This window comes from Protomyctophum bolini (assembly GCF_963924005.1).
Source record: "Protomyctophum bolini genome assembly, chromosome: 10".
NCBI lineage: Eukaryota > Metazoa > Chordata > Actinopteri > Myctophiformes > Myctophidae > Protomyctophum > Protomyctophum bolini.
This window is the reverse complement of record NC_137871.1, coordinates 26,711,770-26,783,858: the sequence shown is the minus strand read 5'-3', so window position 1 is coordinate 26,783,858 and position 72,089 is coordinate 26,711,770.

The window sequence follows — 72,089 nt, the reverse complement described above, 5'->3', positions numbered from 1 at the left end:
CTAAGGTTCAAAATAACTTTTAATATACACACTATTTTAGGGTTCCAAATGACATCACTGGAGGCTGCTGAAACCTTTTGTTCTTTTGCATCCCTAATGCTTGTGCTCCGTTGCCAGAGAGTGAATTCTTTATGACATATTTTATTCCCTTACTCTGGGTGCAGCCAAAACGCAGATGACAAGGGGTCTCCAGCAATGCATTCCAGCTGTTTGATGCCCTTGTCTGCCGGTAGAATCGTCTCATCTATTCTCAACCCATCTCTAACCATCAGTACAAATTAACATGCAAGCAAAGCAAAATTGTCAAAAATGTCAAACTTTCCTTATGCTTTAAGTAGCATGTGACATGTCAAACTAGGGGGTTTTCATGATTCTGAATCCATTCCAAGCACTAGTTTTGCACAAAAAACACTGCTTGGGCTATAGACGTCATGCCAAGTGTATTTTGTGCAAAACTAATGCTTGGAATGGATTCAGAATCATGAAAATTGAAAATCCCCTAGTTAACTTTGATGCTACTTAAAGCAAAAGGAAAGTTTGACATTTTTGACATTTTTGCCTGCCATAGGATGTTAATGGTAGGGTCACAAGAAACCCCTAAAAAAAATACAGACAGCCGGTCAGCAAGTGGATTCATGAATACCGGTATGTGTAGCCTACTGTATATTGACAATATAGGCCAACCTGCCTGAGTATACCTATACCTGAGTATATAGCAACCTGCAATGGGTCTGGTCTTCCAAGATATGCCAGAGAACTGTCAAACTACTTCCATAACGTGAGAGACACAGGCGGCTCAACACCAGAGGGAGCTCCACTGATCGCGTTCAACACAGATTTGGGCACAAACATGTCTCTTTGCCATTGTCCTATTGTTTTAAACGCCTGCCTGTTTTAATGTTGTTCTTGTTTATGTTTTTTATTATTTTTGGTGGACTTTGGGCTGCATTTATGTATGAAAGGTGCTATATAAATAAAGTATTATTATTACCCTCCTTCAAAACCTCCATAAAAGAGCACCTGTCTGCAATATGTAACTTGTGCTACAAGTCTTCTAAGCTTGACACGGGAAATGACCCACCCCCCCAATACAATGTTGTCTGTAGATAGACTTATATTGCTCCTATACTAAATTGGTCTTGATGAATTGAATTCAGCAATGGAAACGAGGTCTCAGGGCTTTTTTGTGTTAGCCTTTTTAACATCATTGTATAATTGTACCACTCACTGTGCTTTCAATCAAAGAACTTTCCACACTGGCAGTGTACAGTTAAGTCAGGAGATTTACATAGCCAGCAGGGCTGACCCAGAGGCCCATCGGTACCAGGGGGGCCGTGTGTTTCCCCTTCCTCCTCCTCCCATCTGGGCCGCTAAGCTGCCACTTTCCTGATAAGCCTTTGGACACAGAGTTTTGCACTCGGCAGCGGGGGGCAAAAACTGCTCCATGCTACAGTAGCTCCACACCGATGGGTATTTTATTCACTGTCTTGTCTCTCCTGCTGCTTCCAGTGTTGTTTTCGGCGACAAAAACTAAGACGAAAAATGTCCGTCGACTACCTTTTTTCACTGACGAAAAAACGAAATGGAAACCAAATGAAAACTAAGCTATGATGCCTTAAACTAAGACTAAATATATTGACAATTGTCAACAAATAAAAACGAGACTAAAATGCTAGGAAGGGGCTAGTGGACAAGAGATCCAGTATAAGTCATTTTACACTTTTACACTCGAGTAGATCTGCTATTAAGAGTAGATCTGCTATTGTCAGAAAGTGTAAAAACTTCATTATGACGGCCAAAAATCGTATGACTTTTAGTCGACTAAAACTAGACTAAACACCAAAACATTCCAGGTGACAAAAATGTGACTGAAACAAAATGAAAACTATTGAAGAGACTATGACTAAAACTAAAATCTAAATTTGCTGCCAAAAACAACACTGGCTGCTTCCTCTGTGTGATTTACAAGTTGTGGTCGTATCACCTGGGGCCTCAACCCTAACCTAACCTCTGGCAGTACTTAACCCCGTCTCCACCTCTCCCAGGAGGGTCACAACATCATCATAATCCTACACTGCTAAGCCTATAAACACAACTCCTGGAGGAGCCAATGTGTCACGGAATCTGCCATGCGTTAAAATAAAAACTCCAGTGTGGAGATTTAGAACACAGTTTAAATGGTCAGCACACTGTAGGGAGGATTATCACAACAAAATAAGTGATATTTGAATTAAGTGAAATCACTGAATATACTTTTAAATTATGATTGCTATCAAAACGACAAAAACAAAATCAACCAGGTGCTCGATGGAAATGCAAAAAATTATAATGTAAAGTAGGGCTGATGCTTCAAAGATCAGTGGGACTGATCGGCGATCAGAGTACTCAAATGGTTAAAAACGAGTATAGGGTGGATAAAAATAGGGCAAGTAAATCACACTTTCCCAGATGAAGACTCTGTTGGAGTCGAAACATGTTGGCTTCTTCTAACTTTTATAAATACAGAGTACATCTATTTTTATCCTACCCTCTCCTCGTTTTTAGCCTTCGGATCGCCGCCTTTTCTTTAATGATTGTTATCGGTTGAGGCATCATTAAACAGGTCACTACAGACAGCAGTGTTGTTGCTAAAGACAATGCTGGCACCATACTAGAGATTGTGGGTTTGAATCCTCCCGTGGAACATTACAGCTTTGTCGAGCGTCGATAATAAATATTGTCTCGTATAGAGACTCTATATAAGAACGCAATTGGCCCGTGTTCAGGCCAGGGGTGTGAGGCCGGACAGGGAGGGAGATATAAGTCACTGCTTGTATTCCTACAGTTTGGGGCTGTACGCGTCTGTACTCTGTAGTGTAGGGAGTGTTGGGCGGGAGGAGAAACCTGCCTTCAGAGAAACTAAAAGAAATGGAGGTTACAGTATGTTTCTTATCTAATGTACAGCTAGTGCTATTACACGCCTTCAACAAGGCTCTTACTTCACTTAAGCCCTTAGGGTGCAAAGGCCGTTGATAAATGACCTCTATTTCAACGAGGCTCAAGATAATTACAATCTTTTGAAGTCTCTTCTATATTTCTTTTGCCTCTCGGATTCTGAAACCGGTTATGTAATCTCGTATTGGCTGGTCTGTGGAGGCCGACAGTGTTGGTTATAATTCAAGAAGGCTGCAGACTATACAGATCTCCTTCCATAAGCTTGAAAGCCTCCACGCTTAGCACTTGAGAGCAGCTCATAACAGTAAAGCATCATTTATATTATAGATATAGATTTATACATTATCTACTGTATACTGTCATACAGCCGTGTAGCTGGCTGGAAATCTGTTATTTCCTTCAAGACCAACAAGCTCGTAGCGAGTGCCGCGCTATGAGCTTGTAGGTCTGCTATTTTTGAAAAATCGTGAAAATGTGGCGCAAAACTTTGAGTATATATAGTATTCTTTCAGAGCGAGTTTTTATACTAAAATCTTTGCTACTGGGAGGGTCCCGGGAACAACATATTTTCAGATGTGGGTTGGCGACCAATGTCATATTTGGGGTCCTTGACATGAATATGTTTGAGAACGACTGACATAGAAACATGGGTTTTTCAGAAAACCGTCAGGATTTAGAGGACTTTTTTTTTTTTTTGACGTCAGGCCTTAAAGCATTGCCATGCTTTAACCACTGAAACCATACACGGGTAACTGGCGCCCCCCACCTTCACTTAAAATGAATACTGTTCTTAACTGGAACAGTACATTCTAGTTAAGACTCCACAGATCCTGTCAACTCAAATCTTCTGGATACAGTGGTTCAGTAGTACTACTTTGGTGTGGTTATAGGACTTTAGAGACAAAGGGCTGTATTTTGCGTGTCTTAAGTACCAGGTCTTATTACCTAACTTGAGTAAACTAAAGACCTGGAGTCGTGATCAATGCTCTTTGGCCACTCAGAATAGCCAAATGGCATTGAACACGCCTCCAGGTCTTTAGTTTACTCAAGTTAGGTAATAAGACCTGGTACTTAAGACACGCAAAATACAGCCCATGGGGTACTGCATGTTTTCTGTGAGGGTACCTACCCTAGGCCTAGGGGACACAGGGTGAACATGCAAACGCCACACAGAAAGGCCCTTTTGCCAACCCCACCTAGGGTATGGGCACTGGTGACACAGAGGAGAGAACACGCCCCCAGCAGGAATCAAACCCAGGACCCAGGATCACTCTGAATGTCCCCGCAATATTGGGGAACAACTGGTCATTTATTTATTTTTCCCGATCCAGGTCTAGCACTGTTCCCCTTTTGTTGCACAAGCAGCACAACCATCGTTGTGTATTGGCTGCATGATGCTTGCCTCACTCTCGCTGCAATTACTATTCTGCAGTTGCTCTCTCAACTCGATCAAGGTGTCAGACAAGCTAATACACAACAAATCGTAGATCTTTGTATGGCTGTAGGTGTGAAAACAGCTCAAGTGCTGCTGTGATAGACTGGCTGTGTGGGATCAGGTTACTCTATGGGGGAACAAAGTTTAACGTATTTCCTGTCAGTTAAAAGTGAGAGGAGAGAACACCCACAAAGTGCATCAAACCTCCGTGCCGTGGAATCAATGGTGTGATCATGGATTAATTTACTTATTCATCAAGGTGAAAACATGCGATTTAATGTCATTCCATTAAATAATGGAACCAATTTCAGGGGGGTTTGAGTCTGTCATTTTGATGACAGAGCTCTAATGTGTGTGTGGTGTGCGTGTGCGTGTGTGCATGCGTGTGCCCGCGTGTGTGTGTAATCTAATATGTTCATTATTTATTCTGACTTCCTAAGTGATTTTTATGCAATCCAATGTTGCATGTAGTTCTTCCAACGAGTAGGGAGCTTAAAAAGTCAGAAAATTACTTTAATATTTTCAATCTGGTCTGGAAAAAACAATAGAAAAGAAAATTGTCCCCAAACTTTTGAGTGTCGGACAATCAACTGGTGAAACCAGAGTCTCTGGCCCAGAGGAAAATAAAGTAGTTTGCAATGTAGCTACCTCTCTCTCCCTACTGTACATCCACTTCCCGTTTTGAAGAGGCACCCATAGTCTGTCGGGTGCATTAAGGCATCCATAGACCATCAGCTGCAGCCTCTCTCTTATCTTCAAGTCTCTTGGTCTCTTGCACAAAGTGGTTGCAGAGGTTAGCCTTCATAAGTGCAAATGTTCCCTAGTGGAGTGAGCTCGGGCCTACCAGGCAGATCCCTTTCACACCAAGGGGTCAAGAACAAGCCCTGTGTGATAACGGGGCTTCAGACCCACATGTACGTGCTACTTGAGACATTGAGTCAGTTGTGTAAAGTATATAAGTACATTTACTCCTGTAAATGTACTTAGTAGAGTACTTCCAATTTTCAATAATTGTATTCTACTTTTATTCTACTACTTTATTTACTCCACTACAATTATTTGATAACTTTAGCTACATTTTGATTATCTTACAATAAATGCAACACGTCTCTGTGTGTACAGTACGTCTGCAATACCCGTTCACCACCACACAGAGTGCAGTGCAGTGCAGTGCCCAGCCTTGAGTCGGTCAGATACACGGTTGTCCAGAACCGCCACCAAAGGCTCTGGCCAGGCTCTGCCAGTGGACCTAATGAGCAGGGACGTGCACACAGACATCAAAGGGGACTTCAGCCCCATGCCTTACCCGTCTGTAAAACAACTGCCCTCTTATCTCCAGACCATGAATACAACATTTACTATGGTGAAAGTAATGCAAATGCCACTCCTTTCCATGCCATGCCGTTAGGCAATCTCCTGAACTCCTGAACTTGAACGCAGCATTTTGCATTGAACAAATGTGTTTATAAATCTGCATGTCGTACACCACATCTCCACTAGCCTATTTTCGCCATTTTTGTCCAAAAGTGCCCTCTTTCAGCCCCCTGCCCCTCTATAGAGCGTCGCTGTCCCGCCCCCTCGAGAGACCCGGAAAATAAATCCCTGTTCATTTTCCTCATAGACTTTTCAGAAAGTATTTATTTAAAGTTTACGCCACGGACAAAGCCAACTCTTGTCGTGACAAATCATCACAACAAACACAATTATTCGGGCTGAACAAATAATTAGAAAAGAGGAAAACGGCAAGTTTAAACACTTTTTTTGTGGTTTTTCTTCTTTGTAATTATTTGTTTGGTCCAAACTATTGTGTTTGTTGTCATGATTTGTCACGACAAGAGTTGGCTTCGTACGACGCTTATAAGGTCTTTAAATAAATATGTTTTGAAATGTCTATGGGAAAAATGCATTGGAAACTATTTCCTGGTCGTCATGAAAGGGGGACTGCGACGCTCTATCCCCTCAACAGTATAGAATCCCCAGCCTGATTGATTGCAATGGCAACCACACACCTGCCATTTGATTACTTAACCAGTCCACATTTCGCAGTCAGTTTGCACTCTTCAGACACAGGCAGACAGACAGAGATCTCCATATATATGGACACAAAAGGGACACAGACATACGGTTAAAACGGGTGCTATAACAACGGGTATTGCATACTAGGTTCCCAACTTGCATCGTTCCTACTGTAAGTAGGCCGGTAGCCGACGGGCACAGGTCTAGTTATTACAAAACACTTTAACCACTTCAGCCCTACATATTGTCATTCCAGCTCTTCACGCTTTCCTGAGCTTTTCCTTTGTTTTCAAAATATACGGTTTTCGTAATTTCCTGAAAAGTTTATATTTTTTGGAGTTGGGTGGTTTCCGAGAGCAGAGCTATAACCCCTTTCTCAGTCACGATGTTCTGTTTCTGACAATGCACTGACAATCTACTGCCAATGGCAGGACATTCTTAGCCTGGCACAACCAGACTGCATCTGCCTTCTAAGTTAAGTTCTACTGCATATGCATATTGCCCCGTGGCGCAGTGCAGCGCAGTGGTATATTAGTATCGCAACGCAAGGCTAGGACATTCTCAAACGGCACATCTGTATTTACATTTTGGCCATTTGAAAGTAGCTGATCTATAAACTCACAAAGCGTCACAATTAGAGCTTGTAGATTAAGAGAGTAGGCCTACTTTTCTACTTTTGGTACTTTAACTACATTTTGATACCAGCTTTATTCCGGACTTTTACTTAACAGAGTATTTCTACATTGCAGTATTGAAACTTTTACTTAAAGGTGTAGGTAAAAGGAAATGGTGGGCCTTTTGTTTTGAAGTGTCGCCCTGAAACACTGGCTCTGAAGTTTCTGAACCAGAGCGTCGCAACCCTCCAGGCTATGGGGTCTCAAAGTCTGTGACTTCCTGCACGTGAATTTTGTTTGTAAACAAAGAGAAAGAGAGACATGGGGAAAAGCCAGCGGATTATTTCTAACCTATACACAACCTATATACATATTTTAGCGTGATGATTAAGTTTAAAACAAGTAATACACTGCCTGGATGTCATCTTGAATGAGCTTAAAAAACCAGCTGTGGAGGACAACGAAACATGGGAATCAAACTGGTGCTTAATTTTTATTGGCTTTTATTGATGTGTATCTCTACACGTCATCACGCAGCACGTTTTCGTTTTCAGGAAGTAATTAAAAATATATTTGTATGGACTTTTGATATAAAACACACACAAATGAGAATTTGCCCATTCTTTTGGCATCCATTGTTAGGTATGCCCATATGATGACCACGGATATGGTCTAAAAGTGTGAAAAACATGTTTTTTATTTCACTACACCTTTAAGTAAACAAATGTGAGTACTTTTCCACCACTTGATATCTTAGACTTCTGTGAAATACAACCAACCGGGGCAGTATATACGAACAATGAAAGGCTGTTGCTACACATCATGAAGACAAACGTCAGTTTTTTGTCCATTGTTTTCCTGGCCACAAGACTCTTTTAAGCTGCATTTTTTATACGTTTCTTCTTATTATGTTCGTTCATTGGCCCGACATCATGGTGCAGTCATTACTCAGAGATATTTATACAGCATGGATGACAAGGAAGACACGAGATTCATGCTCTCAAACAGTCCCACGGGACTCGTGTCAAAACATATTCACTTGAGTTCTGTCATTGTTATGCGAGCCTTAAAGATGCTCCCGGTGCCCACAATAGAACCTGGCCCATTTGTCTCCTGTAGACAAACAATAAACGCTCAGGATATAAATACATCAAGGAGATAGATGGATTTAATTATGGGCCCTCTGACACTTTATGGATTTTTGTTGTATCTTTCAGCTGAGGCTCAGCCTTGGACTTGAAATGCAATGCTGCCACCTGCTGATAAAACTGAAGAACTGACATTGTTAACTATTGAGTTCTAGAACAAACAAAGAGGTATAGAAGTGCTCACCAGTAGTGGGGAGTTGCTGACCGCAGGGGATAAAACTTGAAAAAAGGAAAAGAGGCCGCACAACTCGTAGTCACGATGCAAGAAACCTTTTGTTTAACCGACGTTTCGGCAAACAAGATGCCTTATTCAGGGTCATACCCTGAAGGAGGCTTCTTTTTTGCCGAAATGTCGGTTCAATAAAAGTTTCTTGTGTCGTGACTCGTGACTACGACTCGAGTTGTGCAGCCTCTTTTCCTTTTTTCAAAAACTCTTGAGTTATACACAATTAAACATATTTTATAGAAGCATAACAGCAGGTGTGTGAATTAGAGCAACAATAGAGGAATGCTGTGACTTTCTGCTAAAGTGACTGTGTGAAAAAGAGACATAGAAGTAAAAGTAAGTAGTGTAACTGATAGATGTGAAGACAATTGCAGCCTCATGTGTTTTTGAATCGTTTTTTTTTGTGTGACATTTCCTTAGCCTCAACCTCTTCTCTCCTCTCCTCTCACTGACATGCACTATACACTAACCTCATTTTCACACCATCCCCAGTGAGAACTGAATACCCTTTCTCTGGGATAAGCTGCTGTGATGCAGTAAATGGGAAAGTGTACTGTGCTGCACCACAGCAAGGCGTGGGCCATTTCCTTGCATCGTTCAAAACGTGCAGGCTCCACAGAGCCAGAAACAAGCAAGAGCCAAAGAGCCAAAGACTATATACAACTAAACTAAAATATAAATTTGCTGCCAAAAACAACACTGCTAAGTGGCTTGAAATGTGATTGAAATCAGATTTCTAGAAGTGTCTCAGTCTGGATACTTGGACACACTATATACGAATCTTCCTTTAAACAAGCCCAAATTGATTAAATCAATTAATTACCATCTGCATTATTATTATCTGTGGGTTTGCTGCTGACGTTATGCCACTTTTTAGCTGCGCTCCGCTGTTATTCTCAAATTAGTGACCCTAAAGAATTCTGAGGCAACATGGCTGGAGACGAGGCAGCCAATCAGAACTGCTCGACTAGCCATGCCGTGCAGACGATGGGATGTTATGGGTTGTTGCCAGTGGTGGCAACTGTCGTTGCAGAAATAAGCTAAGCAGCCTCCAAAAACCAAACCAGGCAAGCAACTGTGAATGGATCCACGTTAGGCTGTAAATATGCAGGCTTGGCACCCAGTAGCAGAAAATGATCTCCAGTGTGTACTACCTGGTCGGAACTATGGCAAGCTAATATTGAGCAGCTTGCAGCTGGTAAAAAAAAGTCTGTGTGAACTGAGTGGTGCAACTCCTCTCTCTCTCTCTCTCTGTTTCTGGCACAACAGCGCCCCTACTGGTACTCAATACAGTCACATAGGTTAAAGTCACATAGGTTAACCAACACGGACATTGCTGTTCCTTGGAGTGGTTGCACCACAGAAAATAAAATAAAGTTATTCTAAGTAAGGAAACACTGTACTAAACTTTTGTTTTTCCATAGATAGCTTCGTAGACTTGTTTGACAGCACTATCATCAGTGTATGTTGGATGCTATGTATTTTCACTGTGCACGAGGATGCTATGCATTTTCTCCGCCGCCCGCCTGCTCACCAGAACCCGATCCAGGGACCACATCACACCTGTCCTCCGTGAACTCCACTGGCTCCCAGTCAATCTCAGAATTGATTTAAAAATACTCACCTAATAATCACCTACAAAGCTCTCAACAACCAGGCCCCCCTCTACCTCTCTGAACTCATCAACCGCCATGTCCCCTCCCACTCCCTCGGGTCAAGCACTGCCAACCAACTGGAACCCCACAAATCCAACAAACGAACTTGGGGAGACAGGGCCTTCGCAGTGGCCGCCCCTTCTCTGTGGAACTCACTCCCAACACACATCAGAGCTGCCCCACCTTCGAAATGTTCAAAAGCACACTCAAACCAAAACCCACCTTTTCAGACTGGCTTTCCCTACATAACCCACCCCCCCCCGCCCCCCCCCCACACACACACACACACACACACACACACACACACACACACACACACACACACACACACACACACACACACACACACACACACACACACACACACACACACACACACACACACACACACACACACACACACACACACACACACACACACACACACACACACACCTTTTACTTCTGTTCTGTAAAGCGACTTTGGGTACCTAGAAAAGTGCTATATAAATCGTATATATTATTATTATTATTATTTTCACTGTGCACCACAATGCTATGTATTTTCACTTTGCACGAGGATGCTATGTATTTTCATTGTGCACGAGGATGCTATGTATTTTCACTGTGCACGAGGATGCTATGTATTTTCACTGTGCACGAGGATGCTATGTATTTTCACTTTGCACAAGGATGCTATGTATTTTCACTGTGCACGAGGATGCTATGTATTTTCACTGTGCACGAGGATGCTATGTATTTTCACTGTGCACGAGGATGCTATGTATTTTCACTGTGCACGAGGATGCTATGTATTTTCACTGTGCACGAGGATGCTATATATTTTCACTGTGCACGAGGATGCTATGTATTTTCACTTTGCACAAGGATGCTATGTATTTTCACTGTGCACGAGGATGCTATGTATTTTCACTGTGCACGAGGATGCTATATATTTTCACTGTGCACGAGGATGCTATGTATTTTCACTTTGCACAAGGATGCTATGTATTTTCACTGTGCACGAGGATGCTATGTATTTTCACTTTGCACAAGGATGCTATGTATTTTCACTGTGCACGAGGATGCTATGTATTTTCACTGTGCACGAGGATGCTATATTTGTGTATTGTGTATGTGTACTTAATTTAACCACTTAAACCTCCAATACTTGGTAAATCTGACTGTGTACTTGGTCTGCTCTTTTTTTCCACACCACCACCTTTTTGCTGAAAATATAGCCAATCCATCTACAAGCTCACACTTCTGAGCTTTGTGAGCTTGTAGATCCGTTATTTTTGTTTATAGTTATCCTCCGTATAGAGATGCTAGGGTTCAAGGGATTAATGAAACAATAAATATCACACAAAGATTTGGTGGCCCCTGTAGAAACAGACCCCCTGTTGAAGACCCCTGGTGTAGAAAAATATTGGAAATTGGAAGAACTGAAAAACAATACCTTGTAGAGTACTGACTGCCATGCCTATCCTAACTTATACACTGTATTAAACACATACACAGGACATGCTTTGAAGAACAATTTACAATTTAGGCATTTAGCAGACGCTCTTAATCCAGAGTGATTTACAATAAGCAAGAACAGAAAGCATGGCAATCACATTCATGAAACATGCGTAAACTAAGAACGTAACAGGGGAATATCTATATAATGGAACTATACATAATACTATACTATACTATTCTAAACTATACTATAGGCCTACTATACTATACTATACATATCTATAAGTGCTATGACTACATAAAATGCAATTCTAGTGCTGTCTACTTAACATGCTATAAGTCTGTATGAAATGCTATCTAAGTCTACATAAAGTTCTATCTAAGGGACTAGGGTAAGTGCTACGGGCCATGATGGAGTCTGAAAAGGTGGGTTTTCAGACTATGGCGGAAGATTGGGAGTGAGAACCCAGGGGATTACAACTGTGGTGATTTATATAGCAGTGGCTGACATCATACCCTGAAGAAGGCAACTTGTTGGTCGAAACATTATTGGTAACCCAATAAAAATATTTTTGGCATCGTGACTACGAGCTGTGCGACCTCTCCTTTCTATTTTAAAGTCTGCCTCCCGTGGTCAGCACCTCGCTGCTTTTGGTGTTGATTTTGGCAGCAATTTTTGATTTTTAGTTTTAGTCTTTTGAATAGTTTTCCTTTAGTTTTAGTCACATTTTTCACCAGGAATATCTTAGTCTTAAGTCTAGTTTTAGTCGACTAAATATCATAAGGTTTTAGTTGACTAAATCTACGGCTGATTTAGTCGAGTGAAAATAGCCGATCTACAAGCTCACAATGCGTCGCAGCGTGAGCTTGTAGATCTGCTATTTTCAGCATGCAACCAAGTGTAAAATGACTTATACTGGATCCCTTGTCCACTAGTCACTTCCTAACATTTTAGTCTAGTATTTATTTGTTGTCGAAATTGTCAATATAATTAGTCTCAGTTTTAGTCATCATATAGCTTAGTTTTCATTTAGTTTTCATCAGTGAAAAAAGGTAGTCGACGAACATTTTTCGTCATAGTTTTAGTCGACGAAATCAACACTGCTTAGATACACGGACAGTGAAATAGCTGATCAATAAGATCACACAACGAGTCACCCACAAACAATGCAACACGTTGTGAGCTTGTAGATCGGCTATTTTTGGCAAGGAGTGGTTTGTGGAGGTGTAAAAAAGGTGGGGGTACACTGTAGGCCCTACAGTGTAGGGTTAGATTGTTGAATTTCATCCTGTTATTTTCACGTAGGCCTAAACCGTAATGAGACCCCCCTCCATCACAACATGTCGTGTCGCCTGTTGCGACTTTGTTTCCTCATGTCCTCTCACATAAGGAGTTGACTTCCTAGTTGAAAACAAAAAATATTCTGATTGATATTAAACAATTCAAATGTGATGCTTGTATCCGTTTGTGTCGTTGCAACAACAACATCACACAAAGACTCCTTCAACTATAACATTAACAATGGCAGGGTACCATATGTGGGGCGCATAACTGTGCGGCGATCTAAACAGACGCGTGCACAAAAACAAGCCACGTGCATTCTTGAACAAAAGAATCAAACTGAGACTAAACAGGATGCCAGATGATCGCGATGACTTCACTCCCTCTGATTCCAGACGCAATATTTGTACAAAAGCACACACTGCCAAATCCTGAGCGTTAAAAAAGGGTCAATTTTGTACACTCTGGATTTTGCAGTGAGTCAGTGCACTGCACACATATAAAGGGAAATACAAAAAGAAACAAGGCGAGGACCCTTCCAGGTCCTCCTTCTCCGGATTTGCTCTGTCATTTCATCAGCCGTGACCTCAAAACCACTCTGCAGCTCACATCAAGTCAATGTAGATTTTCTCATGCCAACAAAGCTCCTTTGAATTTGTATGCAAAGCAGCAGCTCACACTCAGAAAGGACTGCTCTGCTGATGTCACCGGAGTGCCCTCTGGTGGCCACATGAAGCACATGAATCAAGGTTCAACTGAGGAACTGAACTGAACTGAACTGAACTTATGAAAGGGAATTATCAAATGCTAGTGCAGCATGTGTGACATATTAATCCTGTGGCTCGCACCTTATTCCCACTAGATGCAGTGATTATCTGTAGAAATTGGTAAATGTGATTGTCGTTTCCTTTGTCGAAGGAAATAAGCCATTTTTCGACTGCACTTTGTGTGTTGTTCAATAGACAGACAGGCAGACAGACAGGCAGGCAGACAGACGGAGACAAAACATCAGATACAAGCCATGTTATGAAGCCAAGGCCGCCATCCCATCCTTAATTACATAATGGCACAAATGAATTGACACTAGGTGAGCATCTGGTTCCTAGTCCCAGATGACATGGTGATAACACAGCAGCCCTCACTGTGGTGATCATTTCCTGGCAAGCATCATCGCAGCTCATCTAGTACAGTATATACTGTAGGAACATAACACATTGGTCAGGTGCTCATGATCTGCCTCTTTACCTTCCTGCTTTAATGTCGCGTGTGTGCACTCGTTGCAGGAGCTTACAGTACTTTGACGTGTAATAATAAGTATACATACATACTCCCCCATAACCTCTAATACCTGAGCTGTCACAGCCAACAGCCCATATGCTTTTACAAACATTAAAATATTCGTACATTCTCAATTGTTACGGCCCAGCTCCACACAAAGGCCAACCTCCACCTGATAGTCTTCTTGCAGCATCAAATAAGATGATACCCCGTAACCCTTCCTAATTGCTATTATTTGTTGCTTTACTTGTATTTAACCCATGAAAACCGGGAAAGTATCCATGTCATTTTCGATTTTAGCCAGATTTAATAATTTGGCTATTAAAAAATAGCAGATATACAAGCTCATAGCGTGTCACTTCGTGCCGCGCTACGAACTTGTAAATCGTGAAAATGTGTGCAACTCTTTGAACATATACAATACATTTTTAAAGGGAACATTTACACATTCATTTTGTGGGTCCGTTTGAGAACCATCAATATAACAACATATATGTTTTTCAGAAAACCGTTAGGATTTGTAGAAGCAAATCTTCTACAAGAAGCAAAGCTTAAAGCAACCCTCAACAGCATCATGCCAGATCCTAATGACAGCAGTGAGAGAAGAGCATTAGGGGGTTTTCAGTATAAATAACGGACTTCCTGTTTACTTGCGCTACATAGAGCAGAGATTCCCAACACGTGGAGGTAGTGGGCTCCCAAATAATTGGCAAACAATTCTAATAATAATATAGAACGTATAAAAGGGAAAAAAGTTACTTTTCGTATATACGTACGTACCTCCGCCGCTAGCACCACTCAAAAAGGGCTTTGAACGGTAAATATGCTATCCCTAAATTGAACACCCACATTGGGATATCAGCCCGTTTTATCCTCTTATGGACATATTTAATAATAATGTATTGCCGCCGTCGGTATTTTCTCGCCATTTAATTATTACTTATCCACAGATTATAAAAGTACAAAAGTTGTGACATCAAGAGTAGGCTAGTACAAAACATTGAAATGGATAGATGGCATTATCCTGTGAAGCATATTGCCCAGCAGAGTGCGCCACAGAGCCTCTTTGAGCGTCTCTCCCATGGTCACAGCATGGAGACTGTTTTGAGTAAAGGAAGATGCTCTTGAGAAGCTGGAAGTGGACCCATAATAGTCTCAGTCTACATTATCTCTTAATTCAGCATTTCGGCTTTGAATGTAGGTCTATTGTCCACTGGAATCTCCACAGAACACATATATTATCCCATTTAGACCTGCAGGACGATTCTACAAAATGTCTTTTAAATCCAATACAGTTTTCTGAAAAACCTTATGTTTCTATGTCAGCCGTTCTCAAATATTTGCATGTCAAGGACCACCCAAAAATATGTGTAATTGGCCACTGACCCCCATTTGAAAATATGTTGTTCCAGGGACCCAGTAGCAAAGATTTGAGTTAAAAATGTTCGCTCTGAAAGAATATATATTCAAAATTTGCACCACATTTTCAAGATTAAAAAAAAATAGCAGACCTTGTAGATCTGCTATTTTTCAATAACTAAAGTATAACGTAATGCTTGAAACACCAAAAGGGGCTCCCGCCCAGAGTGGGTTATCTAGTGACATAGTCACTAGATAACATAGTCTCTCTTCCTGAGCCCGTAGGGATAAATAATCAGGACAGTGCAGTAGGAAAACAAGTGAGACAGTGTTCTTGTGGTTTGTGTCGTCTGTCGCTCCCATGCCTCCCTCCATGCATACAGTCAGCATTGTACATGAAAGTTCCGGGCTCCATACATATACCAGCCAATACTGTATGTATGGTATGCAGGCCTGGGCTGGGCTGGCCTGGGCTTTAGGTTTTTCTTTTGCACTAAATAAATCCTTTTCTTTCAGGGCCATAATGAGGGGGAGGCATGAGACTCTAAAGAGGAGAGAAAGAGATGCAATGAAGAAGAAGAAGAGAAGACTAGGGGTGGGAGTAGGAGGGGGAAAGAGAGGGAGAGAGACTTGATGGTTTGTGCCAGATCTGTGGTATACATGCAGAGAGAGAGAGAGAGAGAGAGAGATAACTCATCTTAGCCCCATTTGAAACAGATGCTGTTTATAACCCAAGACCTTAATGGGGATCTCTCTCTGGTCTGGTGCTGGCCCTATGATCACGTTCCAGACTAGCTCCAACTAGTGCCCATCTCTTTTTTCCCCTCCCCTTGCATGGGGAAAAATGCCACAGGAAAAAAAGAAGGGAAAAAATTTGCTTCTCCCCGCCCCTACTAGGGCAGCTCCTCTTGTGAAGGCTCAGATTTACCCAATCAAACCCGGCATTTCTTGCCTCACTTCAAATAGCCAACCCCCCTGACTTGATCCCCTCATCCTCCTTCTGACCACACAGCAAGAGCGATATGACCAAAGACGTGCTTATTATTTTATAGACTGTGATCTCTGCGAGCACATGTAAAAGCATAGCTGAGGAGAGCGGCGTTCTCAACTTCTCATGTCATACACATGTGGAAAAAACTGCACGTGGCCTTGGCTGGTGCTTCATCTCAAATGAGGACATCAGAAATATACAGCAGGGTTATGGATTCAAGACAGCTGCTGGCATTACCGCTGTGTTCATGTGCCCCTCGACCTCACGCTTTGCATAAAGCTAATTTTCGATTTAAGCGCCCCTCACTAAAAAACAATTTCAGATGTATTTTGATTTCACAAACCTTTTAATCTAACCGCTTCCTGGTGAGTGCACAAGATGAAAGGAAAGGGAGAGCCAAACTCAGCCAACCATATAACTGTATCTCTTTGGGTGAGAAAGAACGCAAAATATGTCATCGTTGCAAATCATTGCAGATTTGAATGTTATCAACCCATAATCAACCAGTAGATCATTACCAGTAAGACGCCTGAGGGCGAGAAGCAACCTCGCCCTAAAAGGGCGAGGTTGCGTGCACACATCCGCCTCGTTGACGCCAGACTGCTGGGCGAGTGCTGGCATTTCGGCATAGGGGGGTCAGATCAACATGGAATTAATTCTGTACTGGCCATATAAGGAGCATGTCTTGAGTGTACAGTGTTTGATGAGGTCAGATCAACTTATGGAATGTCAGAACAGGTCAGCTCAATACAGTATATGGAGATCTAAGGGTGGTAGCGGGGACATTCTCTTGAGTGTACAGGGTTTGATGAGGGCCCAGGTAGAGCCGGGCCTTAATTTTCGGGTTAAGGGTTTGAGGTCAGATGTAGAGTTGCAGGTCGCATTTACTATGACATCAGGGTCTCCACATCTCCATCCCTGATGATGTCACATGATGTCACTCACGAGACCTGGGCACCATATATGGTGGCTTGCCTGGGGTGACCAACCAACCGACCAACCAACCAACCAACCAACCAACACACTGACGGGAAATGCACGATTCCATAGCAATCCAGACCATGCAATGGAGCCAGTAGCTCTACTGAAGCAGAGACATTGTTGTTGTCAGCTATTGTCCGACGTAGCGTTGGTGGCGTTGTCCGACTACTAACCATAACTTTAACCCTAACCTCAGTCTCAGTCTCTTGCCACGGAAGTAAACAGAAAGCGTATAGTTGCGGCAGTAATTTCACTTCCACGTTTCCTAATCGAAGGACTAGTATAGTTTCCAAGCAGAGAATGAATTGTTATCGACTGTTGTCAATGTCTTATTGAACATTTCACATGAATCCATTGACAACATGTAGTATAAAATAGAAGCGGTGATAATAATAACGATGACGATACAATGTGGCTAATCCTTTATCCACCCATCTGATGATTTTTGCAGATCAATTTCAAAGCCTATAATATGATGTCTCATTGTGTCCAACATGTACCTGTACAGTACTCACCCATCAGGTCTTGACTGAGGTGAGCAGAGATGATACTGCACTGGAGAGCACAGTCCCCCATCTGGATTAGGGCGCCAGCCTACAGAAGATCAAACACTGTTTTCAAGGCCTGCAGACCGGTTTACTGCAGACGTGGCAGCATGAAGTTGTGCGTGCGTGCTCGTGTGTGCGCGCGTGTGATTTACAGGGCTGATATCTGCAAGGGCAGAATGAAAATGATATTACACACATGGATTGAGCTGGACTTTAGCTTGACATACAGAGTAAATGTTCTCCTCTGGGCCCATGGGGCACATACAATCTGATTTACGCACGCACGCTGTAAAAGTAAACGGGGCATCTGGGAAATTATGCACGTATTTTTCTCTATGTGAAGTCGTGAACGTAGAGAGAGAGACACCTCACATTCAAATGAGAGGTCAACTTTGCTGCCGCTGTTCTTGTGCAGACTGTGAAATCCTTCCTTGGAGTCTTTGGGAAGAGCCATGGGTTAGAAGACTCTTCTGGGGCAAATCTAGTTCTAGGGTTTATTTGACTGCAATTGAGAAGTTAACCACTATGAACACTAACATCCCTACCCTGCACCGGCATGTCATAACAGGCGAACATTCTGTGAAAATAAAAAAAAGCTTGCGATGCATTGTGAGTTTGTAGATCAACTATTTCCAGCATTTGGTGTAGAGGGAGAAAAAGGAGACGGCCAAGTATAGACCATGGTCGAAGTATATGCGTTGTAATTAGAAATCTCTTGCTGATCCAAGTTTAGTTAAAAAAGGGACAGGCAGAGAAATAAATAGTACAAAGTCAAGTCAGAGTCAAACACCTGTGCCATGCAAGGTTTTAGAGGTAGTTTAAGGTCATGCCATTATATTTCTCTCAATGTTTTAGCAGAACTAAATTATTGCACTGCCGGCCTGATTAGCTCCCTATAATTGGATGTCTGCGTCAATAAATCTGACTCATGGCAGCAAACCTGTTTATTTGCACATTTTCTTTGTTTGACTGGCATTTTTAATTTACCAAAACTCAAAGGGGGTGGAGAAAAAGAAAGGGATAAAAAAAAATACACATTGGTGGCCAAACATTTTTAATCTGCTCTCCCTGCAATTTACTGTATAATTGACTGTTTTTGCCAATGCATTAGGCTGGGATCACAGGCGCCGAAGGTTCAGACATCTCTTCTCAGCACAGATCAAATGGAGCCAGCTAACCAATGCATTGAGTTCCCTCGCAAGGGAAAATTGGACTGCATAAATATGGATTTTAATCGCCAGTCCGCATTTATCTTTCGTCTTCTCTCTGCTTTTGATGTTGCCAATATTTCTGGCTAACGCACACATAACATCTACTGCGAGGAAGTGTGAGGGCAAAAGCAGCCTTTTACAAACGTTTTGTGTTGTCGTTCATCCGAATGGACAACACCCACGCATAATTATTATGAGTAAGAATAGTGTCATGATTGTCATCTATAAGTATTTATTCACTAGCAGTGGTGGAAAAAGTACTCAAATGTAATCAATACTGCATTATAAAACTACTCGGTTACAGTCCAGAATTCAAAATGTACTTAAAGTATTGGCATCGAAATGTACTTAAAGTGCCAAAAGTAGAAAGTACTCATTATGCAGAATGTCCCAAATCACAAACTGAGCAATCTTCGTTCCTACTCTCACCTGGTCATGAGGTGTGGGTCATGACTGAAATTATAAGGTTGTGGATACAAGCGAAAAACTACAAATATTTTGTTGAACCGGACGTGTTTGTGTGATGAGTCAAATCTTCAGATGGGGCATCTTATCTCAGTGTAAACAATGGTTTTGGATTAAAGTATTAAGCTAAACATCGTCCATTAGCTCAATCTGAGCCCTATAAATGCTTTAGATCGCGTGCGTGGAGATTTTGGCTATTTGATGATGTCACACCATGGGATCAGCTACCGGAGGCTAGCGACGGATGCTAAAAACAGCTAACGGACGGTAAATAAAATACTTTTAATTCTGGATTCAATCGCATTAAAGAAACACGAGATTTCTCGGGTTGGCTAAGGAGGATTTAAGGTTTAAACCCGAGAAATCACAAATCGCAACTATTGTGTTAATTATTATGAGTAATAATGTCATCTAGGTATTGACTAGTGAGAATGTGCTGAACTAATAGCTACAGGGGGGCGAAGCCACAGCCAAGAGTCTGTGATTGACTCTTCTCATGGACCCAGCAGCTCACAGACAAAGACTCAAAAGGGGGTCCGAGAGGGAACGGTCTAAAATGGGCCCAGCAAGCTCCTTCAGTATTTTCTACCCCCCTTTTGTGGCCGGAGCCACATTTCTTAAATTGTCAGTGACTCTCCGACACCATCCACACACATCAGTCACAGAGGCCGTCTTATTTATTTTATCTCTTGTTCCTCCCCTCTTTGTTTTTGTTTCTTTTCTACTGTCAGGTATTTAAGCGGCCTGTCGTCTTTTTTTTTATAGGAGCCAGTGAATGGGCTTGATGGGCTGGAGATTCAATGGACAGCATGTGACCCATCTGACCAAAAACTCCTTTATGAACCCCCATTCGCTTTGTTGTTTTGTTTTTGTTTGTCTGTGAGAAAAGAGAGAAAAGGACCACTTCATTGGGTAGGAGGTTACCAACTTGCTCCATTAGGGCTCTTGGGATTTCATTAGCCACAGTCAAACAAGTCAATAAATAATAACTTGTGACCTTTGTAGTCTAAAGAAAGCAAGACGCTTTGGAAACAGTGGGCTTCAACTCCAAATGAGCACACAGAGAGAAAGTCTTTCTTGTAGCCTGTAGCAAATTGTTTTCCGAGCAAGGGTCCAGACCTGTTATTCCCGTCTTCTTATCATCCTCTCGCTCGGGCTATAGGAACTCCCTTTCTTTCTCCCGTTGATTGCAGGCAATCACAAAAAAAAAAAAAGAAGAAGCAATCTCTGGTCTGGTTTGCGCTGCGTCCACCATGCAGGGCTATAGCGTATAGAGAAGTGGAAGGCGGTGTAAAACAAGCTTCATTATGAAGTGTGTGAGAGATGGTGCCCGCACGGTCCACTACACACATGTTTGCTCAGAGGTGATTAACTGGCCTCCGAAGAGGAAGTGCTGTAGAACTGGAGGGTACTGGAGTGCGGTGTTGTCCTCTCTCCCTTCGCTAACTGAACTGGAACGCGCATCCTCCTGCTTCAGATTAGGATTTGAATCAGAAAAGCACAGTGGCAAAACTACTGAGTCCGTTCTACACTTAACTACTTAACTACTACTTGTCTGCTTGTCTTTTTTTGTCTCGGACAACATGGTGAGACAAAGGGGGTGTGTGTGTGTGTGGGGGGGGGGGGGTGCTATTTAATTAAGAGACCCCTGCCCCCATTTAAATTTCATTGGGACCTAAATGCTCCGCGACCTGGCCAAGACAGAGCTTTCGCTGAGCCGAGACCAGTGCCCCCTTTGAGTTCCTGCACAATAGCCTCTGGGAATGCACTGCCTCTGTGCCCCAACCGAGTGTGTCCCTCAGTATCTCTCTCTCTCACACACACACACACACACACACACACACACACACACAATTCCCTGGGGTCCCCCTACCACTTCCTGTAATCATCCCCACATGTGGTGGCATTCAGCACCACCACCACCCCATGGCACACTTCATTGGGTCAGGCTTTAAGCAGGTCTACCTTTTGGCTCCAGGGGGAAACTTTGTGCGAGGAAGTGGGACGTACGGGGGCGCATGTGGACAGGGGGTTAATGAACCAGCGGCTGAATCCTATACCTCCTAGAGAGGTTTTGACATGCCGAGGTGGCACTATAGGAGTAGTGAGCTCTGTATGCACGCCCAGGGACGTGCAGAGAGTGTTAGAGGCAGGGGGCTGAAATCCCCCTAAGGGGGCACTTTTGGACAAAAATAGTGAAAATAGCTTATCTACAAGCTTCGAGCTGATCTACAAATCATGTTTGTAGATCTTGTAGATCTTGAAGACCTATTTTCGGGGCGTACGACATGGACAACGCAAAATGCTCAAAATGTTCAAGTTTAGGAGACTTCGGGGGAAAAAAGCAATTCAGCTAAATGCTACCTTCCGGCATGGCATGGAAAGGGGTGGCATTTCTTCCACCATAGTAAGAGCTGCATTCGTGGTCTGGAGAGGGCAGTTGTTTGACAGACGGGTAAAAGGGCAGGGACTGAAGAGTGAAGCCCCCTTTGATATCCATGTGTGCACATCCCTGTATTGCACGTCAGCATGCGGCAGCCTCCTTGTCCAGCTTCCGGGGCTCCCTCCCCATTCACGTAAAGGGAGTGTCTGTTGGGTGTGTGTGTGGGGGGGGGGGGGGGGGGTGGAAGAGGTCAGGCCAGGCAAAGCTGTAAATCCCAGAAGGGGGCCGTGCAGCCCCTAAAGGTCAGCCAGTCACGGCGATTAGAAGGGCCATCTATACAACAAGACGCGAGAATCGGGGGTGGCACAGAAAATGGCCTATGGAGTCCAGTGGTGTGGAAAAGATACTCAAATGTTTTTAAAACATTCAATTTTAGAATTGAATGTTCTCGTTCTTACACATTTTTAAACGTATCAATACTGCAATATAAATATAATCCTACTCCTGCTTTACAAGTAAAAGTTCAGAATTCAAAGTTTACTTGAGCAAAAGTACAAAAGTATTGGTATCAAAATGTAATAAAAATTGTACTTAAGTTAATGCACTTGACTTTTTCACCACTGATGGAATCCCACACTGGAGGGAAGACCCCCATAGTTAATGTAAATAAATAAATACAAAACCATTTGCTTGTTTTGTAGAATAACAATACGAGAATAAAGGAATAAATCATATACAATATACGTAACTTATATGTATGATTGTTCAGCCTCAGCGCTACCAACTGCTCATACCTCATTCTGAATAGCTACGAGCCACTTGGCTATGAATGTGAACATCAATCACTATCATAGTACCAGAAATTACTAACACGAGCATTGCTTGTGATGTCAATTTAACACTGCCACAATAACTCCAGGGCATGCATTTTTATTATGGAATAAAGCTTGACAGATGCTCTCTGCTTAATACCATGGCCACCAGGCTTCAGTAAAACAGCCATAGCCTTTTCGTCATTACAGTACAGTATGTGTCCATTATGTGCAATGCCAGTGGGTACAGGTCACTGTCAAGGAGGTGAAGGGACCGTTTTTAGAGCTGAAAGTGAGTTTCATTGTCCTAACCGAGCAAGGGATATACAGGCTGTTTTTCCAAATAAGAAGAAAATGCTGAAGTTATAGTCATCTTTCAACCAATGCGGCCGTCACTCCGAAATGAGTTCGACACCCACGGTCTATTATATAGCCTGCATTACATATACCCACACAACACACAAGTACAAGTACTAATGGCGCAATGCTTTGAAATGAATTGCATTGAATGGGGCTATGGGGTGTTGTGCTAATTCGCTTATTTCCATCACTCAAAATTCTTTTTTTTTGTATACATCCTCTCTTCATAATGTAAATAGTATCGCACGCGGCACACTTTACTACTTATTTTGATGGAAATAAGCGAATTAGCACAAAAACCCAAACCCCATTGAGGGCTTATATTAGGGGAAATAGCCAATAATGCACTTTTGCACAAAATAACACCTGGACCTCTTTGGTGGGGACGTAACTACAAATAAAGGTAAGAAAGCCTTCTAGCATGGAATTCTCCTTTAAGGGACAACTAATTACAGGTTTTTTTTTTATATTTAGGGTTATAAAATGTTGTAGTGTGCATTATTTTATGAAAAACAAAGAGTAAAAAATAAAGAAAAATATAGCTGCGAGCAGCGATAAGGCGGGACCAAGGAGAGGGAGAGAGAGAGAAGGGTGGAGAGAGAGAGAGACAGAGAGAGAGAGAGAGAGAGAGAGAGAGAGAAAGAGAGAGAGAGGGGGGGGGTGGAGAGAGAGAGATAGAGGGAGAGAGAAAGAGAGATAGGGGGGGTGGAGAGAGAGAGACAGAGAGAGAACAATATGCACAATATCACGGGCTGAGTTGTCGCTACCCGGGTTTGAACCAGTGACCCTGTGGTCCAGAGGTGAGAGCTCTACCAACTGAGCTAAGCAGACACAGTCAATTTGCTCATTCTAAATAGTAACATCATACACTATTCATCTATCAGGTATTAGATGCAGAAGAAGTTTCACAAAACAGCAATTTTCATTGGCTCATAAAAACTACATTTTTTCACTTAGAAAAAATGTGTTAAGATTTTTTGTCCGTATAGGTCCAAAGTTCACGTGTAGACGTTTTTGTGCATTTTGATCAAAGATCCTGGGAGAAGAAACATTTTAAATGGTTTTCATATAATTCAAAATGGCGGGTAATCTAAAGGTCAGAGGTCAAAAGTCAGAATATGGAAGTTGTTCGGCATTAGGAGACGCATATGTGTATCAACGTTAAATTGCAGACGGTCAAACAGTTCATGTGCTATGTACGTTCAAAGTTTGTATTTTCAATTGAATGTTATAGCGCCACCCTTTGGCCAATGGTCATGGGCTTCGCATAGTCATCGTTTGGCATGGTCCTCTAACAGAATCCCGCGTTTCGTGAAAACCGACTGCACGGTTCAGCCAGAGCTGCTATTTCTGGTGGTTAGCTGAGGTGTAAAAGAAATACCTAATATAGCTGCGAGCAGCGATAAGGCGGGACCAAGGAGAGGGAGAGAGAGAGAAGGGTGGAGAGAGAGAGAGATATAGAGAGAGAGAGAAAGAGAGAGAGAGGGAGAGAAAAAGAGAGAGAGAGAGGGGGGGTGGAGAGAGAGAGAGAGAGACAGAAAGAGAGAGAGAACAATATGCACAAAAAAATAATCACGGGCTGTGTTGTCGCTACCCGGACTTGAACCAGTGACCCTGTGGTCCAGAGGTGAGAGCTCTACCAACTGAGCTAAGCAGACACTGTCAGTTGACTCATTCTATACAATAACATCATGCAGTATAGGTATTAGCTGCCAACCGTATTTGGAAGACGTATTAGTTGCATGAGAGGTTTCACAAAACAGCATTTTCGTTGGCTCATAAAAACTTCATTTTTTCACTTAAAATAAATCTGTTACGATTTTTTGTTTGTTTAAGTCCAAAGTTCAAGTGTAGCCGTTTTTGTACATTTTGATCAAAAATTCTGGGAGGAGATAGATTTTAAATGGTTTTCATATAATTCAAAATGGTGGGTAATCTAAAGGTCAGAGGTCAAAAGTCAGAACACGAAAGTTGTTCGCCATGAGGAGATAAATATGTGTATCAAAGTGTCATTGCCAACGGTCAAACGGTTCATGAGATATGCACGTTCAAAGTTTGCATTTTCAGTGCTATAGCGCCACCATTTGGCCAATGGTCATGGGCTTCACATGGTCACCATTTGGCATGGCCCTCTACCAGATTACAGAGTTTCGTAAAAAGCGACTGCACGGTTCAGTCAGAACAGCTATTTTTGGCGGAAGGAGAAGAAGAAGAAGGAGAAGAAAAAAAAACACAAATACAAGAAGTGACCAAAGTCACTGCGTGTCTTCTTGGTCCCTTAATAAAGAAAGCTCTCATTTATGAACATCAATTCTACAGTATAATCAGTGTGTGTGCCGCAGCCTCTGCCTATCAGCTCACAGCTTCACGTTGTGGCGTTCAAGGTATGGGTTTTATGTCGTTCAGAATATGGGTTTTATGGATAAGTCTCCCATTGGCTTAGAGGCAGCCTAGAGACGAGGCAGCCAATCATGAACAAAGGGTCCACTACGGTCGCTATACTAGAGGTAGTAGCAAATGTAGTTCAGGCGCTTTTCAAAAAAAGAAAGAACAAATAAGACAGACAAAAGGAAAAGAAAAGCCTCAATCCCTCCCACCCATACTGCTCAGTGACATTGCACAGAGTATAGTAGGATGAAACGCTAGCATCAGAGGGTCTTTTCTTTAAGGAACATTTGGATCCCATCATTGATAAAATAAGGAGACCAAAAAATGCATCATACTTTATGATGGCTAAAAACACAAATATCACCCCAGTAGACCTACAAAACATGAGAAAACCCTGCTGTTATACTTAGCTTATGGTTCAGTTGATTTTAGTTTAGTTTTTCATCTGCAAAATAAAATATATTAATCAATTATTAATCAACTAATAATCGGGAAAACCCCACAGGAAAAAAAACAGATTGAATAGAGCCATGTTTAAGCATACTTTTAGTGCTTAAACAATGGAGTAGCAGGAACATTTAAAGCCCAGAGATCCATTAGAGGGGAGCGTAACATACCATTAAACATGATTTTCTTTAATAAAATTAAAGTGTGACAGGCAGCTATGGGGAACTTCAAGAGCTAGCATGAAAAATGTTAGCTTCTCAAAACGTGGCATTTAGAGAGTTCTCTCAACGCGCTCTTGGGCATGTGATGCACCAGTCTATAGTTCTATCAACGCTAAGCGGTCTTGGGCATGTGGTGCACCAGTCTATGCCGGTCCACCTCAGTATGCTGTTTTTACAGCTTGGCTTTTAAGGACCCCCAGTCCCCCATAACTGTGAGAGTGTACAAATGGTATTCCATTTGGTTCCATTTCGGTTACAGACCTGTAGCCTATAATGGTCATTTAGGGATATAGCTCTCTATGTGTTTGTCTACTCATTTAGCGTGTCCATGGCAAAAATAAGGGGTGCATATCTTTGGTCCGACGTCCTAACAGTCCCCCAAACCCTAACCGCACCACTCGGAAGCCATGGGTGAGTCTTAACCGGCCACGTATGTCCGAACCACGGTTTAGTCTTAACCACGTACGGTATGTCAGACTATCGGTACGTCGGACTAACGTATACCCCCAAAAATAAGTTATAGCCCTTGATGGCCCTTGTACTGATACTGTGTATACTGTCATAGATGACTGATGTCACAGAATCAAGTCCAAGATGCCACACTTAAGGTCCCTGCACACAGAGCGCGTTTTTGAATTTTTAGCTGCGTTTCTCCGTCTGTTTAAAAAAAAAAGGGGCCTTTAGGGTTGCCAACCAGCCATTGAAATAAGTAATTGTTTTTGGAAAATAAAAGACATATGCCGTATTGAACTGATAGGGGAGTAGGTGGGACACACTTTGTTTCATATAACAGCTCATATACATATAGTCTACTATAATACAGGTTGTATTATACTTAGTATACTAATTATACTAAGTCTATTTTTTTGCCAATACTATTGTACTTTCACCCAAGTAAATTTGGAATGCTGGTACTTACTTGTAACTTATACATTGTAGTATCGGTACTTTTACATATAAGCAAAGAATTTGAGTACTTTTACCACCACATTGCTGGGGTTCAAGTGGTTGATATAATATACAAAAACTGCACATTATATAGGGATTTTATCTTTTTCTGGGCATAACGTATTGTTCTTAGAAATAAGGGACGTATTTGAAGTTCAAGTAGTTTGCAAACCCTGGCCACACTGTTCCCATGCGGACCATAATTCCACATAATTCCATTCTTCTAGCACACTCTCTTGTCTGTATAGATGACTTGTCAGTCACAACACTTATTTTTGCCCAGTAACAACTTGGAAATCTTTCATGTCTGGTGCAGCCAGGCACGCTATGCGGTTATATTTTGTTTTGCGGATGTTGTATATAGCATATCCCTGCAATCCCTAAAGGCTATAGGAAAAAAACCAAAACATCTGTCTAGTTCCGCTCACAATTTTCCCATTGTACTGTAGGGTAAACAGAATCCACTGCGACAGTTACGTGAATTCATCTCTCCCTGTACACTGTAAAAAATTGCTTTCTATTTGGACATTATCAGAGTTAAATCAGCACTGTATGTATTTTACTGCTGATCCCAACAAAATGAATGAGTAAAGGAATACACATTTCCCCTCAAACCTTGGATGTTTTGACGTTTCTTTTCACCATTTTGAATTGTTTGCATATGAAAATCATTAACAGTAAAAAGAAAGCAGAGCTCTAAGAATAAAGAAAAAATATCATTGAAGAGGCTCATCACATTTGTACAAACCTATGCTCAGTTATAAAAGGCACTCAACTATCTTAGCCGAGTGTGTACAAATGACTCCTAAATGTCTTCAAACTGTCTATTAAGCCCATGCACCGCTCCTCCACAGATTGTCAATGACCCCTGTCACCTCTAGACAAGTTAGCTGTGCCCCCCACTCAACCCTCACCCAAAGCAAAAGGCGGATGCAAGGACCACCACTTAAATGAGTCTGACGAAACAGAGGCGTAGCCATTACCTCCCCACATTCACAGCCATCCCCTTAAACAAGGCCAAGTCAAAGACATAGAGATTCTAATCACTTGCGCTCCCCCCCTTGCTATTTTATGAAAGAAAAAAAAAAAAAGAGAGAATAGCATCCAATTTGAATCAAGGCCAAAGCCAGCGAAGGCACACGTATTGTTGGACCGTTTCCACTTTAGTGCAGGCAGACTAGGGGCTGAAAAGAGCGCCGTCTCGTTAAGCGAGCGCGGGCAATGAAAGACTTTCACAAGCCAGTTGGTCAACCGGAATCACAATGCAACACATTCTCTGTACGGTCTTAGCAATTCACATTGGAGATGACAAGCTGCGCCAAGAGACTTGCCTTAAACAAAATTGATGAATGGTATTAATACTAATGTCATGATAAACAATTCATTTTTATCTACTGTGTTGCCTCATAGTGGTCACCAGAGACCCAACGCGGCATGTTTCATGTTGCTGGTTTAAAGGGCATAAGAGTGGAGGCGTACAGAGGCTAAAAAGGGCTGCCTCTGTTTGGTAATCTTTCTCTCTATCTTTTCATATCGCCAGACATTCCCTTCCATCCCTTTCACCTCAAAAGAAAAAGAAAAAAAGACGAAGAAAAGTTTGTCAGTCCCCTGTTCCCTTTTTGCTGTGCTGCTTTCTTCTCTGCTTCTCTTTCTACTTTTATCCTAATCCCAGCCATGCATGAGTGATCAGTTGTGTCCTGTTGTTTCCCTGTTCTGCTAGTTTTCAATCAGTAGGGTTCCGCCTTTGTTCCCTTTCTTTGCCAAACACAGAAAAAGGTAAGGAGACAGGACGGGTAATGAAATCTACTGTGTAGACTTGGGGCTTTGTGGTCCTCATCAGCTTTAAAAAAAAAAAAGATATAGCTCTGACTGTAATTAAGGGCGATTGCGGCTGTGATGTTGCTCTCCTGTTGCCTTTCCTGCACGGTGTTTGGAGAGTTACAGGGAAGGCTGCATCAAAGCGCATATCTGGAGTCCAGCGGTCACTGAAACTGCAGCCGTTTTGATCTATGAATCCAATATAAAGATCAGCAGACATCAGACCCCTGTTGAAAACCAATACCTGACACGCCAAGAGGCCTCTGAAGCCCTACTGTAGACAGAAAGCCGGGCGGAATTGTGCATCTCAAACATCTACCTGAAACTGTAAGAAAGGATTATGAATACACTATCCGTCACAGAGCCTCTCGGTGATGGTCTTTAAAACAACTTAGCATAAGCTTTGATCCTTGGAATTAACAGCACCGGTGCGTGTTCTTTTAAAAAAGCGCCCCAAATATTTGCTTCCCCGCTCACTTGCACACAGAGATTCATTCTCACCACACCTGTTGAACGTTTATTTAATTTTTTTTATCTTTTGGCATGGCGATATTCTTATTTGCATAAAAGGGACCAGGGCAACTCCGCTGATAATGTGGTCCAGCATGGAGGCTTCTGATGAAGTGAAGTGATTGTTATTAGCTGGTTCATGGCTCTGTTGCTCTCCATCTGGGCACAGTGGGGACAAGGGACAGGGCCCCCGTTCAAAGGGATGGTCGTTGTTACAGGCCGATCTCTAATCTCTGTGGCTGTCGGGCCTAATTAAAAGTCCTGCGGGCGCGCGGGGGTGCCCAGGCCTCGGCCCCGCAGGAAATTATGATCGCAAACGTCTTCCTGTCGAGCCGTAGCGCTTGGCACTACAAAGTGACGCGGGTCGCCATTACCTGAATGGGCTGGAATCAGAGCAGACAGCCGCATCATCCCGGCTCTTTAGTCCATCGGGGGCTGCGCACAAGTGACCATTGTTGACGCCAAAGACGGGATTAAGGAGAGTCTTCAAGGGAATTGATTTTCATGTGAGAACAATGGCGGGGTGCGGATAGCCGGGGCCTGGGTCTGAATCACACGGCCAGAGTGCTTTGTGCGAGAAAAAGAAAAAGGGGGGTGCGCCGCGAGCGCTGAGATTAAAGCAATCAGGTTCTTTACCCCCTTCTCTCTTTGGATAACCCTCCTACGCCTCCACCCACCCTCCATCCCCTGTCCGCTCTGCACACTCACATTAGGCCAAATAATGACCACGGAGGAAGAGGCGATGAAGAGGTGGGGTTGAATGAAGAGACAGGTTGTTTTGTTTACCTTCTCCTCACACTTCCTTGTTGACTTTTAGGCTAACAGAGGCTCAAGGGCCATTGAGACGGTGGAGGTATGTATGTCCAGTGGTGGACAGAGTTTACTCCCGTGATTCGTGAGGCATTGTGAGATTATTATATATCGTCTATGGTCAAATGACCATGTATATACAGTATAGGGGCTCAAGTTGGCTAGTGTATGTTTTGAAATAATAATCAAAGTAACTAGTAACTAAATAAATGTAGTACAATATTTGTCTCCGAGATGTAGTGGAGTAGAAGTAAAAGTACAGTACTTGAGTAAATGTACTTAAATATTTTACACCACTGAGTATGTGAATTACCATGTAGAGAATCTGAACAAGATTTTTGGGGACAATTCTATCCATGCAAAGCTGCTATATAGCCAGTGGCTCATCTGTGCGTTGGGCGGAAAGCTGGGGTGGGGGGGGTGGTTTTGGGGGTCTGAGTTGGGAGGGTGACATGTTTGGCGGGGGCCAATGTTGGGGGTAGGGGTGTGGGGGGGGGGGAAAGAGAAACATGACGTGTCGCTGAGAGGGGGATCAGGGGTTACAGATGAAAGGCACCAGCCGCCTCATCCTCTCCCGTCTTTGGCCGCCTGTGTGCAGCTGCAGGCGCCATTGTGGCCCCGCATTTGCATACGTTTGGCATGAGGGTATACACACACACAGGGGCTGTGGTGCATGCAGACAGAGGGTATACACACAGGGGCTGTGGTGCATGCAGACAGAGGGTATACACACACCAGGGCTGTGGCGCATGCAGACAGAGGGTATACACACAGGGGCTGTGGCGCATGCAGACAGAGGGTATACACACAGGGGCTGTGGTGCATGCAGACAGAGGGTATACACACAGGGGCTGTGGTGCATGCAGACAGAGGGTATACACACAGGGGCTGTGGCGCATGCAGACAGAGGGTATACACACAGGGGCTGTGGTGCATGCAGACAGAGGGTATACACACAGGGGCTGTGGCGCATGCAGACAGAGGGTATACACACAGGGGCTGTGGTGCATGCAGACAGAGGGTATACACACAGGGGCTGTGGTGCAGGCAGACAGAGGGTATACACACAGGGGCTGTGGTGCATGCAGACAGAGGGCGAGCAGTCTTGTGTGGAGGCAAAAAAGGGGCGGGTATACACAAACACCCTGCGTATGCAGATACACATACCCATACATTATCTGCACTGAAGCACGCACACATGCAGCAGCAGCAGGCAAAGCCAAGACGGGAAGGGAAGGCAGTGTTGTTTCCGTCAACTAAGACGAGAAATGTTCGTCGACTACCTTTTTCCACTGATGAAAACTAAATGGAAACTAAGCTATGGTGGTTAAAACTAAGACTAAATATATTGACAAATTCGTCGACGGATAGAAACTATACTAAAATGTTAGGAAGGGACTATAGTGGACAAGGGATCCAGTATAAGACATTTTACACTTGGGTTGCATGCTGAAAATAGCAGATCTACAAGATCTCTTTTCAGCAAGTGTAAAATCTGCCATTACGACGGCAGGTTGATACAGAACACAAGCGAGGAGGCGAGTGTGAGGAGTATATTTCGGCGGGCGATAAGGCCATATCACCCTGATGTCATAATGAGTGAAGGGAAGGGGGTGGGGGTGTGTCCCCTCCATGACTAGAGACAGGTTTATTGGGCCTGATGAGTGCTAAGCTCCTGTGCCTGGCCACAATGGAAGTCTGTGATCTCCCCTTTGTGGCTCATTGGGAAGCGCTGGTGCGCTCGGTGGCCCCTTCGCTCTGTCATTAGACAGATTGTGAACAGGCAGCGCGAGGCGGCGAGCGCCCGGGCCAGGGACTGAAGGAGCCACCAGCCACTTCATTAGGGGCATTATGAGGAGGGACTGAAGCTTTCTTCTCTCTCTGCGGCCTGTGTCCAGAATTCACAGGTTCTGTTTAATCACATAATTCTTCTCAAGTGCCCCGAGGAGGGCTGCAGCACAGCAAGGGCCCTTTATGACCCATGACAACTTGGGACAGATTAATTACATTCATCTTTTGGGAAAATATCGGCAGAATGAGAGGGAATTTGATATTGGCTCGTTTCTTATTTTTCCTCCACTCTTCTTGTCTTCTTCCAACTGGGGTCTTTGATGTCTTCCTGTTTTTGTTGGGTGGTGGGTGGACGGGGGGGGGGGGGCATCTGTGCATCCCTGTGCTGGCCAAAGCTTTGATACGCTCTAGCAGGAGGTTAAGGGTTAGCGTCAAGACTCCAGAGGTCTACGGCCGGGACGTCCCGACTTCTGTCGTGGAGAAGGGGCTGACCTCTGGACCCGAGGACTGGTCAGAAGGAGTCCAAATTCCCGCCTCCCTTTGATGTGAGCTCTTTCACAGCACTTAATTAGCCCTGAGCGGCTAAAACGTTTAGCTTGGTGCGTGAAAGAGTCTGGGGGGAGAGCATGTGTGTCCAAGACATTGGCTGCTTTTCTCGTCTGTCGCGAAGGTCCTTTGAAACAATGTGGTATACTTGGACACCACCTTGTTTGGATAGGGCCGGTGGGTGGGTGAAGGCCGACGCCCATTCACAGGAGCTCGTCCTATCAGGAAGAGGTATTCTGGCGGACAGAGGTGCTTGACTTTTCACCACTTTCATCTTCTATAATATCAATGACCCCGATTTCCCTCTCTCTCTCTCTCAGTTGAGTTCCCTGGTTTTCCCGGACGCTGTGATTTATGCGTCTTTATCGCAGCAATTTTGACCAGGACCGAGTGAAACAGGGAAATAAATAATTCTTATCTGGAAAGCAGCAGTTGTAACCACTGAATCATTTCAGGCTACCGCGGTTGTATCTAAACCCTGATCTTCCACGTGCCGCCTCTTTGGGGAGCGTTAATGTCAATTTTGAAGAATATGGCTTTCATCAAGTATCCAGTAAATGGCCAGGGTCTTCGTGCAGGAAGCCTCCGTCTGTTCTATCAGTTCCTATAAGCAGCCAGGAGCTCCAGACCGGTAGACTCAGCTGTAACATACTGGATTCATCACCGCTTGAATTTCGCTTCTTTATTGCCGCGCACTTTGGGGGTAATAATTTCCCCGTGTCTCAGTAGGAAAGTGCAAATAAAGCACGTTTGTTTCATTTTGGAGAGGCAGTAAAATCTCCCCTTTTTTCTGCTGCTGGCCAGACACCAGCAGCACTTCTGGTGCCCAGGCCTACAATAACTGGGTAATACTGTGTACGCCGTGCAAAGCCCAAACAGTAATAGGCTTGAATTAAGATAGACATCACAGGCAATAAACACGTCTCTCCTCCTCCACCACAGTGCCAGAAACATGCTATAATGCATCACGAGTCCTTAACCACTTAACCTGAAGGCCAATTGTACAAATGAGTTCTAAATGAGTTCTCAAAACCGTTTCTTAATTCAAAATTAATCAAGATTGTGTTTTTTATAACCTATCAAATCTAAAGTGACACAGATGCGTTCTTGGTTTTAACAGGTTAAGCCCCTATATACATTATCGTATGACAAGTAGTAAAAAATTGCTGATCTAGAAGCTCACGTTATATCATTATTTCACTTGAGGTGAGCTTGTAGATCTGCTGTTTTTGGAACAGATTCAGAAAAGGTGTCCAAAATATGACCGCCAGGGCTGATGTGGTTTAAGTATCATTGACCCATTAGATTTCTCTTTATACCCTGTTGAGCCCGAGGCATGCTTCTATCATTCACCCAAAGAACAGCAACATCAAATGAAATTTCATTTCATGTTGTTAGTGCTTTAGAGGGAGTTATAAGGCGGGCTGTGTCTGTTCGACAGGCGATATTGATCCGCTATCGAGTGCATGCCGTGGCCAGACAGTTCCTATCCCCAGGAACCCAAACAGCAAATCATTCTCTCATTTTGAGGTAATTCGTGCAGCCTATGGAACTGCCAAAGCTCACTCAGCAGACACAAAGTTTGGGAGACTAAAAGAAAATCTCTCTCGCACACACTCACGCACACACACACACACACACACACACCCACCCCCCCAAAAAAACATTGGAAATTAGTTTCTGCCACGACCAGCTACAAGACGTGTTCCCAGGCTGGATCCTTTTGTCTAACAAGCATAAAAGGATTGTGGGAGATTTACACAGTGCCTGTGATTTAAACATCAAGGCTTAACCCATTTCTTTATGAGTTGCAGAGGAGAGAGAGAGAGAGAGAGAGAGAGAGAGCAGGAGCTCATCACACAAGTTGATGATTCACTCATCTGCTCGTCCGCATGGACACATGAAGAGAACCTGTGTTAACTATATGTAACATGGTTGGCCACATGTGTACTGGACTAGCAGTATGATGATCAAACACGCCACTCTATCTCCAGCGTGATAAGAGTGACCCGCAAGGATTCATGTCAAATTTATGGAAAAGGATTTTTTTTCCCTGCCTCAGCCAAGATGAAGAGATCTTACTATGACAGCCTCTTGTTAGCATGCAAGTTGGCAACATTTATACACAGATACAGTACAGACTAGAGTAGACACTGTACAAACCAGACCACTGTACTCTGAATTAGAGAGATCTATCCTTCTAACCTGGCTGGCAATTATGAAATCATTCCCATTCTTCTAACCTAGCAATGAAATAGTTCCTATTTTCACATTAAAGGGTTTGGTGATATATGCAAAAACTAAATAATTGTGTTTGCACTATAGATGAATAATAAAAATCATATTGTGCAGTTCTTGGGTGCATAAAAAAAGACGCTCGCAGCTGCTCACTGTCCATGTACTGTAATATTTGTAACCCAAACTAACTGTCTTCAGTCCTATACATATGGTGCATGCATTCGTGCGCTGCACAATTCTCGCTCAAATGTGAATCTCGATTTTCCTCCTCAAGAATTGAGATCACGATTCTCAGTTCTCACACGATTCTCATTTCTTTCCATGAAAACATACATTTTCTTTCGTCTGTAGTTGCTGAACATTCACTTCAAAAGTCAAAATGTAGCACCTGGAGCCAACTACTGTGGCTTTAAACAGACATCAAAGTGCTTGACTTAAACCACTTTTAAAGTCTCTCTCTTGTAGCAAAAACACAAGAGTAACTCAAATTAATTGGACAGCCAATCTAGCTCAAATTCAGAATTTACATCGCATACGTGTGTCCGAACCTTAGAGATAGATTGCCATATTTTTCGCTTAATTGTGCAGAACTAGTGCATGCGTGCGTGTGCATGTTGTGTGTATATAGTATATGCGCACATGTGTTTGGTAGTCAGTGCAGATTCAGAGTGCTCCACTCCAGCACTGTTCTCCAGCTCGGCCACCCCTCGCAGTGGATCGATCAGCGCGCCGGGACCCCAAACCGTACCTTACTCACATGCCTTCCATACCCCAGACACACCCCACCACCCACCCACTCCCTGCACATAATCAGTCATAGCATGTCCCTGCTGTGCTTCTGCTTCTGTCCAAGGTCATGCACCTGAGACATCAGACATTCACATATCTCTCTCTGACACACACACACACACAGTGTCATGCCAAGTGTTCGCATGCACCTCACACCATGGAGAGGTGGTTGGGGGTGGATCCATTATCAAGATCTCTCCTTTAATAATTAAAGTAAACAATGTGCACAAGAGTGTTTTAATATTTGACAGCCCACCCACAGGTGCAGCGGTATATAGCAGCACATACATTCAGCATAAGATTAAACTGAGGTTACGCGACTCCTCTCCCTAGCAGCGTGCATTAAGACCTTGGGACTCGCTCGCTCACTGCCTCAGTCATCTTTTATTTTTTTCGTTTTCCTCCTGCGCTTTCCCCCCAGCCCCTGTGCGGTGATATATGGAACATATGGGAAATTATTGTGGGGTTATAAAGGGCTGTTGACTTCGGCAGACAGGCAATAAATTAAGCTGTTTGCGTAGGGGAGGAAAAACACTGAGCTCTTTAGGAACACTTAGTGCAGATTTCCTGTATAGTCTCTCTCTCTCTCTCTCTCTCTCTCTCTCTCGCTCAGTCTAGCTCCTCCCCCTTTCTCGCCAAAATAATTCTCTCCCGTTTTCTCTCTCTCTCTCTCTCCCTACTTCGTTCTGCCATTGTGTCACAGGCCACAGCACAATTTTCATTCTGTTCTCCTAGTTGGTGGTAACACAGTGGGATATATCCACACAAATTACGCACATAAAACTCGCAAAGCCTGGAAAATATTTTAATAGTTTCCTCCCCCCCACCCCCACCCCCCCAAGCAGCAGCAGCAGCAACGAGCGCTGGTTGAGCCCCGCACCAACATTATTGGTGCAATTAAACGTGGAACACAAGAGAGGAACAGGGGGGGGGGGGGGGTTGGGGAGGAGAGGGGGCCCAAAATGGCTGTAAACAAGGAAAATGACACTTGACAACTTGTAATTTATGGACGTCGTTTCAAAGGCAAGGAGACTGCAGTGATTCTACTGCACTACTGGCAGGAGAAGGAAGAGTAAGGCACCAGGATTCAGGCTTTAAAAGGAACTATTCACAGAATGTTAGCGCATCAAAGCTTGCACACAAGACACCTAAAAAAAGAAAAGAAAAGGGAAAGAGAGTGAAAGCTGTGACTTCAAAGTCGAAGCATGATGAGCAATGCACAAGGAGAGAGAGAGAGAGAGAGAGAGAGAGCTTTGCAGGATGATAGGACCCAAAGCAAGGAGAGCACGGAAGAGAAAGGGGGGAGAGGGGAGGCCCCTGGATACTGCAGGCATACTCTCTCCTCATCTCAAAGAATGCTAAATCACTCACACACACACACACACACACACACACACACACAGACAGACACACACAGACACACACACAGAGAGAGTCTGGGGAAGAGACATCCATTAAACAGAATAGGACCTAGAACCCCCCCCCCCCCCACACACACACACACACACACACACACACCCCCGCCGGCATCACCGTTTACTTGTTTACCGTCTTCCCAAAATAAGGACACAACTGAATCAAAACAGTCGCTGACAACAGACATGACAAAGGAGCTCAAAATATTGTCATGCGTGATGAGCACTTTCTGTGGGGATGGCAGGAAGAAGAAACTTCACTGATCACTGACAATGTTTTGTGCAAGTCTTACTGATGTTTGCACTCGGGTGTCTGGCATTGGGTTTTTTATTTCACACACACACACACACACACACACACACACACTGGCGACAATGGAATTTGCATTGCCATTTTGTTTGTTGATTCAAGAGTCGTGTTAAGCAAAAGGCTTGGGATTTATGAGTATTCATTTGTAAATTTGAGGTTGAAATTGAATGATGTATAACCTCGTCTCAGACCAGATAGGATTTTGATAGAATTAGGGCCAACGCACAAGGTGTCATTAATTCAAAGTGTTGCTATACCTGCCAAGTAGTGATGAACACATGGGTACCACTGAATGTCCGCCATCAATCTATTGTGTAGTATATAGAGTTGGAATGATTGCATCACTAAAAGAGTAATTCACAGTGTGGGTATCCTGTAATTCACAAGATGACAAGACGCTCGTCTGATCCACCCCGCAACTCCCAATTGCAAGTAATTTACTCAGTCAGGGGGGTAACATCATGCTATAGCAATGGGGGAAGAAAAAACCATTAAAATAGCTCCATTAACTGAAGGAATAAATATCCCAATTGCAGCCCAAAGTGTCTTCATTTGGGCTCAAATGTGAGATATGCCGTTGCTATGGTGATATGGCAACGGTTGCAGCCCTCCTCCCAGCTGTTGGGCGGTTTTGTGCGTGTGTGTGTGTGTGTGTGTGTGTGTGTGTGTGTGTGTGTGTTTGTGTGTGTGAGCGCGCACGCCCGTGTGTGTTTGTGTGCGTGACTGCACGTGTTTGTGTGCACGCAAACACACATGCGTTAACGCCGCCTCCGTGCTGTGCTCCCTCCTTTCAGTCTTCAGAATAGTGTCTCTACTAATCCGTGAAAGTTGCGGTGCTCTGAACCAGCGGCCAAGCCTTTTCCCACTGAACCCGGGCCCAGGGTCTGGTCCCCTCCCATGGCAGGACTCCCCCTCCCTGCTGGGTGTGGGCCCGTCCCCCTCACTGGGATGCTCAGCGCTGCCTAATCGGCTTCTCCCCACCATAATTACCAGCGCTGAGCCCGGGACTCGCACACCAAAAGCCTGGCCGACCAAACGGGACAAGCCAGCCAGTCCTCACCAGAGCTGGCTGCATGGGTGATTTAGATTTAGCTGTGCTCCGGTGTCGCGCCCCGATTGTGCAAGCTCACGACCCGTCGCACTGGGACGAGTTGTGAGCTTGTCGATGGGCTATTTTCGGCGAGCTACACGACACCGTCCGGCATACACCAGGCATTAGCCCAGGCCCAAAATCTATAGGCCTCACGGCCTGGACCTGACTTCACCGAGAGAGCAACCTTTTCATGCCTTGCAGGCAGCACCGCAGGCTTGGCTGGTGCCGCTGCCTGGTACAGAGAGCCGGAGAGAGGTGGGGAGGGGATTGGCAAACTGTGCCGTGGTCCGCTCCTCCCCCCACACACAGTGCTGGTGATGTGTTTATTTGGGCTTGGATGCTGCACCGAGGAGCTGTGAGAAGTGGTTATCTCCTTGTTGTGCCATAGAGTAGCAGAGAATACACCCTGCAGAGACAGAGCCCTTTGATATGTGACCACACCAAACCCACACACACAATGGAAGCAGTCAGTTGTGTGATTGGCCAAAGTTGATGCTGTGTGGGCTAGGTGAGACAGATTTTTAAGTGTTTTGTTCAGAACCCACAAACTTCACTTTCCCACCCGTTCTCTCTCTTTCAGGCAAATATATAAATAAATAAATTGGACATGGTCAATCCTGTTTTGCAATGTCTGTGAGAGAAAAAAAGAAAAGAAAAGGAAAAAACAAACGAAAACAGCATTCTCACATTCTCCACTTCATGATGAGAGCTGATGACGGATTGCAGACTATTTCACCATGGGTGTGAGCATATGGGACAGGCCAGGTGAGGCGCGGCGCCCTGGCAGAGAGTCCAAAGGCTTGTTGAGAGCACGTGGGGAACACACGTCAAAAGACACTGGCTATGCTGGCACAAAGCAGCGGCCCCAAATGGTGATCAGACGGACACCCAGAACCCGTTAGCTTATTACTCTCTTATTAGGAACGTTTTTTTGCCTTTGCCGTGGGTTGGCAGAATCCTGCTATAGCCGCTCTCTTCAACGTGGCCCTGGCTCTGTCAGAGCTGATCAAAAGACATTTCCTCACATCTCCAGATGCCGTGGAGAAAAAAAGGAGAAGAAAAGAGAGGCGAGAAGAAAAGAGCCAGAAGGGGGCATACTGCTCTCTCTTTACTCTGCTTTTTTGGTGAATGGGGACTTTTCACTGTGACCTCTCCTTTTCTTCTTCATGTCTCCCACTGGCCTTAAAAAGAAATACAAAAAAATATACAAACAATATAAAATATAATTATTACCCATGACATTTTGCCAAATAGTTTTTCCCTCTTTTCTTTCTTATTTTTTGCCCAAAAATCTAAAACAATGATCCTCAGGTGTAATAGGAGACTGCCTGTGCATGCAGCCATTACGGACATTCCAAGGGGGGCAGAGAGAGAGAGAGAGAGAGAAAGAGAGAGAGTGAGGTCTCTCCTCAAATCTGACTGGCTTCCAGGCAGCTGAGAGACCCCCTCGAAGTGGTAATGAAAAGTGTAACTTCAGCCTCCCAGCTGTACGTCTCAATCCATAATCCTTCCCCAAAACCCCTCACCATAGAGCCGCCTACCTCTCCCATGGCGTTCCCTGCCTGTGAGGAGTCTGGCTGGGCCCTGCAGCGCCTCATGTGGCACTCACTCCAGTCCTGTGTCACACTCTCGACCCGAGAAAGGATGTGCGCTCTTGGCCAGCTATAGGGAGCTCTGAGGAAACCAGAGCAAGGCCAGTGAACGTCTTCTTCTTGGCCCGCTCTACCATAACTTGGAAATCGAGGATCTTTTATGAAAAACTCTGACTCCGTTGCGGGTTAAATGTCAGCATGTGTGGCAGCAGCACAGAGGTGAGTGACTCGCTCTGGGTGTGTGTGTGTGTGTGTGTGTGTGTGTGTGTGTGTGTGTGTGCACGCAGGGTTCTTAACCATGGCACTGCTGAGTGTGAGCGAGGACCTGGGAAGTATACACAGTACAACTCTCAGTGTTAATGTAACTTTGAAGAGTGCAGAAACTGTGCTAGTTTAACACTGCACGTGTAGAAATGGACCCGTAAGGGTCAAGAGTTAAGTTAACACTTTGGATCTTACTGTGTACAATACAAGAGTGTCATAGCGTTGAGGTTCTGGTGGGCTGGTCAGCTGCCAAGTATGAACCAAAGAAAATCTCTCTCCGCAGACAGCATGACAACATGGCGATTCTATTAGCAAGATGGTGGCACATTGATTTAGATTGTCCTATGTGTAGATTTCACCTTGGGTACACTATACAAGTTGATTTTCCACACCATTTATCTCAATTATGTTTTGGCTGCATACCACATGGCGGGTCGGATCATTTTGAGGATATACTGTATAAAACATGGCGCATCGCTTGCAACACTGCATCGGAATACGTAATAAACAGATGAAGGATACTGTGTCATTTCAACAGCATGCTCGGAAATGTGATGGAACAAGGTATATTACAGTAGTCTCAATCGAACTGCTACTGCGAAATATTGGATTAAAAATTCATTGATTCCCGATGAAATATTCTGGGGAAACTTGGCAAAGGACGCACTAATTGGTAGACCTATAACTAATTGATCATGTGTGTGCAGTTGTGCACAGTGCGTATTTTCAAAGAGCCGAAAGACACGAGAGCATGTTTGCTGATCAAAGACACTCTCTGAAGTCCATCTGACCCAAGTTAACACACACACACACACACACACACACACACACACACACACACACACACACACACACACACACACACACACACACACACACACACACACACACACACACACACACACACACACACACACACACACACACACACACACACACACACACACACACACACACACACACACCTCTAGTAGTTGACTAGCAGCTAGTCAACTGTATACTAGCAGCTAGCAGGTGAAGTGGTTGCAAAGGGCTGTGGACAACTAGCTCAGCTCCAGTGCAGTAAGGCTGTGGACAACTAGCTCAGCTCCAGTGCAGGGCTGTGTAGGGACAACTAGCTCCAGTGTAGTAAGCAAAGGCCTGTGTAGGGACAACTAGCTCCAGTGTAGTAAGGCTGTGGACAACTAGCTCATCTCCAGTGCAGGAAGGCTGTGGACAACTAGCTCATCTCCAATGCAGGGCTGTGTAGGGACAACTAGCTCCTCTCCAGTGCAGGAGGGCTGTGGAGAACTAGCTCATCTCCAGTGCAAGAGGGCTGTGGACAACTAGCTCATCTCCAGTGCAGGAAGGCTGTGGACAACTAGCTCATCTCCAATGCAGGGCTGTGTAGGGACAACTAGCTCCTCTCCAGTGCAGGAGGGTTGTGGACAACTAGCTCATCTCCAGTGCAAGAGGGCTGTGGACAACTAGCTCATCTCCAGTGCAAGAGGGCTGTGGACAACTAGCTCATCTACAGTGCAGTAAGGCTGTGGACAACTAGCTCATCTCCAGTGCAGTAAGCAAGCCAAGGTGACCTCTGCACAGATTGGTCTAAACATCCTGTGGTTTAGTCTCGCTGTTGACAGAATGTGGCAGTGGGTGGTTGACTCAGGCGCTAAGGAGGGGATCAGATCAGCTCATCCCATTTTGTGCATATGTGCTAGCTGTTAGTACATACGTGTCGTAACGTGTGTGTGTGTGTGTGTGTGTGTGTGTGTGTGTGTGTGTGCGTGCCCGTGTGCATGCGTGCATGTGTGTAACAGACATGCAGCTTATGCTAGATGCAATCTAGCACATTCTTAGCAGGAAATTACAATGTTACGGCGAAGAACATGCAATGTTACGGCGAGGCACATGCCAAATTAATTTGCTTGCTAGCCTATATAATTGATAGTGATACCGTGTACCGTTTATCGATTACAAACTCAAAACGGAAGAACTGGAAATCATTGCCGAAAATGCAAACCAACAAACCTCTGACTGCAAGCTGCCACGTCAGTGTCATCAGAGCGTAAAGGCAAAATGGCATAATACCCAAGTCAGACGATCAAATCAATGCAAATGCAGACAAAATGGCCGCTGTTGCTAAGCTAACAGGGAAGCAAGAAGATGGTGCTGCTCGGGGAATGCTGTGAAACAGCTCTTCAATTTTATAGTAGTTACTTTGTCAAATTCCACTGTGAATCATTCATTTAATTTGATCATTTGAAGTGCACAACATATTTTGTTTTTAATTTAAATATCTGAATCAGTTAGTCCTCACTAAAAGACAATGTGTGATGTACTGTATATACAAGGCGGTTCCACAGGAAAAGCAGGGCAGTTTTTATGTTGACATCTCACTTTATGTTTAATTTGTTCACAAAAAAAGAAACGAATATTTAAAGGGTTTAGAGAAAACGGTTAAGTTAAAAAAATAATGCAGGGTCTATTTGTTCAAATAAAACTCGGAGTCGCTACGCAAATATGTACTGCCTAAATAGTGAGATTGAGACGAGTAAAATATGAGAGTTTCATATGAAAGTCTCTTTGAGCGTTTGTAGTTGAAAGCTTTCATAGGATGACACTAGGAAAGCCTTCGGATTCTTTAGTGTTTTTTCCCCCCCTACCTCTACTGTAGGTTAACTTTGAGAAATCATGTGAGAGATGCTTTTCTTTGTAATTGTGAATGAAAAGATAAGGTAGTAACTTTATATAACAGTCATTTTCAACTGCACTTAAATTTTGAAAGGGTATAATATGTAGAGGGGAGTCATTATTGTTCAAATAAAGCAGCATTAAATAAAACCGAAATAAAGGAAAGATAGGGGGAAAAAATGATTCAAGGGGAAAAAATGATTCAAAAGTATAAATGAATGAAAAGGAAAAAGCCCACTCTAATGCAGTATTTCTACTAAACCATAACTTTTGAGATAACTTTTTAGATTATTACTACTTCACAACTTTATGTAAATATTTGAATCTGATTTTAAAACATTTAAACATTTTATTGTAAGGAATAATTAGCCTATACAGTATAGGCTACATACAGTACTGTATATATAGGGTTTGATATGTAAGACACGGCAAGATACAGCGAGAAATGGAAAGTACATTCATTAATGTAATAACTTTATAACGTGTGCCAACTTCAATTTCCAATAATAAGGAAAATCCTCATTGATGTTTCTGTTCAGAGTCCTGATACAAACGGTATGGGAGGGACAACGCTGAGTCTTTAGTGTTGTACAGACCAACATCATAAAGACAGATGGTGCAGGGCTTTCATTCTGCAACCTAGGATGTTTCACATTTCAATCTCAGAGCGAGAAACATCTGATTTGGTGTATACTGTATACTTTAATCACAATTCATTGATTCTCTTGTATATTGTGGAATATTAGTAGGACAAGAGTCAGCCATTTGTGACCACGTCCCTTGAAGAAATAAATACTGTTGAAATAAAAGGGTGCTGCGCCAATTAGATCCTCACTTGAAATAGAAGACAAGTCTTTTGATGACACACAAAAGTTTTGCAAATGTAAAAAAAAAAAAGACAATTGAAAAGAATTTTAAAAGATGTTTACAAACAGATGGCATTTTCTACAAACAGGCAAACCAACATAAACTGCGTATAATTGCTTTCTTTCGTTCTTTCTTTCTTTCTCACATTTGTCAGACATAAGGTACAAAACTTTCTTGCAGCCCTCACAAAAACTTCTCGATTCCATCTGCTTCTTCGATTGTGATTTATTTTAATTAATTTGTAACTTTCAGCATACAGAGATTGGGAAAGTATCGGGGGCATGGCTGGTGCTGAAGGTCAAAGCCAAGTTCAAACAAGCAAGCTTAGGGTCATCTGAGATGCAGTTTTAGTAATTGCAGCTTTGTTTTTGTTATATTGGGAGTTTAATTGTGTGATATTTGCTGTTAAATTTAAAAGATCTTTCTTTCAAATCAAACTTTTAACCACTTGAACCCCATAGCGTCCCTATTGTGGGGGACGAACACAAACGCACACAAACGCTTGTATTGTATTTTTGGTGGAGAGATTTGGTGTAGAGGGAAATTCTAGGGGGCACCCCTGTTCACCAAGTATATGGTTTAAGTGGTTAAATGCAATTATAACAATTTATTTGTCCCCATATATTGAGAACAATGTGTACCCTTATGAAAATAATTCTGCTCTTATATACAAACTTAAAGCACACAAATACAGTAAGTTATTTTAGATGTAATGTCTATTGAACCATTTATATATACTGTACCTAAATCTACGCGTTCTTAAAAATGTTAAATATTCTTGCAATACACCTATTACTGATGAATGTGAAAGAGCCTTAAAATAATATTTGAGCAATTGTTCAATATTGATAGTTAAATGTGATATTTTTCAAATAGTGTATAGTTTCTTTATGCGTATCATTATAAATTGATTTGAGTAGATAATTGTAAAAATGTAATTGTAAATGTCGCTATACTGTTGCTTTCATCGCAGTGCAACTCAATTTGCGAGACAAATATTGTGAACATACCTGGCAATAAAAAGAGTTTGCCACATTTGAATTTGACAGACAATATGCTGTTAATTTCTATATTGTAAAATTAAATATATCCTGCCAACATAGTGAAACGTAAGTGTCCTGTAACCAAATTGTGATGTGCATGTGTCCACTAAGAACATATCCTTTGTCTTTTGCTGATTAGTCTAACTTGTTTATTCGTGCATTCATTATATTCAATCAACAGCAGTTTTCCTTATGATAAATTTATGATAGCAGGCTATATATGAAGTCTAAATGGAACTCTAAATTATCTTGATTTTTTTTTTGTCTTACAAAATAGAGAAAACAGCTATTGATCCATGTTGATGATGATGGCGATGATATACTTACAACATATTTCACCAAGAGTCAAAGAGCAGAAGACATTCAAAGAATCTTCACATTACAGTGGCAAAAATTCTTGGGACTATTATTTTGGACTAACTGATGAAACTAATTTATTCAAATCAAAACCTAATTAATATAGTCAGACTTTACTGCTACGAATGACCAAAAAATTACAAATATTGAAGAAAATGTACAGACGTACCAATTTGATTCTCAGTAAATCTGAGGTTTTTTCAGAGTTACACCAATTTCACACTATTAAATTAAAGTGCCCTTGAATTTTAGGCCCAGGAGTGGTATTCCTGGCATGAAGCTCGTAGGTGTGTTGCAACGGCACAGTACATGCTAAAGTAACTTGCTGTTGACTAAAATAATTGTATTTCCTTGTGAAATACGACTTTTTGACAAATTCAACAAACAAAATGCATGTGCGCCGCTTTGAATTATAACTACGATTGAAATTGGAACGAATTAAAGAGACTAAATTCACCTACATTTTAAATCTTTATACTGTACATGGACATTTCTCGACAAACTACTGTATGTTCATCAGTGCAATTTAACTTCACACGCTTAAAATGTTGAAGATATAGCGTAATAAGTCATACTTCTCGGATAGCTTAAACGGTAACTTTACATGCTTGCTGTTTGTAGCCTATATGCTTGGGAGCTGTGCTCTGTATTTTTGGCTGGAATTTGTATTCATGTTATCACCTTATTGGCGAGCACAGCACTAAATTCCTCTTAGATTGACATATTCACGTATTGACGTCTTGTGAGTATGTATGAGTTACATGTCAGTTGTCACCAAGTTGAGAAGCTACTGAAGTATCTAGTTGATTTGATTAACTTTGCTGAATGAGAGTCTGAAGGCACAGGTGCAACTGGTTTACGATATGTTTTCAAAGATGCATCATTTCCACTACCTTCAACACCACAGACAGCCCTGACGCAATACGGGCACGTCGGGCAGACTATTTGAATAGAGAAAAACATGAATGAGTCAGTTTAGCTCATTAAGACCTGAGTGAGACTTCAAAAATCTGTATTTCCGACACAAGATTTTTAAAAGCTCGCATCGCGGCACAAAGTGTTGCACTGTGAGCTAAAATGACACAGATGCTTTCCCAGTTGTAATGGGTTAGAATTTGCCCAGTACACTTGACTAAAGCCAGCAATTTCCCTTTAAAAAAAGGGAAAGCCAAAAAAAAAAAAAAAAAAAAAAAAAAACAGGTCACCATTATATAACCAGGAAGTGAACTGCCAACATCCTGCAGCTTGTTTATGGTGACATCTCATTGCTCGGGCGACGGGGACCTGCCAGTGTGCGTCTTTATTAGGTTTCATGCACGACTGGCATGGGGCACCCGGGCTGCAGCAGTGACAGTCCTGGTGCCCCTCCTTTGTGCCCCACCTCACACTGAGCCTTAGATTTTAAAGGAGAGGCAGCTCAGAACAGAGCCAGAGCGACACCGTAAAATCCAGAGAACATCAGACTTACAGTACAGCTGTAAAAGTGGAAATAAATCAAATTTACTGCCTGATCTTGCCATCCATTTCGGGACGGACGCACAAAACAACAATAGTGTGCAGGTCTGCGATCTTGGGTTTATGAACATGGGGACAATTAAGACAAAGATTATAAACCAACCCACACATTTTCTCAAAAGGTGCTTTGAGCAAAAAAGGTCCCATTGGTAGATGCCAAAATGCTCAGTGATATTATGGCCGGAGCACATGCCGCTAAATAATGACAACCCTAAATATTAGAATTATAAAAACTAGATGAAGCAGTTTTGTTATTCGCTTTTAATCTGAGCACTGAATAGACCTCGTCGGTGGAATTGCGTTGCTAGGGAACAGCTTTGGGTCCAAGTTCGCTTCCGTGTCAACTACAGATATTCAAAAAAAAAACACTGCAACAGGAAATACATTTGGACCCATTTAGAAAGTTTATATTGTCAAGTGTGAAAAGATCTATTCTTAATTCTGGAGCGGAAAGGTTTCCTCCCGGGGAGCAGCAGGAGGCGCTGTAAAGCAGTTAGCCTTTTGATAGTACAACGCCAGCGAAAACAAACATGGCTGATGGGCTGTGTGGGGAGGAGGGGTCGGGGCGGGGGATAACTTAAGACTGGCTCGGAAAGTTAATGCAACATTAACATTGGATGAGCTTTTGGGTGCCCGGAGCAGTGATATTAAAAAAGATACCCCAACCACCAACCCCCCCCCCCCCCCCCCCCCCACTCTTAGAGGACACTCAGAAAGCCAAGTCAAGCTGCAAGACTCCGAAACATAAACTACAACACTATAGTTAGCTAAGATGCTCTTGTGATTCAACATGTGCCGCGGAGCAGACCGCCAACACGCCACAACAACGATGCGGTTGCAGTACTTTTTGCTGTAATGACTGGGATCATTACAGCAAAACCCTCGCTTCCCATTTCAAATGCTTTCAATACAACGCTCTCCGCGAATCAAAAACAATCGGCGGGTATCCTGTCATCATCGTAGTCAAGTGTGATTGCGTTGATTGCATTTGATGTATGATTTCATATTCCCAACACGTGAATTGTCTGTGCGCCTCCTGAGCCACAATGCTGCACACAGCTTATAGGTCATTTAAGTATATATGTTCTTCCACTCTAATTTGTGCTGGGAACTCTTATGTCCCCCCCCCCCCCGGGTAGGGAGGGGTGCACGTTTGTGATGATGATGACACGTGCAACAGTGTTGAACTTTGTTTGGTTTCAGCGACTCCGAGGTTAGGCCTGGGAGGATGTGATGAGTTAAGATGAAGTGAGGCGACCTGCTCCGAGCTGCCTTCATGCTCATTTGAAGTGCTAAATCTCACCCTCACTTTGTAACGCCGGGGCCCGTGAGTCACAACTGTGAAGTTCTAATGTTATTAAATCCCTATCTGTCACCACGCTGGGCGAAAAATGCTTGCTGCGTGCACAAGTCAAACATCACCACTTACAGTACGCTGCGCGCACACACACACACACACACACACACACACACACACACGGCACGGGAGAACACGTAAAGCTCACTCCGGCACATGTACACACACGTGTACACACACACACACACACACGTCCTAATCTGTGTGTCATTACACTAGCAAAATCACACAATTAAAAAAGTGATTTTTACTGAGTTGTCGTTAGCAAGGTCACTGTAAATTAAGGTTGAGTGAGACATTAAAGGACCACTTCACCACTTTTCAAGCTATCTTCATATAAATGGTCCTCAGTAGTGTTCATGATAAAAAATAAATGTCACAATGATTTTCTACTCTCTGTGTCTCACATAGGAGGGCTGTGGACACGTTCAGAAAACCGTCCACCAGTGACATCATTGATGGGGAATCCAAGCTAATAGAAACCGCAAGCTTTCTATTCCTGAAAAGTTCCAATGCGATAATGGAAGCCATCGTTCTCACGATAATAAAAATCACACCCGTGTGAAGTGCAGTGGTGCTGTACTGTACAAGCTCTCCTCCCTGGCCTGTGTGTGTGTGTGTGTGTGTGTGTGTGTGTGTGTGTGTGTGTGTGTGTGTGTGTGTGTGTGTGTGTGTGTGTGTTGCAGTGAGACTTGGTAGTGTTAGGCTGTGCAACAGTGACACATACATGGTGGTGAAAATATGCAAATTCCGTGCTCAGACCCAGGGGGACAGTCACTCAGCCAGGGACACACATAGCTGTCTATAGGAGTGTTTGCACCACAAAAAAATCTAAATAAATACAGAAAGAAAAAAAAGTATATATATATTCTATATATATTATTATTATTATTATTATTTTATATTTTTGGAGGGGCACTTATTGTTAATGGTGTTTAATGTTTGTGTTGGCACCGTTTATTTTACATCACCTAATCAACATGAGTTAGACTTTTTTAATCTGGTTTCTTCTGAACTGCCCACAGCCCTCCTATGAGACACAGACCGAGTAGAAAGCAATTGTGGTATTTCATCATGAGCATTAGCGAGGACCAATTATATGAAGATAGGTTGAAAAGTGGTGAATTGGTCCTTTAGGAGTAAGTGACAGAAATATCAGCACTATTATATAACATTAAGCAGCCATAAATGTTATTAAATGGCATTTAAATGATGGATTTGTTTTTTCTACAAATAATATTCCGCAATGAACATCAGCATATATATATATATCCCTCTAGGGATATTATGTTCCGTTTGACTGTATGTCCCCATTTTGCCTCGGTAACACATCAGAAATATTGCCAATTAAATATTTAATTTCACCAGTGCACAGAAATCATCAAGGCTGTCACCCTCATCAACTACACACAAGGTGGTGGCAGACATAGCGCAGTGGCACATCGATGCCCTGATGGTACCCAGGTGGTGCCAGGTTGCACCCAGCTGGAATGACGTATGGTGTCTTATAGCGCATTGCTTGGCCAAGCCAACCTATCTGCTATTTTCAGACAATTGTACGACAGAGCATAAATTAGGCATAAAGAGCCCTACCATCATACGATAAAGTATTATAATAAATAGTAGTATAAATCGGACTTTACACACAGAAAGGAACTATGGGGTGTTTGGACAAATATTGACAAGATGCATACAGTACGCAGCAAGATAATTCATTTCACGACCTGACTACATTACTTATATGGTTATCGTATACATATTTATATATACAACATGGTGCCAATACTTAATATCTCGAACCTCATCTTTAACAAATGATTTTAGGTTATGCTCCAGGGTTGGTTTATTAGTTATTTGATTAAATAAATCAGATTAGCTTAGGTTATTCATAAAATATGTAGGATTTCGGCTCACCTGTCTGTGGGCACCTATAGGCTGCCAAACCAGCCGGACGGCATGCCGCGGGTCGACTCCAGAGCCGCGTGTCTCTCCCCCTTTCCTGTCTGTCCACTATCAATAAAAGACATAAAAAGCCACAAATCAAACCAAAAATAAGAAGAATAATAATGTTAAACAACCTCGGTTCATTTCAAAGACATTGATTTAAAAAAAACATCTTTCATGTCTTTTCCGTTATTCATTATTTATTTTCATTCATATACTACTGTATAATTGAGCGACATCAGTAGTGTCGGTTGCATGCTCAGACCCTCTCAATTGCCATGACTTTGACTCTATGAAGGTCAATGGATTCCGCTGAATTATTTAACATCGGTTCATTTAAAGCAGCAGGATAGTACAGCAATAACGTGAGTTCACTTAGGCTATATCCTTTGGGTGCAAGCATTCACAGTGCTGAGAGAAGCAGTATTTCTTGCTACTCCAGGGCACATTAAGAACCAAATCAACATGGCTGCTAGGCTTTAGGAGAATAGTGACGGAAAGAAAAAGGACAGAAAAAGAAAAGAAGAAGAATCCCTTTAAACTGAAATTGACGAAGCGGGCAGGGTGTGCACACGACAGTGGGCTATTCCATAAAGACATCTGCTGATTACACCGTTTTTGGGGAGGCGTAGTAGAAGAGCAGCCTGGCAGTGAGTTGTGTAAAGCGATTGAGACCACACAGTAACCGCTGAAAGGGCACAGCGCTCAATCCTGCACAGCCGGTCGCTTCAAGCATGATGCCATAAAGACGTGAAGCGGAAAGTTGCCTTCACTCTCTTTCATACACACACACACACACAACAAGAAGAGCTGGGCTGCCCAGGGTGGCAGAATACTCTTATGGCCCTGAAATCCAGTCAAGGGCTTTCGACATTTTTTTTCCATTGCCATCCATTTTGCTGGCTCGCAGAGAATCTCGACACCGTCCAGATTGAAAGTTTCACTGCCATTGTGAAGTGTTAGCGGAGAAGGGGAGGAGGGGGGGCGGTTGACAGTTGGTGTCTCAAATGTCGGTGCCATGCTTGAAGACAGGTACTGCCTCGTACATGTGATGCCATGTGTGAGGTTGCCTTATGCGATGCCTGTTTTCAGGTGTCCCGCCGCCCACCCACCCCCCCCCCCCCCCCCCTACGTGTTGCACCCTGCAGAGCGCGAACTACACTGCAGACGTCTGGCCTAGGCGCAGCAGCGGGACTGGCCCAGGGTGCCACAGCACGGGACCCGGAGCCCTCCACCTATAGCACGGGCCAAGTTACTTGCGCACAGACAACGCCCACACCCCTTCTGTTGCAGTCCGCAGTGAATACGCCTGCCAGTAAAGCTACTCAACCCCGACGTGCCGTTACACAGCTCTCTGGAGCAAAAGACAGTACTTTGCGATTTATAATTGATCAGACCAAATACTTTCTTGAGAAACAAAACAAAAAAAGACTTGAGATGGCCAAGATCGGCAATTTTCATTTTCAACTTAAGCAGTACGCACCAATGCTATATTCAAGTAGTAAGAAGTACTATCTGGCTGCTATTCTTTTTATTTAGCAATTACATTTAATTGAATCAGTGGAATAACCATTAACTAAGAAGTATACTAGGAAAATAACTGATCATTTAGGGAATGAGTATTGAGGGAATTTGTGTCCAGACTTCTGTCTAAAAGAAAGATGTTTAGACATTTTGGATGAATATTGTTTTTAAATAGTGTAGTGTGTCCAAAACATCCTCTTCCTCACTGGGTTAGAGGACTGACCACTTACTACAGCAGACACATGCATGCTGGGCTGGGCAGTGGCAGTATGGCTTTGATTCCACATATTTCACAATATGTTGCACAATAGAGAAAAGGAAAAATCAAAAGAGTCACAGAACTGTACTTTTATCTTGGATAATGGGTCTAAAAATATTTAGAACAACTATTTCTCAATGCACTGTAGGTAGTTCCGTTTGGTGAGGGTTCTCGTTGCTTTATTTAGCTCAGAACTTCTTCAAAAGACAACAACAATAAGATGCAGTGCTGTGCCGTCTTGAGGGATTGAAAGGCAGAATTGTAACAGTTTTCCTCCTGCATTATCCTCATAAGCCGAATGTTATTCCTTAAAAACAAGCTTATCTCTTACATTCACTTGCCTTACGTTAAGTAAAATAATTACTGAGGACACGTGTTTACACTGAGCTTATGTTTGAAAAGGACACGGGTAGGGCATCTGGTTCTACCTCTGTCAGAGCGCATGTGCCCCTCTGATCATGTCAAGTCAATGAGCCCAATGTGTGTTTTTTCCCTAAGCCCCCCCCCCCCCCCCCGCCCCTCACCTGACCTTTCACCCACGGTGCCTCTCTTTCTTTGTTGTGCAGGTCAGAGTCCACGCACCCGCTCCCACACAGCCGCGTCGGCCACGTTCTGGGACGCAGATATGCCACACAGGTAAGTCTGGTCCAGGTTGCTCCCCGCGGCGCTCCTGACCCCGACGCAGCTCTCCCCTCCATTCTCAGGTCAGGCCTAGGGCCCAGCATGCTCCCGGCGTAGGTCACAGAGGGCCGGGACGTCCCAGAGATGAGACTCCGCACTGGCATACCGAGCATCGTTTGATGTAAGCCTGAGCTGGGATATGATACTATGCCTTTAATTAGCTCCAGCAGCAGCTGCTTCCTGGTTCAGGGTCCTCGGCAATCTCCACTGTCTTTTTAACGCCTTACAGGTGACCCGTCTCCTATCACATCGCGCCATGCACGCTATCCACTACGCAGTTTGGTAAACGCTTCAGCATTTACCAAACTGCGTAGTGTAACTATTGGGGATTTGCCAATATGTATTTAGTTTGGAGGGGGGAGAAAATGCTGGTACAACCACAGCGGGATATCCAACAAACTGGTATGGTGATATGCAAATATGTCCCCAAAGCTTGGATTCCGGTGCCCTTTATATTATTTGTTTTGCTTCTAGTTTCCTTTTGAAGCAATTGAGGCAAGAAGGCACAGTTCTCTGGATGACAGTAAACGTTGCTTGCCTGTGTTTTCGGCTGGCGTAATGGAAATTGCCCTGCGAGGACTGACAGCTGGAAACGTATCGCACATTATAAATGGATATGTCTCTCCCTGTAACCTTTTGTCCCTCCCAGGTTGGTGGATCTGCCCTTAAAACCCCACCAGTCGCACCATAGATTAAAAAAAGAGAGACTTCACAGTTGGCCTTGGCATACTAATACTATGGACTCATTAAATTAATGGGGGCCAGATTCCCTTTACAGAGTGTGCACTGATGCCCTTTGAGTTTGCCGGGGCTAGAGGGTATTCAGCACTTTGAAAGCCCTGACCGGCATATTGAACGTGTTTAATAGAACCCTTTTGAGACTCCTGGCAGGATGCGCAGTAACTCCTTTCCTTTAAGTTCCCGCAACTCTCCGTGTGATCTGGTGAGATAGCCACGTCGTCCGTCCTCGGCTGCTGCCGCCACAGAGAGGGGGAGGGGACAACGCACAGTAAATGAGACCAGAGGTGTCCACATCTCAGCAGAGGCCATTCTTTTCCTGGAGATGTGAATCTCTGAGAAGGGCCACAGAGTGGAGCTTTGATGTAGAAAGGTGCCTGGTGTAAAGACTATGAAACAGGAGGCTTTGCCGGAGATTCAGTGGGATTCCCTTCAGGGAACAGCGGGGGAGTCTGGCCTCTCCTTGGTCAATCATGCATACAGCGTTGATTTAATTGCGCCTCCGTCTCTCCAGCAACTCAGACAAGTCACCGAGACCACACTGTACTGACCGGAGGCACCCATCATATGACCAAGATGACTGTCATTGCCTATTCAACGTCAAGACACCACACCAAATCACCCACAATGCGGGCAAGCCTCAAGAATGCAGAGCATCCCATGATGAGGTTTCTATTGCCAATGGTAACAATGGCACCACTTCAATTTAAATATGGAGCAAAGGGCACAGAATAGAAGGTTGTATTTTTTTTAAATACAATATATCGCTATGATTCATGAATAATATTTAATAAAATGGGGGGGGAAAGATTGTTAATGAATTTTGCATATGTGCCCAACAGCAGAAAGATGAGTCGATAAAAGGAACCAACGAACAGCAGCAAGCCCTCATTTGCATGACAAAAAGTCCCTTTAAGTACTAATAAACCACCCTTAAGGTTATCACAACCACCACTGCAAGATGTAAAGATGGGGGGTTCTAAATGTTTAATCTCTAGCAAAATTAAGATATCAGGGTTAGATCTCATTTAGTTTCACCGAGATCTTTGTTATTGATATAGCCATTAGGTAACAACAGAGAGCCAAAAAACATTTACAATTTTTTTTCTATGAGGGCCTGAAAGCACATTATGATATAATGATTATATCTCATTCAGCACGGCACTGTCATCTCAACTACCTGCTCTTGAAAAAACATGAAATAAGTAAAGCATCCCCGTAACAATGACAAGATTATCCACGTCCTGGTATTCCTTAAACATCGCCTAATAAGACAAGTCGCTGGCGTTCACCGTGAACTACTGACACCTTTCCTGAGCAAGACAATGAATAGCTGTTGAATACGGTGAACAAACATAAAGCCAGCGATGCTTAAAATGGCTGACTCAGGTACAAAGCAGAGGAAGTGCCATATCTTGCCTGTGCAATGCTCGCCCCTCCTCCCGCCCCCACCCCCTTTCCTCCCTCCCCCTCCTCTCTGTCTTAAGGACATGTGACAAAACACAATATATTGTACATTGCACTAATAATCCATGTCGGACAGCCATTCCATTTTCATTGCCAGCCCCGCCAGTAATAATATCATGAAAGCCTTTGATTTTGATGCCATCACTGTGGTTGAAACATTGCTGCGTCTCACCGCTCATTAGTGATTCCATAAGTACAATGCATTGCACTGCTTTAGTGGCCGATACTTACATGAGTCCCACTCTTTGCACGGCGGTAATTTATGCTCGCCGTCTCTGGCGCCCATCATCTCGATGCGATCCACATAGACAGTGACAAGAATCCATCTCCTTGGTATCTGTCAACAAAGTGGGAGAGGGCTCACATTATTTGTGATCACAGCCTGAGCCAGGAGAGATGGGCTGGTTACTAGCGGCATATGTAAAGGACATCTTAATGCAATGCCAGGCTGAAAGTCTGCCACTCACCGCTGCTGGTGTTACCCACAATGAGTGTACCCAGAGAATGTCACATTGCACGCTGACAAATTTCCAAATATGATTTCACGATTCAGGTTTTCAGCAGGACAATTAGATTTTAAGTTTTGAATAGTTTACAAAGAAGCAATTTTAAAAAGAAAGAATATGTGCTACTATAGAGTTGACATAAGTCAACTTCTCTTCGTATACATTTTCTTCAGAGAATGGCTTGCCTTAAGCACTTCAAAGTTGAGCATTATTCAGAGACTCTCGGACTATGACTCATTTGGCAGCTCATATTGTCCAGTCTGAAAGGCCATAGCCAGAGATGCACTGTGGGCCATTTTCAGCTTCAGAGAAGAGAAAGAATTTGGCTGTGGCTTAGGCCCCCCCATTCCCATCCAAAGAAGATGGACCCTTTTTCATCTTATAGTAGTCTTTGCACATTGGTGTGGCGACTATGTGCTTCACAGGTGGGAGTCTGCCTCTACCGAATAAGCCAGTTCACTAAGGACGGGATTTGGTGCTGTTATTTTTCTATTAGGGAAGAATTATGCTAAGCCCTTAGAGGCCATCTTGGCGTTGCTATGGCAGCCCATATTTCCTACCGGGTTGCGACCTTCAAGGACTACAGTGCAAAGCCAAGTAGCACCAAAAACCCTTTGAGGATTAAAATTGTGGTCTCATAGTTATGCAAAACAACTCTGATATGATTGAACTTTGAATGGTTGAATGGCAAATTTTATTGAGTTTGGGCCGTCTTTTCATCATATTATTGTCACATGAATATTCCCAATCACTTGCTCTTAAGACTCAGATTTTCAAATGGCTTTTGTTTTGTATACATTCAAAAGCTTTTTTTTCCAGATGTCTAGAGACACCATATCTTCATGTATTATTGAAAACATGTTTGCCATCAATGGGATGATGGTAAAGAAGTACAAAAACATAACATACCAGTATGGGAAAATAATTTCAATCAATTATTTGCTTCAATCTATACCAAATCAATGTTTTCTGTACATACATGACGAGACTCCCATACAAAGTAGCTCACTGGCACCATATAGTTTTTAGTTCTGCCAGCATACTCGTTCATATCCTTCAGATGTAGAATCAACATTGTCCAGTCATCTTCTGTGGCTCACATACGGTTGCCTCGCAACATGCTATTCTGCCTTTTTAAGGAATGTTGTTGCTTCTCCCTAAAAACCTTAAACCTAATATTGCAACAACTAGAATTGGGACCTGTGAAAATAAATTCACTGATCAATGACAGTTATCTGCAGAGAAGTCAATAAACAGATTTTTTTTCTTCCTCCTCTTCCCCCATTTTTTAATTTATTAAAATCTTTCCAAATGGTTTCCAGGCCAGCCATCAAAGCCGCAACTCTATTTGGAGAGACATATAGACAGCTCCTCAAAGTTGACACAGAGATGAGGCTTTGAAAGTATGAGATTGACACTATTGTGGTCACAAAGCACAACAGGAGACGACTTTGAAGAGAGAAGTGCTTTGGGTATCAGATTTCACTATAGAAATAGTGGCCAAAGCATGCCAGACGCATTGAACTGTTTGATGTAAAACAAGAAAACTGGACACGTTCTGTGCTGCTCCCAATATGTAAAGGTCAAAACTCTACTAGTAAAGTTTTGTAACAACTGATAAATATAGTAAATTGTACTTTTTCACCCCCCCCAAAAAAATGATGTGCTGCCTGCTATAGCAGAGCAGTGCCATTGCCATGCTGGCAGTTTGGGATTGATCAGTCTCAATTCCAGGCTGCATCGTTGTCAGGTGACAGATATTCTGACAGCTAGTGCCCTGTCATTGAGTTAGTATGAGTGAAATCCCCGACCATGTTGACTTGCTATCAGTCTGATCTCTTATCGTCACACTTTTTTGACAAATTAAATTTGCCACCCATCTCTCATTCTAATCAGTCTTGAGGTTGCTTTCTAAGACAAATCCTGAAAAGTTTTGTTTTATTTTTTTATCTGTGCATTCTGTGGAATAGTTCCCACTTCTCAGGGGTGTTTGTATCATGTATTCAGGAGGTTTGGAAAACATGACACACATTTTGTGGTTGTTCTGATGTCGGTTTTGGACTACTTTGAAGTCAGGGTCTCAAGTGATGTGAGCATGCTATTTGCCTCAATGGTTCTCTGACACGCTCTCCTGCAAAGACTGACACTAGGAGCTGCCAAAGTGCAGAGATCCAACCTTTCATTCCTGCCGAAAAAATTAAGTTTACTCGGGAGGTAAATTCAGGAGCTGCCATAACACGCTAAATGTACAAACTTCTGCCAGTATATCTTCAAAGGCTACACTGGATATGAGACAGGTTGTTGACTCACATTGACATTTAAGTGGAATGGCGAGTTTGCACTACTGTGGGCATATCAGTAGAGTAGCCTAAATAAATATTGACGCTAAGTAGGCCTATATTAGCCGTTTTGTGGCTGATGTTTGTAGCCTACCTGTAGCCTACAGGTGCCTCGGCTCGTGCGTCAAAAGACCATCCACTTTCCGAGACGAAGCTGTCACAGTCAAACTATAAGACCAAACAAAAAAAAAAGGCATCTTTGCTCAATTGTCACATGACAACATCATATGGGTTACACAATGTGCAGTGTAAAATACCAATGCTGTAGCCTAGCCTAGCTAAGCTATACCTCATTATCAATAATGCCTTGCAGCCGAGTCAAAGTCGAACAGGCTAGCTCAAATTGAATAAACTATACAGCCTACCTACTACAATCCCAATCCGTGTGAAGAAAGGGTTTAATTAATAATGATCTAGTAATCTTGTTTTATGTTTAAAACCGCGAGAACAGATCCCACGCCCCCCTGCAAGGAGACGCTCACCTGGGGAGCTCCATATATGACGTCTGCAGTGTTGTTCTGCGTCCTGAGGATTTCACTGGATTAAAGTCTTTTCATTTGACGTCACGTGACGTGACTGTGGAAAAATAATAATACAGGCCTAGCATTTGCAAAAAAAACAAAAACAAAAAAACAAACAAATACGTACAGACTAGACTAGAAAATACACGTCTGCAGTGCAAACGTAGGCCTAAGGGAAATAAACAGCTGTAAATCGAATTAAAGGGTAGATGAATGGTTTTAAAATGTAATGTGATTAAAGCATGTTGGAAAATGCGAAATTAAGAAAGGATATGCCGTTCATTTATGTAGCCTATTTATTTCGTGTAGACTACCTTTTTATTTTTCCTCCACGTTTAATGGATCGAACATTTGGGCCTATAATTTATACAAACCGGCCATGCACTTGCTGAGATATCCCAGTGTGATATTTATTTCTGTTCCATTATGCTACATAGAAAAAACATATAGGCCTCGAGTTCTTCATTTTGAAATAGGTTTACATACATGGAGCAAACAAACTGTCCCTAGATTGACTATAGAAAACGCTTCATGTAACCTAAAATAAAAGGGAGATAATGTAAGCACCGTTCTAGGCCTGCATGGGCCCTGGGCCTAACTCTTTGATGAATGAAGCCACTTTCATGTTGGATATCTGGCTCATGCTGGCCATGTCCTGAAACAATGAAATGCTAAACCAGGTTATACTTTTCATTTGTAGGCCAGTATTTTTGTATGCAGCCCACATGAAGCTTTTAATTCCTCGGCACCAATGCTCTGGTTCTGTTACAGAAGTAGGCTAATAGGCTAAATTGAGTAATGTATCATTTCGCAATTATATATTACATGCATGGATGGACACGATTTTTATGGTCACTATTTTCTGGTCTGCGACTAGACAGACTAACTATAGCCTAATAATAATACCAACAAATCTAGCATATATATAGGCTATACAATTTCTACTGAAGATTGATTGATTGATGTATATTTATTTACAGTTTGCAGAATTACAGTATACATTTCAAGCACAATTCAATACAAAAACTGTTAACTGTGAGTGGACGACACCATAAAGCATTGCACTTGTTTACAAGAGGGTCCACCGTTTTCAATTCATCATAAGAAGAGGTTACGTTAAGTGTGAAACTTGATGAAAACTGAACCGGGCAGACCTTTAGCCTTCATGGGATGTAATTATGTATAGGTATGATCGAATTAATTAATGCATAACGTCTTTATTAGCTTTTTATTGTGAGTTGTGATAAATTAAATAGGCCAACTGCATGTAGACTTTGTGTTGAATATGGCACATGCAGGTCGACAGCCGACAGGTGTGCATTTTGCATACATGTGTGATTGAAGCAGGTGAGCAAAATTCATGCAGGCAATAGGCTATCACAGCCGGTCACGGTATGTTGTAGGACAGGGTGCAGGTATCGACTGGTAGTGCCAGTATTCTCCAGTATAGGCCTATACAGTAAGAGGCAAGAACCACAGCACTCTCCGGTATAGAGCCTCAGCCTACATAAGCCTACTATCATGTGTGTGTCCGGTGGAAATGAGATGAGGCAAAGGCTCCTTTCTGGCTTTATATCCCGTGTAAATACGGGCGGCCCTGTGTATTGTGTGTATAATGACTTGGATTAGCAGCTTCTTTTGTTGCCAGAACACAGGAGGACCATCGTGTGTGTAGGGCTGCATGCACACACGGACACATTCAAGCTTCATCAAGTCATTGATTTGGCCCAAACAGGCAAATGTGTTGTAGCCTATATTTGTACGCCTTATAGGAAATTAAAAAGGCTATAACCTAATAATATAATTTACTTCGCGGTTTGGTTTGGCTATACTCGAAAGGTCTTTGCGAAAATCAACGGATTTAATCGTAGGCTATAGACCATATAGGTGCTGAGTGCTGACATTTGAAAACGCAGGGGGGTCGGGCCGATGTTCAAATGACAAATTGAAATAGGCCACTGATAAAGACTCAACCACAACTTATAATAAGTAAGTAATAAGCATGTGAATAAAAGTTCCGAGAGCATTGAGCTCTCGGAAGAATTTTTGCGGTCTTTGAAGTTCAGGTGAACTTCAAGTTCAACTTCAACTTATTAACATTTATTTTTATTTTGAACAATATTCTAATTCTAATATTCTAAATCTTGTCTAAATAGTGTTTCAGTTATTAATTGTGACAGCCCCAGGCCTATGCTTAGCCTGCCTATACTGTATAGGCCTTAGCCTAAAAAACAGGTGTGCATGCATGCTTTATTGGGTCAACAATAAAAGTGCGTTTTAGTCACACAAACCTTTGCAAAGATTCACACTTTTATTCTACTTAATTGTGCTGATTAGAGATTCGTTGGATTATTCTGAGTCAGTAGGCCTTTACGTTTTGTTGCATTCTTTTGATTTCTTAATAGTTTTTTCTATATGCCAATGGTAAAAATGCATGTCACTCAATGCTCAGTCGTTGTAATCAATCAAGCACTGCAACTCAAACGGGTGCCAAATTAACTGAATGATGAGTCTCTCTCATTGCCTAATTATCTTTCGTCGTATTAAGTTAAATTATGTAATCAGCACCGCCTATTATTCCTGCATGTGTGAGGCTATTGCTTGAAATATCAAGGGCAAGGCCGTTTAGTCCAACAGTCAGTCATAGGCCTACTACCGTAATTTAATTATCTATAATAATATGATCCACCTGTGGTTTGTGGAATTGAAATTTATTTCAGACTCCCATTCGTTTCAGCGCAAAATAGGCTACGTCTGGATATTCATTTTGAACAGGAGAAGAGTTCGTATACTTCGTTTTGTATGGAATTTGGGTGTATTGCTAGTCTGTATACCTGGCGTTTGAGTTACACGGAATGCCGTAATTAATAAATGCTTTGGAAAAAAATCATGGATTTACATAAGGATATACAGATAATGAGAGGTAAGCAAGCTAAGCTGTTCACAGTTCAATAATGATATTAAATGCATTGTTGTAACGAAGCATGGATTTGCTCTTTGGAATAAAAAAATAAAGATAAGAAATGTACAAGCCTATTTGCAATCCAACGAATCTGCTTAAAACGTGTCTTTCCGTCTGTGAGTCAGCAAAGAATCGTTTCACGATTAATAATGTAGATGTGGCATTTAACTATCAGTAGACAACTTCAAACGTCACTCACAATGTATAGAGTTGCTTGCATTTGATAGAATATAGAAATACAGAAACACAAAAAAATGACGTGCAGGACTCATCTATTCATACCTGCGAAATTAATTTATAATTTAATTTTTGTGTCATGTCCATGCAGGAAACTGCACCATTCATTAAAAAAAGCAATTAGAATTTTGAAAAAAGCAGACATATAATTACGAGGGAACATGTATGTAGCCTATAACAAATAAAGGAAACAACCTGTAACTGCCTTCCTGTGTGTCTGTGTCTGGCCTACAGTATTTTGCATTTGGGGAATTGCTATCTCAGTCGAATAAATTATACCTGTGACAAGGCAGAAGTTTCGATGAAAGCCCTGCACTGTGTGTGTGTGTGTGTGTGTGTGTGTGTGTGTGTGTGTGTGTGTGTGTGTGTGTGTGTGTGTGTGTGTGCGCGTGCGTGCGTGCGCCTGTGTGTGTGTGTGTGTGTGTGTGTGTGTGTGTGTGTGTGTGTGTGTGTGTGTGTGTGTGTGTGCGTGCGTGCGTGCGCCTGTGTTTGTGTGCGTGTGTGCATGTATGTGCAGTTGTGCACCTGTGTTTTTGTGCGTGTGTGTGCATGTGCGCGCGTGTGTGTGTGTGTGTGTGTGTGTGTCTCATCATCATCATCATCATCATCATCATCACTATAATAACCAGCCCATTAGCAAGGGCATGAAGTATACAACATATAAGGATGGATACATTTTAATTCAAGGCATGGAAGCACACATTTAAGACAGGCTGGTTTAAATTTGTCTTACAACTTCACAATATGTATCGGAGTCTAACAAAATGTGCCATGAAGTGCCAAAATCCAAGTGCTTGTCATATCTTTGGGGGGTCACGGCATGAAAAGTTTGAGAACCACTGTCCTAATGAGTTGGTGCATGGTGCATATACACTAAAAGCCCAAAAGACACATTTTGCATTTCCATTGCAACATATTTATTCTACAAATGTCTTCTAAATCCTGACAGTTTCCTGAAAAACCCATGTTTCTATATGTCAGTGGTTCTCAAACATTTTCATGTCAAGGACCCCCAAAAATATATGTATTTGACCGCCGACTCCCATCTCAAAATATGTAATATAACTTGGAGTGTAGAAATTGAACTGTAACTGGTCCATTTTAAACACCTTAAGGGCCCGGGGTTATTTAATCCATTAATAAAATGTGCCATCTTTTTTAGCGCCCGGACCACTTTTACAGATGGACCGGATGTTGTTGTGAATGTGTGTGTAGCAGCTAACACTCGCCACAACACTATCGATGTGATCGACAACAACGGGAGGTAAGAAAAAATCGAACAAGACTAGCGACTGGACAGCAGGGGCCCGTCAAACACAGGATGTTTTTTCATAATTAGACGGGATGATTTAGATCACGAGTTATTAACGTTTTAAGATTATCGTTGTCGTCAGCTAAACATGGGGCAGGGAACATTTCCGATGACGTGTGACTGTTGTGCAACACCGAGGATTGCGCAACAAGCGCTTCTAGGCTGTGGAGCGATGCGACCGGTTTTGATATCACTAATTTGACGGAGATTAATCGATCTCCGTCTCGGGCACATGACCGTACTAAGTACCATGACGGACATACGTCATGGGCCCTTAAACTGTTTAAGCTCTCAGAGTTAAATTAACACCCTGCCTTTAGTCTCGTCCCTTTTTTTGCATCATTCTTGTCACCCAGTAGTACCAAAAAGCACCTTGGGGGAATTTCTTTGAGGGGCACTAGCCCCTCCTATGCCCAGCTTTGTGTGTACCCCATAGCGATGATTTGATTGGCTGAGCACCCATAGCGATGATTTGATTGGCTGAGCAAAGTATACGTATTGCGGATAAAAAGTGAGGACAGAAAAGTGAAGACGCCAATTGTGATTGACCGGAATGTGATGATGTGTGATGATAAGAGTGCACCTCACTTCACACAGGTGTGATTTTTAATTCCAACCATGTCTCGAGAGACTAATTCCAACCAAACAGATCCCTTCTCTCTGTTTACTGTTTTATTTTCTGTGGAATCATATGCACATATACTGCACGTACATCCACACACGCACACACATGTAACAAACACACACGTGCACACACATGTAACACACACACACACACACACACACACACACACACACACACACACACACACACACACACACACACACACACACACACACACACACACACACACACACACACACACAAATCCTTATGTCAATTTAAAAGGAACCACATTGACTTAAGGGTCCATTTGTTTCCGTTATAAAATGACACAGAGGATTTGTCTGTGACAGAAACTTTTGAAAGCATGCAGAGTATATTATGATCTGCTCTGTAATGGGAATCACCAGCAGCACAAATCTGTCTTACACCACAGTTTAATTCCTCTTACACATGCACATGTTGTATACACACTGTCATGCAGAGTTAGATGAACACTCAGGGATTTCACATGCAGTGAACATTATTCAGTGTGAATACTCAAAAAGAAAATGCATTGGTTGAAGTGTGTTGCAGTCAGTCAGTCAGTCACACATGCTGGTCATGTGTGTTATAGACATAATGTTGGGCCCATATACCGTATGCATGCCATGGAACGTACATGTGTTAGTCTGTGTCTACTACATGAATCCGTGTGCCCACGCTTAGTGCGTGCCCATAATATGCATGTGCATTCCACTTTGCGTGTGTGTGTGTGTGTGTGTGTGTGTGTGCGTATGTGCGTGTGTGTCCGTGTGTGTTGTCTAGATCCCATTAGTGGAGTTTAACCCCTGTGTTCTGGGAGTCACGTCCCCTACACACACCAGATCTCCATTCTCACTACAGCGCGTTATAACATTACGTTCCACAGCACGTTAACTCTATTCCCTCACCCACCCACACCAACCACCCCCTTCACTTTTGTCCTAAGAGGGCAATTAAGGAAACAAACGTTTTCCCCCAGATTAGCTGACTGCCAGCTTTGCATACTAATGCTATGCCAAGTGGTTACAAATAGTGAGTGCTCTAATTACGGCACTGTTTTCAATCAGAAATTGCTCAATTTCCTAGGATGAGATCTCTGTGGCAGGGTAAAACACACATGATACACACACACATGTAGGCACAGACACTGAAACATACACAGAAAAACACACACACACACACACACACACACACACACACACACACACACACACACACACACACACACACACACACACACACACACACACACACACACAGAAAAAAAACACACACACACACACACACACACACACACACACACACACACACCCACACACAATAGGGACGATCATCATCTTTGTGTTTATAGCTGTGCATGTGCATCTCTGACCAATTTAGCTTGTGTATAAAGAGAACATGCACGGCATGTGTGCACGCAGACGTGTGTGTGTGTGTGTGTGTGTGTGTAAATAAGCTCTCATGCCCGTCTGTGTATAGCGTCCCAGGCACCATCACTCGGGGCCCTGTCACACCAGGAAACGGATCCCCACAGCCCCTGGATCACTTAGCACCACAATTATCCCCCTTTCTCAGTCCTGGCTGCATTCATGGAAACTGCTACAGAAGGCAATAGCCACCATTCAGCCACGAGCATGATGTGGCGCATCGTTTCTGGAACTGCAATTAGCCGCGATTGTGTTACTGACTGTGTGTGATCATCTGCCCAAAAAACGGAGGCTGCCTCGTTTATTAAGCAATTTTTGTTCGGCAAAATTAGAAGGAAGGGCCTTTGATTTGGCAAGCATGTCGTAATGTCCCTAAAAGCAGCAATAACCTATAATGCGGCTGTCATCAAACAAAAGGGAGGGGTGAAGGTTTGAGGCTGATCTTTGTGTGTATAAGATACATTGACCCCACAGTGGCATGGGGGGGGGGGGGGGGGGGGGGGGTATAGGCCACGGACAAGAGAGAGAGGGAAGAAGGGCTGTCCTCCCATCATGGCCACCGGAAACAGGGGGGGACAGCACAGACCAACGCGGCGAAGACCCCCTCCACGGGTGTGCCCACATGGACCTATCTGTTGTGGCCTTAGCTGACCTTTATTTTCTTGACAGGGGCTAATGGGGGCCTGGCCATGGATCAATGCACAGTAGAGCCAGACTGTATGGGCTCCTGTCTGTCTATGCCCTTCCACCATGCAGGCCATGGGGCTGGAGGGGGGGGGGGGGGTATACGCCGCCAAGAGGCACGGCATGGCGCCATCAGCCCTGCTACTTTTCCCATCCTTGTGGTGGCAGATGTGGTGCCAACAGGCCCCCACGGACGCCACTCTGCCCTGCCACGCAGCAAGGACAGCCAGCCTCTCTCTCTCTCTCTCTCTCCAACCCCATGGCAAAGTGAGCAGGAAGAGGACACCATGGCCCTGCGAACCCCACCGCTCATCATGATGGACTTCGAAACCCATTAAGACCTTTTTTCTACAAAATGTAGAAAAGGTTGCTTAAATGTCTTCTAAATCCTGAAAAACGTATGTTTCCACATCAGTGGTGCTCCATGTCAAGGATCGCCAAGATTATATATAGGCTATTTGGCCACCGCCGATCACCATCTCGTAATATTTTGTTCCAGGGACCCCCAGAAGCAAAGAATTGAATTAAAAATTTATAAAAATAGATACAACATTTTAATGAGTTTCCCCTCCAAAAAAATGCAGATACAAGCTTGTATATCTGCAATTTTTGAATAGCCATAACGCTCAAATCTAAAATGACAGATGCTTTCCTGGTTAATCGCGTCAATGACCCCAAACACTGTTCTGTCTGTTTAGACGTGTTGTAAACCAGTGTTTCTACTGAACTGGGGAAATATTAACCGTTAATGATGACTTCTGCATATAATCCTTCATCTGGAGGCTTTCATTGCTCAGAATGTGGCTGCAGGGAATCTGTTTTCCAACAGTGTGTTGTTGTTGTAAGATGTGCCTTTTCCTTTGTGTTGTGTAACACAGATGGCACACAAACCACTGTACCTTTCATCGCAGGCAGCAGCAGCAAGCCCTTTCTATTTCTCAACCAGAAGGAATTGTTGAAACAACAACAGATATTTGAGCCGTTTATAATTGCATATGTACATCTCTCAAACGTGTAAAGTTATTCAAAAACAACCGCGGCGGATTGGTTGACGTTACTGTATTACATTATGTATAGGCGTATAGGAGAAAAAGGGGGGGGGACTAAAAAGAGAAGAGCTTTAGCCCAGATTGTTCTTTTTTTATTATCATTAACGGTAATGTGATACTGAGGCACCCGGTTGACCTCCGCACAGCAGTACCTCATCTCAGAAGTCATTCATTAACACAAACAGAAGGCAGGAGAGAAAGAGGGGGTGAGTGGAAGAAGAAGAGAGAGAGAGAGAGAGAGAGAGAGAGAGAGAGAGAGAGAGAGAGAGAGAGAGAGAGAGAGAGAGAGAGATCGGAACAAGAGCACACTACAGTGTATATATAATATAATTATAATTAGCTTGCTTTATTATTTGTGTTATTATATATTTGTGTTTATTATATGTGTGTGTTAACCCATTAAGACCAGGGGTCTTCTTCCTATAACTTCCTATTCTATGTTGGTGGTACCAAAATAAAATGTTATGTGGCTGCATGCAGACCCCCATCTCAAATATATTGTGTTGCAGGGGACCCCCAGAAGCAAAGATTTGAGTTTAAAATGTTTTTTCTTCAAAAAATGTTCTTTATTTTTTAATAGTCTGCAACCCATGTGCTATATGTATAGCTAAAATGATACAAACGCTTTCCCGGTTTGAAGTGTGCACTGCCGTGTTGAAGTGTGCACTGCCGTGTTGAAGTGTGCACTGCCGTGTTGAAGTGTGCACTGCCGTGTTGAAGCGTGCACTGCCGTTTTCCGACGGCAATATTCTAAAAGCCCGATTTATAGTTAGTTGGAAAATAGAAAAGCAAGCTCGTCGATCAGCTATACTTTGGTGTGAGACCCGGCGTGCAACTAAAGTATAAATCAGACATGCGGTGGAGAGAACGGAACTTATAAAGACACCATGTGGCGACTGTGATCCCGCGCTGTGTGTGTAATTACTGTGCAGTTACACTTATTGTCCACTCTGCAAATGGTAAAGGGCCCACACGAGATGGTTGGAAAATATGGGTCAGTCGGAGAGCGACGCGTGTTTGGATGGTGATTGGGTTGAGCTCACTCGCTCACGCATGTGTTTCTTTTCAAGAGCAGCGGGGCTGATGCGGGCCACTGCTGAGACTAATTGAAAAGCTTCTTATGTCTTCTTCCCTTCGATTATAAATGGATCGCGCAGCCCTTTGCCTCCGTGATTTGGCCCTATGTTTGCTGAATACGATTTTACACTGAGGGCCATCTTCTCAATTACGTCCCCACCGGCATCGATTCCATGAGGGCCCATCCAAGCGGCACCTCTCCATATCTAACACGCCCCCACCACCACCAGTGCCGCTTATCTTCTTATAGCACTGTAAATGTCCAAATGGCCTGACCTGTTAAAGCATATATATTTCCATATGTAGCGTATATGTATGGAAGTGTGACCGTAACATAGCGAAGGATGCATGTGTTCTGTGTGACTGGTCAGAGAGACTTAGATGGGGGGGGTTGGATCAGGGACGGGGAGCTGTGGGTGCCCCGTGGATCCTTGGAGTGGTGCGACAGACTCCCGAGCCTCCTGGTAGGATTTGTTGGAATGTGAGAGAGAGGAGGATTTTAGCACCAGGCGAGCCACGCCAGTGTGCCGCAGACTTGGTGCCATCTGTCTCAGCCTCCGTCCTGCCGTTTGCCAAACTCGTCAGACCTTTATTTCCTCTCACTCCCATCGGCGTCCCTTCTCATCCCTGTTCACAAGAGCTGCTCTGAGATCTGCTAATGCACTGGGAGAAAGAAAAGAAAGAAATGAAAGCAAAGAGAGAGAGAGAGAGAGAGAGAGAGAGAGAGAGAGAGAGAGAGAGAGAGAGAGAGAGAGAGAGAGAGAGAAAATGGCCGGGGCTTTAATAAACCGATTCAAAAATCTGGATGAATTAATATGTATTCCTGGAGCTATTGGACCGACAGCCCTTGTGGAGATACAGTACAATGTGTGTTCAATAGCGGTGCCATTTGCCCATATTAACAACATGAAGGGGGAGAGAATGCAAGAAAGTTACAACAGTTTTTGAAGGAGAAATCCAAATTGTTCGGTTTATGTTTTAGCTCAATATAAACTACAGCGTAGTTCTAAAGTGATTGTATATGTACTGCACTGTTATGGCACTGATGTATCGCATTGTATTGTTGTAATAAAAAAGAAAAGTTGGCTATGGTTTTCCATTGTACTGTATTCTCTGACAAAAAAAGAAAGCTCAGCTGTGCTGTGTTTAAGAGATAAATTTAATTGAATATATATTTTCAGTGACTATTGAGAAGAAAGCAAAAAAAACCAGAGTGACATCCAATAATGTAAACGTACAGTAACAGTAGAGTCATGTCCAATACGAATCTAATGTAGAGTGACATGCAATAAAGCTACTGTACAACCCTAGAGTGACGTCCAGTACAGACCTACAGTATAGTGACATCCCATACAAAGAGTGACATACAACCGAACCACAGAGTGATATCCAATATAAAGCTAGAGTGACGTTCACCTGACACCTGTCAATCCACTGAAAATGAAAGGGTTCATTTTACAGATAGCATATCATGCAACACACATCCCATATGGACTAAACATTCCTTCCAGGTTGAGGATCAGGAATCAAGTGGCCCAATTCAATCAAAACGAGACACACCACCACCAAATGGACGTGTGACTGTGTGGTGGTCTGAGGGTGCTGACCTTTGACCCTGAGAGAGATCACAGGGAAGGGAAGCAATGGGATCCATGGCCATCGCCCTGCCTGTGGAAGGTCCGATGACGGGTGAAGGTGCAACCCCTCATCCTAAAATGGAACACCAGACAGCGGGACATGGGCAAGAGGGCCTTTGATGCTGACCCAGGGTTTCCGAGGGCTCCGGCTATACCGATCCAGCCAAGCCCGAGGGGTGCCAGGTGCCCCCCCCCCCCCTCTCCCTCCCCCGAGAGCAGGAGGAACGGGAAGCTCCGTTCTGGGCAAGGAGGAGAGAGGAGTCGGACTGGGTCCAAGCCCCACTACTCCCAGTCACGTCACTATTTAGTCAACTGGGCTGCCTCGCATCGGCCAGGGCAGCATGCTAATTCCGACAACAGTCTGGTGCAGAATGAGTTACCAAACAAGAGTTTGGGAAACGCTTCTGCTGCAGATTCTGTTTCTATATGAACACGTTGCACATTGCCGAATCACCTGCGTTTACGGGCATGTGTTGTGTTGTGTGATTGATTGGTTGAATTATTTATTAACAGTTTCATTCAAGCACAACTCAATACAAAAACTGTTAACTGTGAGTGGAAGACACCATTAAAGCATAATTACCCGTGTCTATGCACATGGTAGGGCTATAATAATGTTTTCGTGGGTATAGATCTTGTTGAGCTGGTCATTTTGAAAGTAGCTCTCAGGTCAAAGATGTCTGGACACCCCTGCTATGTGCATGAACACATACTGGTTTGTGTGAATTATAAGTGAACTGCAATCAGTTAATGATAAAAACAGCAGAGCAAGTCATGAATTAAAACAGGGATGAGATTAGTGGAGTTCTAAAACATGATTGCCATTACAATTTGTAATTGTTGTCACTTTAAACTGTGAAGACTTGACCTTGTTTTTAACTTCAACATTTATTCCCTCTCACACAGACATTTTAGATAACTGTCTCGTGTCTACCATGTAGCACTGTTACTGAGAGCGCAGAAACAATACCAATATGTGATAGGAAGGTTGGGGTCAGCCTTGCACTAGGTCAAAGAGGAAACTGCAACTTTAAACTACAAAGTGACATCAGCCCCATGGTGGGCAAGACTCCACATCGGTTTACAGGAAGCATCGTCAGAATTGGAATCACTCCCATCCTACAGATGACGCTATTCTTCACTATTGTAAACTTCTGACAACAGCAAGGTTTACTTCCTGGTTTCAAAGGGTTGTTTTGATTACTGTCATAAATAACATAGGACACAGTGGCCAAATTTGTAATTGCAGCTCGAGCCAGCACTCGTCCGTTGACTATCATGTTATTGGGGCATGACAAGTGAACGCTATGTTGCATACGTGAACGCGCGCAAATGGCGCAATGATAGTCAACGGCACAGCGCGTTAACGATTCGGCCCAAAAGTGGCAAAAAAATAAATAAACTGTTATTGAATATGAGGAAGTCCTGTAGCATGTTGTTCGGCCACTCACGCAATGTCCAAAGCTCCTCCGACTTACTGATCACATTTGATGATGGTTCTTATCTTGGGAAAGTGGACTAAATATCTTGGTGTCACTATGGATCCGGAACTTTCTTTTAAACACCATATTGATCTATCGTTAAAAAAAACTATGACAGCCTGTGCTCACAGTACTCTACCCATCCATCAACTGTTTCTCCTTTGAAGTGAGGAAAATAATAATTTCTCAAGTATTACTCCCCATTGTAGACTATGCCGATTGTATATCAAAACACCACAGATACTCACCTCAAGCCACTTAACGTACTATGCAACTCCCTGTGCGGATTCGTTCTAAGATGCCCATACAGAACTCACCACTGCCAATTGTACAGCTCACTTGACTGGCTGCAGCCTAATGCTAGAAGGCAACACCACTGGTACCTATTCCTTTTTAAATGCGTCCACTTCAACTGCCCTTCATACCTAAAACAGTCTCTGAAACCATTAAAATCCCCATACCCACTTAGACACACACAACATCCCTATCTTATGATATTTTCAGAATCTGGACGCAGGTCATACCACTACAAAGCCCCATCTGACTGGAATAATCTCCCGCTTCCACTCAGATCAATTACCTCTCTAGGCCGCTTCAGGACTTCCCCCTGTATTTACATCTTTAAACAACCTGTTCATGCTTCTAATACTGCTTGCTCACATGTTTACCTCTAACTTTGAGACAGGTTATAGTACCGTTTTCCCCATTATTCCCATATATAAACGAGTCGGGGGTCAGGGATGGGGTGGGGGTGAATATGAATGAATACCATAACAATACAACAAACCAAAAAAAGTACTGCAATATAACAGATATCAGTGAAGCAACAAACGAGTAAAGAGAAGAGAGAGAGAGAAAGAGAGAGGTGTGTACAGCATATATGAGCTGAAAATAAGGTGGATGAAATAAAGACATGTCTGATTTCCATGGTGGGCCAATGGCGGAGATCGAGGCATGATGCCAGTGCACTCTGCTCTCTGATAGGCCTTCCATCGCTTCCCTCGATCACACTCCAGCCCCCATGTCGCTCTCTCTAATCACCTCCGAAATGCAAACAGGCCAATCGCAAGAAGGCAGCGGATGGGGGGATGGGGGGGTGGGTGTTTAGAGAGAGTGAGGAGAGAACAGGGTATACAGCAGAGGGCTACGGCAGTGTCAGAGGGGGTCGGTCGGTGCACGTGTTATTATTAATAAAGCATAAATAAAAAAGGTGCACATCAAAGCTTTGCAGGGGCCACGCTATCGTACATGAAAGTAACGCACTATAAGGCTTAATGTCTCCTAAGGCGAGTTATGATGACGCTGCTTTGATTTGAAATGCATTGTGTGGAGAATGGATTTGCAGGAGTGCAGGAGGAGAGAGAGGAAAGCGTGCATGCAGGCGGGCGGATGGATAGGTCCATCGTTTAAAAAGGCTGACCTCAAAGTGTCAAAGCTCTTCAAAGTGTCTGCGAGAGAGGATATTTTAGGGCCTTATTTC